General features: G+C 42.2%; 3 protein-coding genes across 3 annotated transcripts; 1 reads left to right on the top strand and 2 right to left on the bottom strand.

The window, feature by feature from the left end:
• Nucleotides 1-21,399: 21,399 nt before the first annotated feature.
• LOC117444712 (hepatocyte nuclear factor 3-beta-like) lies at nucleotides 21,400-28,652 on the bottom strand. The gene is made up of 4 exons (XM_034080137.2): nucleotides 28,340-28,652; nucleotides 25,689-25,946; nucleotides 23,969-24,253; nucleotides 21,400-22,211 (listed from the first exon to the last, which is right to left on the bottom strand). The coding sequence occupies exons 1-4, from the start codon at nucleotides 28,406-28,408 to the stop codon at nucleotides 21,621-21,623; spliced, it is 1,203 nt and encodes a 400-aa protein (XP_033936028.1). The 5' UTR covers nucleotides 28,409-28,652; the 3' UTR covers nucleotides 21,400-21,620.
• A 3,321-nt stretch (nucleotides 28,653-31,973) lies between these two features.
• On the top strand, nucleotides 31,974-39,299 carry LOC117444711 (protein CEBPZOS-like). The gene is made up of 4 exons (XM_034080136.2): nucleotides 31,974-32,059; nucleotides 36,556-36,679; nucleotides 37,168-37,212; nucleotides 39,210-39,299. The coding sequence occupies exons 2-4, from the start codon at nucleotides 36,556-36,558 to the stop codon at nucleotides 39,290-39,292; spliced, it is 252 nt and encodes an 83-aa protein (XP_033936027.1). The 5' UTR covers nucleotides 31,974-32,059; the 3' UTR covers nucleotides 39,293-39,299.
• Nucleotides 39,300-39,342: 43 nt separating this feature from the next.
• cebpz (CCAAT enhancer binding protein zeta) lies at nucleotides 39,343-57,495 on the bottom strand (the record flags this gene model as incomplete). The annotated part of the gene is made up of 16 exons (XM_034080138.2): nucleotides 39,343-39,497; nucleotides 40,448-40,529; nucleotides 41,908-41,972; nucleotides 43,396-43,485; nucleotides 43,575-43,604; nucleotides 44,530-44,726; nucleotides 45,508-45,568; nucleotides 45,862-45,968; nucleotides 46,745-46,811; nucleotides 46,914-46,973; nucleotides 49,173-49,275; nucleotides 51,506-51,559; nucleotides 51,891-51,979; nucleotides 52,284-52,515; nucleotides 54,936-55,167; nucleotides 57,005-57,495. Coding segments are annotated over 16 exons (2,115 nt in total), but the record flags the coding sequence as incomplete, so codon positions are not given.
• Nucleotides 57,496-57,500: the final 5 nt, after the last annotated feature.

The following is a 57,500-nucleotide window of genomic DNA, read 5'->3' as shown; positions in this document are numbered from 1 at the left end:
TTGTGTTAAAACGTCAATATTTCATTCAAACAGAGGACGTTAATGCTCAACTACAACTAAAAGTCCTGCATTCAAAACATTACTTAAGCAAATGTGTTCAAGTATAATCCGGACAAGAAGTATTGATAGTGAAGTAAATGATCTTGAATTGGTATTTAACATAGACTGTATATATAAATGGACGTAGTGTCCGTGACGTCACCCATAGGATTCTGCAGAGTTGCCGTGAAGCCCTTAGTGGGCGGAGTCGGCCACTAACGGCTCGACTGTGACGTCAGAGTCTAATCCCGCCTGCTCCAAATAAGGGCAAAGAGGCGGAGCCGAGGCGGGACCGGCTGCCTCCGAACTGGAAGTAAACAGAGCTAGCTCAGGCTAAGAAGCTAAGCTAACATGAAATACATGCATACCAAGTTACTGCTAACAGTGTCGTTCCCCTATATAAACGTTACATTCATAATCAAATGAGACAATCTGCAAGAGAATTAGCTATATTTTGTTATTCTTAATGCTCGTCATTCACACGTTGAGAAAAGACGGACTCCACCGCCCGGACCCAACGGAGCCGCAGTGGGCTAGCTCCGGGACGCCGGCTGGAGCTAGCCCCCTGCGGCTCCGTTAGCTCCGGCGGCCACCACTGGGATAAGTGGGTCCCCTATTAACATTTACTCCCGTTTAGCATTATGGGCGTCATAGCCATAGACTATAAAAGTCTTACCCAAGGCTGGATCATAAACTAAAATGTGTTATGTATAAAGGGTTACGTCCTTAGCTGGCTAATAAGTAACAAGCTAAGCTACCAAGCACACAAACACCTGCGAACGGGGTTAAGATGTATAATATTATCATTTTAGACTTCTTGGAAGTTCTGTTAGTACATTCAAGCGCACAGCACGACATCTTAATTGTCTGGTATTTGTAACAATATTCCCTAAAAGGTACAATCACCACGACACGGCTAAAGCTAAAGGGTCAAGTACAGTACTATGACTAACTAACGTTGTAGCCTCTATGGTTGTAGCCTAGCAGAGTGGACAAGTTGCTGTTAGCTGACAGTGAGGCATGTACGTGTCCATGAACGTGGCCACGCCCTAATTTATGCAAACACTTTAAGACCTAATATAAATAAAAGGGTCGTGTTAGAAAACAATTCACTCACAGATTCATAATCATGAAGGTGGAATCTAACTATATCGATAATAATATTTATTGCATCCATGGGTAGAAACATGTTTTTTTCTGCTGTAAAGTTGAGCATTTTAACATGGGGGTCTATGGACATTGCTCCTTTCTGCAGCCAGTCCCTAGCGGCCAATGTATGAACTGCAGTGTGTGGCACTTCCGTATTGGCTTCCCGGCTGTTCCCCAGAGTTTGCCGCTTGGGTATTTAAGTAAAGGTATGCTTTTCAAACTGCATTTCAGATGACTAGAATATGCCGTTAGCATCATAAGTTAGCATGCTGAATTTAGCATTCATCTCCACGCTAAACTATGTACTTAAAGTTCCTCCTCCTAAACTCAACATCATCTGGAGTTTTTCCATAATGTCACCTGCCTTGTTTTTTTTTTTTTAATCTTCAGGGACTTTGTGCAGAAAACAGCTGGTTTCCTGAAGGAGACATCTGGATAGATTTTTCTCTCGTTGATCCTCTGAAGATTTTAAGATTTTGTATTTTCTCAACGAACTTCTTTTTTCTGCCTACGTGAGTTTTACCTTCTGATATTAGCTTTAAAGAGTCCTCTCCTGCTGATGTTCAGGTGTATATCAGTATGTAGTGTCTCTACTTTAAAGAGTCCTCTCCTGCTGATGTTCAGGTGTATATCAGTATGTAGTGTCTCTACTTTAAAGAGTCCTCTCCTGCTGATTTTCAGGTGTATATCAGTATGTAGTGTCTCTACTTTAAAGAGTCCTCTCCTGCTGATGTTCAGGTGTATATCAGTATGTAGTGTCTCTACTTTAAAGAGTCCTCTCCTGCTGATGTTCAGGTGTATATCAGTGTGTGTCTCTACTTTAAAGAGTCCTCTCCTGCTGATGTTCAGGTGTATATCAGTATGTAGTGTCTCTACTTTAAAGAGTCCTCTCCTGCTGATGTTCAGGTGTATATCAGTATGTAGTGTCTCTACTTTAAAGAGTCCTCTCCTGCTGATGTTCAGGTGTATATCAGTATGTAGTGTCTCTACTTTAAAGAGTCCTCTCCTGCTGATGTTCAGGTGTATATCAGTATGTAGTGTCTCTACTTTAAAGAGTCCTCTCCTGCTGATGTTCAGGTGTATATCAGTATGTAGTGTCTCTACTTTAAAGAGTCCTCTCCTGCTGATGTTCAGGAGTATATCAGTATGTAGTGTCTCTACTTTAAAGAGTCCTCCTGCTGATGTTCAGGTGTATATCAGTATGTAGTATCGATACTTTAAAGAGTCCTCTCCTGCTGATGTTCAGGTGTATATCAGTATGTAGTATCGATACTTTAAAGAGTCCTCTCCTGCTGATGTTCAGGTGTATATCCGTATGTAGTGTCTCTACTTTAAAGAGTCCTCTCCCGCTGATGTTCAGGTGTATATCATTCTGTAGTGTCTCTACTTTAAAGAGTCCTCTCTTGCTGATGTTCAGGTGTATATCAGTATGTAGTGTCTCTACTTTAAAGAGTCCTCTCCTGCTGATGTTCAGGTGTATATCAGTGTGTAGTGTCTCTACTTTAAAGAGTCCTCTCCTGCTGATGTTCAGGTGTATATCAGTACGTAGTGTCTCTACTTTAAAGAGTCCTCTCCTGCTGATGTTCAGGTCTATATCAGTATGTAGTGTCTCTACTTTAAAGAGTCCTCTCCTGCTGATGTTCAGGTGTATATCAGTATGTAGTGTCTCTACTTTAAAGAGTCCTCTCCTGCTGATGTTCAGATGTATATCAGTATGTAGTGTCTCTACTTTAAAGAGTCCTCTCCTGCTCACGTTCAGGTGTATATCAGTATGTAGTGTCTCTACTTTAAAGAGTCCTCTCCTGCTCACGTTCAGGTGTATATCGGTATGTAGTGTCTCTACTTTAAGTCTGCTCTGATTGGTTAGCTGGCCGGCTCTGTTCTGATTGGTGAACCGCTTAGAGATGGCCTATCACGTACAATGTGTTAACGCTAGCCAATAGGAGCGCAATTGTTACATAGTGAGGTCACCGTGTTCCGGAACTTTAGGGTTTGGGCCTAAGCAGACCATTTACATGCACACAACAGGAAAGGGAACAACCCAAAAAGCAGTATAGGGCCCCTTTAATATTTGACTCTGGTCTAACCTTCACACTCAGATGCTTTGTTCCCGAGTTTTGATAAAGCGCTGTGTGTTTGCAACCTCAATAACAAAGAGATGCTAATCTTCTGATAACACACACACACACACACACACACACACACACACACACACACACACACACACACACACACACACACACACACACACACACACACACACACACACACACACACACACACACACACACACACACACACACACACACACACACACACACACACACACACACACACACACACACACACACACACGCACAGATGTGTTTATCAGAGTGCTTTACATTCAATGACCTGCTAGAGGAAGTTAAGTGGAGATCAGAAACAGCGCAGCGGCATGAGAAAGTCTTTGTATGCATAAGGAGGTCTTCACGGTGTACTTCATTCCCATTGGCTCTTAGAGAGGGATACGTTTAGCTTGAGTTGTTGACTCTTTTCACCGTTGCATTGTGGGAAATGTAGGCTACAGTGTTTTTGGAGCTTGACTCACAAAACAAGCTTTTCTTAAGCTCGCCTGCTTCAATTCTCACCATTCTTTTATTCACGTGTCTCTTGAATACCTGCATTTGATGAAAGTTAAAAACAAAGTCACGCTTTAGGGTTTCTCCACGTGCTTCAGAGGTCATCAGCACATCGAATGGCTCTTATCAGTTGTATTTGGAGCATTGCCGGCTTATTCATAAAGCACCTTTCAAGAACAATGAAACTCAAAGTGCTTCACAAACATTATCGAGACCATTTGGGAAAGGAATTGTAAAATGTAAGTTAGATATTGAAACAATCATTAAAAAGCCACGAGAATAGAAATCAAAACGCGCTAAAATAGAATAAAACAGGTGTTAAAAATAAGAAGCGTTCTCGTTCTGTTCCAGATATAAGGACATGAAGACCAAACGCTGCTTCTCCATGTTTAAGAAAAGGTTCATAGTGTAGCAGAAATAAAGCATTAAGTCCTTTTAAACCATCATTAGTGCTTTTAATTTCCTTATTTGACAGACAGGAAGTCGGTGTAACGACCTGCAGCGACTTGGGCTTAAAATCTGTTGACTGACAGAAAGCAGAACATCCACAATCTTTCCTCGCAGTAAATATAAGAGGACGCACTCTTTCTGCTGCTGTTTGTACACCTTGTGTAGCGGGAAAGCTTTAATAATCTCCATAAAACATTTCGGGGAGCGTTTTAGTGATGGGTGGCCCGCCCCTCTGGCTTAAAGCAATTAATTCAGCTTTCTGACATCAAACCATCGGCTCAGCTCGACAGCTTGGAGCTCAAATAAAAAAATAAAAAAAGGCAAGTTCTCCTGGGAACAGAGTAAAGATGGCAGGCTCCTTTTTTCTCCACTGTTTGCTCAGTGGCTCTGAGAGCAATCTTCCCCCCTACAAGCCTGAATGAAATGCGAGGGCACAAACAATGAGAGAAAGGGCCGGCGGGGAATGAGCAGTCTGGAGTATTTGCTCAGTGGAGGAGCTGCCACAAAGCAGACGAGGCGTTCCCATGAATCAAGGCGCCGTCTCGGACGCCTTTTTGTTGTGGCGGGTCTTCGTCCCCAGCCTTCAGACAACATATAACTGGTTTCATGTCTTTTAAAGCCTTTTCTCTGTAAACTGTACCGTCAGGTGACCCGCTCCGGCTTGTTTGACGTAGGGGCCGTTGGCACGTGGCGCTGCGGATAATTATCCATCGAGTGTTTCCACACTTTGGAGAATGAGGACGCCTTCAGGCCAATAACGCTGACGTTTAGCCGTAGTTGACCGTTGCCCCCGCCGAATTTTTATCCCCATACCCCAAAATAAAAAAGAGGCCGAGCTCTGTGGGTGGCCGGCTGGAGGTCTGAAAGGCATCCAGATTGACGCTTAAGCTCTTTTCACCTCAAGAAAGCGTCATTGTACATCTCGCTGAATGGACAACTGCTGTTTATCTAAGATGGAGCCGATTTCTTCTTCTTCTTCTTTTTGAAGTATCAGCGGTTCAGAGACGGCGCACTGGCGTGAGATCTCGAATCCACTTTGACTTTAGAGCTGGAAACTCTGTGGAGATCTTTCAAAATGTCCATTGATCTTAAAAGTCTTGGCACAAGAGAGACGAGGAGAGGAATCAATATGTCCTTGGGTTTCTGAAACCGACGCCAAGCACAGCGTGTTTGAGCTTCGGCTTGTTTGATAACGGAAGAACTCCTGACCTGATCTTCTTGAAACTCGGTGGAAGGTTGAAGCATGGGTCGAAGAGGAGCCGTTTGTTTTTGGGGGCAGATCTGAATAACGAGGCACACACACAAAGTAACATCATGTTTTGTTAAAATTGCGAGATAGAAATTGAGGTCCGGACTTCATCTTCAAGTCGATCACTTGATCTGCTTCCTTCAGCCAGAACTGTGAGCAACACCAACGGCCTACACACATCGTCTTTGTGTTGTTCCCACATTAACACTTGAATACATCGATGATCGGTGAACAACAACAACAACAACAACAACAACAACAACAACTTGGACCATGAGAGGAGCACATGCACATCTCTAACTTTGTCAAAAATAAAGACATTTTGTCAAATGAACAATTAAGTATCTCTAAATCAGGAGGGTCAAACTCAATTTCATCGCGGGCCACGTTAGCATTATGGTTGCACTCAAAGGGCCGGTTGTAAATATATAATATATATATATATAAAATAATGTATTATATTACATTATTGCCTCTGAATTGGATTATTATCGGGGTAATAACTAACTAGATTTGAAAGCAGAAGTCCAGGGCAAATAATTGCAAGTCTCTTCAGTGCGTATGTCAAAAAACGAGATGCATTGTGGGACATGTAGTTTATGGGCAACCTGCTTCTGTAAAGTGGCATGTAACCGTATAATAAACGTATTATATTCTTTGAAAGCTCTTGCGGGGCCACATAAAATGAAGTCGCGGGCCGGATTTGGCCCCCGGGCCTTGAGTTTGACACCCCTGGTCTAAATAAAGGCGTAGTATGTCAAAAACAAAAACAACTAAGACCACTCATAAGTCTTTATTTTAGATTCTCAGTCAGTATTTTGAGAGACAAACACAAAATGTTGAGCTTCTAAGTCATTGTTCTGAAAAGGTTTCTCATTATATCACCTACTGTCTCCTTGTTTTTCCTCCATTAGCGGAAATGGAGTTTAATTCTTGAGTCAGATGAAAATCCCAGAACACATGAAACCAGACCAGAGCTCCCAAATCTTTTGTTTGAGAATGGATGACTTAACATCTCAACATAATGACTAATATCTCAAAAGATTGACCTAATATCTTAATGTAATGAGAAACTTTAACTAAATTACCACCAAGTGTCTTAAAATTATGACTTACTATTTCAAAATAACGGCTTAGTTTCAAATACTTGTCAGATTTTGTATAAAGTTAGTGTTCAGCTTCTAAGTCATTGTTTTTAAAAAGGTTTCTCATTATCTCTCTTTGTTTTTCATCTCTTAGGCGGAAACGGACTTTCATTGTTGAGAGTCAGATGGAAATCCCAGTACGCATGAAACCAAACAAGAATGTATGACTTAGTATCTCAAATTGAGGACTTAGTATACAATATAATGACTTTGCATCTCAAAATAATGACCTAATATCTTAAAATAATTACTTTGTATCTCAATATAATGACTTTCTATCAAATAAAATGACTTGAATAATTCTTGTTTTCATGCACCACGACACCTAGTCAAATTCCTCGTACGTGTCTGATTCTTAGTATCTTAGAATAATGGCTTAATGTGCGTTCACATCGCATCATTCAAACAAGACGCGCTGGCTAGGGGGCTACAACTACAACAAAATGAACATATTGTACCGTGATTTAATTGTAATACACGTTTCTAAATGATGCCGAAGTAACAACACACTGATACCGGTTAGTAAAAACCATGAATTAATGCTTTGAGTCTGCAGACAGACGGCAGAGAAACACCTTTAAAATGCGTGTTATCTGAATGGAGATCGGCTAAGCTAACGCAGCATATGCTCCGACCGTCCACACTCACAACAACGGCCTACAGACATAAATAAAGCAGCGACTGTGTTCTCCATGACACAGGCAGTCTGTGGTTTGGACTTGTTTAACTTCTGTCTAGTTTCTGAACAGATATGAGGAGCTGTGAGCTCTGAGGGCTAACAGCTAACGGCTGATGTTTTGGTTTTCTGGTTCTACGTCAGTGACGGCAGGCTGAGATCCTCGTCGCTGATTGGCTACCGCGAGATCGCGTCACGTGAATTTCACGCTCGAGTTGAAAAAATTGAACTCGAGCGTTTGTCGCGGCCCCCTCCAATCGCCTCAATCACGGCGCGACATTCGCATCAACCGCTTCATGCGCGCCGTCGGAGCGAATTCGCGTCTGTCCGCGTCTCTGCATTGACTTTACGGCCCCTACACACGGCGGCGTGCGTTGCCGCTTGGCGGTCGGCGTGTCAACGCGAGCAGCCCGACCAACAATCAACCACATGAATGTCCCGCCCCGGACATACAAAGCAAAGCATTCATGCTACATCCATGCTGGCTAAATATACTGTCTATGCTTGCTAGCTGTCCATTCAAACGAAGTACACTGGATATAAACTCCCCAAACAGGCGAAAACCTACCAGTTTCCCCCACTGTCTTTGCCACCTCCCCCCATGCCTGGCTCCTCCGGTTTGTATCCCTGTATGTTCCCTACCGCCACGAACATGTTCTCCTCCTTTTGTTGACATATGGGAAATAACTGCGGTCTGGCTCTCCCAACATACACCCGGTTTGATTGGCTAGTGCTACTGTCAGATCTACATACGAGGGATTTGATTGGCTGACGCCTCCGTCGAGGCGGCAAAAGTAGAACATTGCTCTACTTTTGCAGCGAGCACCTCGAGAGAAGCTACGCTTTGCTCCCACAATGCAGTTCGGCGAATCGTGACGTCACCCCATTCAAAGTGAATGGGCAGAAGCGTTGAAGCGGCAGCGCACGCCGCCGTGTGTAGGGGCCGTAAGTGTAATCGCGCCGCCCCCCAAACATCGCATCGCGTCCGGTGTGAACGCACCGTTAGTTTCTCAAATAATGACTTGAGTTAGAATAAAGTAATTTTTTTCAAAAACGTTTCCAGATATAATCACCGACAGTCTCTTTGTTTTTCCTCTCATAGGCGGAAATGGACTTTAATTCTTGAGAGTCAGATGAAATCCCAGAACACGTGGAACCAGATTCGGACATGAAAGCTTTTGGTTTTTGACTCGTGGCCTCGGGAAGCCGACAGAAACCCTGCAGATCCTCCTCGTCCAAAACTGAGCCGCAGAACAAAGCAGAGCACAGACGATGATTAACTGTATAAAAAAAAAAACCTGCAGACACTCAGCCTTGGTGTTATCTGCTGCTGCCGCTCACCCAGGGAAAGCTGCTGAGCAAACACAGGTGGCACAAACACACAAACACACACACACACGCACACACACACACAGCTACACTTCCTGGAGACGAGGGGTCGATTGATGTTGGACTGTGAAGGGCAAGGCTGAAATCAAACTTTTCCAAATAATGACTCAGTGTTTCTAAGTAATAGGAAGCACTCTTGATAACATTACTTAATATATACAAATAAAGAGAAATGATACGAAATACTTACTTAGTATCTCGGAATAATGACCTTATATGTCCAAACATTTTGAAACTTCAACAAAATTATCATTAAGTATTTTGAAAAAATTACCTAATATCTCAAAAAATTACTAAATATCTCAATAATATTTAAATACTATTTCAAATAATGGCTTAATATCTCAACAATAGTGAAAAACCATTGCTATATAATCAAAAAGTAACTTGAAATAATGATTATTTTGATTAAATAGTGCGGTAAAAAGTCCAATATTCCCTTTTCAATTTAGTTGAATATAAGTATTGAGGATATTGACATTTAAATTAAAGTACAGCTACCTTAAAAGTGTACATTAATGGAGTAAATGTACTTACTGTCACTTAAAACCGATACATTCGCAGAATAAAGCAGTTATACATAAAAAAAATCTGTATTTCCAGACGTCCAATAACTTTTATCCTTTATTTGATTAAAATATAGTTAAAATCCACCAGGATCTAAAATTGTATGTTAAAAATGTGTCTTAAAACTGGATTAAAGTCTTGCGACAATCCAACGTCATTGCAGGAGACCAGATAACAACATGTGGGGATTATTAACGACACAACAACAATGCAAAAATATTCCACTTTTAAGACGGATAATACATAAATAATAAAGCTCGTTTTAAATGTTGAGACGGCTTCGAAGCAGTTTGACATTGCTATAATCAGATCTGCAGAAAGGTGACCGTCTTATTTGCTCATTTTTATTCAGTTTCCCCGCGTCCTGCTATATCTGATTCCTGTCCGGGTCACATGACCTCTCACCTCGACCTCGCACGCAGACGTCCTTAAATAAACCAAATAAGAATCCTTTAAAACGTGACATGTCTACTGCTTTCTTTTTTTTACCCACGTCAGCAGCGTTTTTCTTTCCCCTGTTCCTTGGTGAGTTTGTTCTGGGAAAACCAAATCGAGAGCTCGATAAAGCCGAGCGCAAATATGGGGAAGATGGTCATCGGCATGTGGAGGTTTACTCAGTGTAAACACACAGTGACAGCAGCCGCCGCGGAGGGAACCGAGCGGGGAGGACGAGACAAAGAAGGGCAACATACATCACAAAGAACACTACTACTAAGGACTCTTTAAAGTGGAGACACTACATACTGATATACACCTGAACATCAGCAGGAGAGGACTCTTTAAAGTAGAGACACTACATACTGATATACACCTGAACATCAGGCAGGAGAGGACTCTTTAAAGTGAAGACACTACATACTGATATACACCTGAACATCAGCAGGAGAGGACTCTTTAAAGTAGAGACACTACAAACTGATATACACCTGAACATCAGCAGGAGAGGACTCTTTAAAGTAGAGACACTACATACTGATATACACCTGAACATCAGCAGGAGAGGACTCTTTAAAGTAGAGACACTACATACTGATATACACCTGAACATCAGCAGGAGAGGACTCTTTAAAGTAGAGACACTACATACTGATATACATCTGAACATCAGCAGGAGAGGACTCTTTAAAGTAGAGACACTACATACGGATATACACCTGAACATCAGCAGGAGAGGACTCTTTAAAGTAGAGACACTACATACTGATATACACCTGAACATCAGCAGGAGAGGACTCTTTAAAGTAGAGACACTACAGACTGATATACACCTGAACATCAGCAGGAGAGGACTCTTTAAAGTAGAGACACTACATACTGATATACACCTGAACATCAGCAGGAGAGGACTCTTTAAAGTAGAGACACTACATACTGATATACACCTGAACATCAGCAGGAGAGGACTCTTTAAAGTAGAGACACTGCATACTGATATACACCTGAACATCAGAGGAGAGGACTCTTTAAAAGTAAATAATGTAAAGGCATCGTTGGCCCTTTGTGTGTCCTTTCTCTTCAGATGAAAACTCCTTCTCCTGGAACATGACCCTAGTATTCGCTGCACTGACAGACTCGCTCATCTATCCGCCCATCGTCTGAGTAATGTGTGAAAAAGACGCCCTTCCTTCGTGTTGTGCAGCGTTCTGATCGGGACTGCAGGAAAGAATAGTGCATGCAAAGCTGAAGTTAGCACATCCCTCATATGTATGCATGTGTGTGGTAAACGCTCCTTGTCCAAACACGGCACCGCTGGCTAAGCTGTGACCTCGAGTCGCTCGGCATGCAGCCTTCCCTCAGAAAAAGGTCATTATTATTCATAACGCGCTGATATTGCTTTCGTGAGCAAACAGAGACGCTCAGCGAGGCAGCGAGGAGGAAACTGAGAATCTGCTCAACACCCCTCCACGCCAATCTGGTGCCTTTTGTTCATGAGCATCCCACTTTCTTTGTGCCTTCAAAGTGTGCTTATAAGTTACATTTCTCTATATTTTATGCATAAGTTCCTCGTTTGAAGCGCTTTGATGGTGTTAACCTCGTTGCACGCCGGTCTTTAGACGGTATATACGATCGGTTTGGTCCCGACTGAAATAACCCTGAGCAACCATTTGTGTGTCACATGAAGCTATGGAGACAGGAGCTTTGGATCTGGGGCGTATACTAGCTAGGAAAACCAACAATCATCCAATAAAAACATCTTTATATACTCGCAGATATTGCATAACACTCTAGCTATACGCCAAATCGGTGGCTCTTGAAATGTAATAAATGGACATTTTTAACACCATTTGTTAAACTTGCCGTGCGGACCTGTGTCTACCGTTCAGGCATTGAGGGTTTTAAGCTATGGAGAGGCGAAGTCCCGCCCGTCTACTTCCTTATTTCGGGAAAAATTATGCATGTAAGTCTATAGCCCGCGTTCACACTGCGGTACTTTTCCCACAAAGGTTCATGCGAACTTAGTTCATGATCGCGTTCACACCAAGAAGAGCCGGTACTAAAAGTAGTTCATGCGAACCTTTTTACCCCCTCGAAAGTCCCTGCTAGAGAGCAGGACTTTCGAGTGGCTCTCTTGTGAGAAAAGAGCTATATTCCTGATTGGCTGGCGGATTGCAAACCACGCCCCGTGAAACTCCCAAAAAGTTTTGTGAAGCCGCCATTTATTATCCTCGCATTAGCATTATTAGCATTAGCATTAGCCCAGCGCAGAAACGCAGAGAGACTAACTTATGGCGACACAAAATAAAATGGGAGCGGGGGAGATGAGGAGGTGTCGGCGTTCTGGCGATTTACTCGGAAGGCTTCAGTCGAAGCTGCTGGGACTCCCAGCAGCTTCGACTGAAGCCTTCCCCAACTCCGGGGACTTCCGGCCGGGACTCCGGGTGGCAGTATACGCCGTGAAGAGGTTTGCGGCCTGCCAGTAAACCCAAAGCAGAAGAAGAAGAAGTGACGTCAGCGGCTTCATTTGCCTAATCCTCCATCAGGGACTTATTCCGGTGTGAACGCGATCTGTACTTAGTGCATGAGAACTAAAGAGTTCTGATGAACTAAGTTCTCTTGAACCTTTGTGGGAAAAGTACTGCAGTGTGAACGCGGCTATTGGAGAGAGAACGTATCTTTCGATCCCGTTTGAATTGTGTCACAATTACACATATGATGTTTGTCAATCTTAAAAAAAATTTCCATGTCAAAAAGGTTTGTCTTAAACTGTTGAAATATAAGACGATGAAAATACGCAACGAGAAAGACTACAAGTCCCGGTCCCGCACGCTGGCTCTCAGGAAGCGACTAACTCCCCTTGTGTGTGTGCAGCTCTCAACGTGCCCAGACCTGCAGTGATTTCCACCTCTTTGAATACTTTCCGCCTCGTTCTGAGAGAAAGAAGTGAAATGTTTCAACGGGACGGCCGTCTGGGTGTGTGGTGCGAGGCGGGAGATGTAGGTCATTGAGCGGTTTCACACAAACGAAGTGTTACGACACAGTTTCACGACACACATTTAAAAAAATTTGACTTGCAAAATTATCTTTTCAATTGACAAACATCATGTGTGTAATTCGTGGCTCAATTCAAACGGGATCGAATAATCTTTCTCTGCATTGACTTCAATACAGACTTTTCAGAAATAAGGTCCCATGGAGGAAAGGGAGGGACTTCGCCTCTCGATAGAAGCTCTCAGTGACCTCCAGTTATTGTTTGTTTTTCTTACAAATTAACTTTGGCCAACTCTTAAACTACCACATTTACATTTCAAAGCTCCTTATCAGTGAGGCTCTGCTAAGATGCTCACTGGAGCTGAAGCATTTGGTTAACATTTTACTTGCAAAACATCAGCATGTTGTCGTTAGCATTTTACAATCTCTGAGTCTCTCTTAAGTCACTCTTGAAGTACCACATTTAAGTCTCACGGCATTTCGTGTTATAATCACGAAATTAATCTATTGATTCGTGTTCACCAACACCATTTCTCCATTTTTCGTGTCACAGAACGATTTTAAAAGCAACGTAAATAATAACAAATTAAAAGGAAAAACAGATTACAAAAAATACAGATTTCAGTATTCTGACCGAACGATTTTAGAAGCAATGTATTTCTATTAGTGTGTTTTGTGCCTGCACCCAAACAATAACAAATTAGAAGGATGTCAGTATTCTGAGGCTCTGAGATTTCTTTTCCTCGCGGACGGCAAAAAAACTCTGACATTATACAATTTAAAATAAAAGGGATAGGCTTAGGGTAAGATATTGAGTAAGAAAAAGCTTCTGGTCTTCCAAGCCCCGACCGGACAAAGAGACGAGGTGCAGGCACGAGACATACTACCAATAGAAATACATTGCTTTTAAAATCGTTCTGCGTGACACGAAATTAAATTAATTTTACTATAACACGAAATGCCGTGAGACTGGGTTGAAGATGCTTAGATGGTTAACATCATACCTGCAAAACATCAGCATGTAGCCAGTGTTAGCATTAGCATTAGCATTTTGCCATCTCTGACTGCCCCTGTGGTTATGTGTTTATTTTTAATAAAAACGAACTGCTGATTACTTTTATAGAACTGAATATCAATAACAAAGCTGCAGAATTGTCGTTAGCATGCTAAGATGCTATGATGGTGCACGTAGTTAACATTGTACCAACAGTGTTAGCATTTAGTGCAAAGCACCACTGTTGCGGCTTTCACACCAGCGCTTTCCCTTTCTCTTTCTCGCTCCGAGCGGGAGCTTTTCTGGTTCAGCTCCGGGTTCCCCTTTCTGCTCCCGCTCTGCTCTCACCGCCCAGAGCTGCCGCTGCTGCGTCATGACCTCACCGTCTACGTGCCTGCTTCATAAGTCCAAACTGCGGAAATCCCTCACATCGACAACACAACAACAATGGCCGATTGTATTGAAGCGCTGTTCGCTTTGGTTATCCTCTTACGAAACGGAATGGAAGGCATCGGACGACTTTACAAGGGACGACTTTACAAGGGACGACTTTACAAACATCACACGCGAAATGCAAGACTTCTTTGTGGTCTTCAGCATCTACTTCAACGACGAATCTGCCCCCGCCCCCGCCTCGACGTAAGCGACGCCGCCTCTTAGCTCCGAAGCTCTTGCCTCTCTCGACCGACAATTAGTTTGGAGCTGGAAGTGAACCGGATTCCAGAGCTAAGAGGCTCTGCGGTGTGAACAGGAAAGACCGGTACTTTTCGGCTCCAGCTCCGAACGCGTTGGTGTGAAAGGGGCTGTGTCTCGGTGCGGCCTCAGGGAGCTCTTGGGGGTTTTTTAAAGGGAAAGGAGGCATCCATGCTTGTCTGAAACCACTTCAATGCTACAACTCAGGTCAGAAACACAGCCTCACACGTTCAAAGCCTGTTTGTCCTCCTTCAGAAGTTGAAAGTAATTTATATTCGTTAAGCAAATGCAACAGGGGGACAACATCCTTCAAAGTCAACAGACTACGAGACTATTTCAGTTTAATTCTTATTCAACTGCGTTAGCGTTCAAACTTCCATGCTGGTCATATTGAAAGGCTCGTGGCTCCAAACAATGTTTCACATTCGACCTGAGGGGGGGGGTGTGTGTTTGCCCGCCTGCATTGATCCTCCTGCGTGTGAAGTTAATGATCAACCCGTCGTGTCTGCAGACGTTATTTCTCTAAAAGCTTCAGAGGCAACTCGTAAAACCTGCTGTTTATAATTCTCACAAATGTCTTCTTTAAAAATAATTCACAACGCTTGTTACGTTTGCTTCGTAACAGACAAAGTGTCCGGGACAGGTTTGATGTTTTACGAGAAGAGGTTGAGTTTAGGAGGTGGGTTTTTTTTATGTAAGCAAACACACCGTAGTGTGCGGGTCGACTTCCTGTTCCAGGCTGCGGTGCTGTGTGCTAAGCTGCGTGCACCACACACATGGGCTGTTGTTTTTTTATGCTAATACTTTTAAGTACAATGTGAACGCTTTTGCTGGAGTTGCTCTGGTCTCCCACACTTTGAAACACAGGTTTCAAAAGAGTTGAAGCTAAAAACATTAAATTAAACATCTAACACTACTTGTAGAAAGCCGCTCTGCATTTGTGCCAAAGCCCAATACTTTAGCTTTGATTGAGTCAAACAGACAAACTCATATATTATGAGCTGTTGTGAAACGATGTCTTACACTACAGGTCAGGATTAAGGATAAATAAACACAAAGAAGATTACTCCGCCCTGTGCAAAGAGTGTGCTCCTCAACAGATCAGACATTTTGATGCGTTAGGGCAGGGGTGTCAAACTCAAGGCTCGGGGGCCAAATCCGGCCCGTGACTTCATTTCATGCGGCCCCACAAGAGCTCTGAAAGAATATAATATGTTTATTATACGGGTACATGCCGATTTACAGAAGCACGTTGCCCATAAACTACATGTCCCACAATGCATCATAATTTGACTTTTTTTTCTTCAAAATGTGGCTTTTTTCTCCAGAATTTGGGGCTTTTCTTTTTAAATCATTTTGTGACATTCTCACTGAAGAGACTTGCAATGATTTACCGTAGACTTCTGCTTTCAGACGTAGTTAATTATGAAGTTATTACCCTATCCGATAATAATCCAATGCAGAGGCAAACATGTTATAATACATCATTTTATTTATATTAAATATTTATATGGTCTTAAACTTACAACCGGCCCTTTGAGTGCAACCATAATTCCAATGTGGCCCGCGATGAAATTGAGTTCGACACCCCTGCGTTAGGGTTTTCTTTTGCTTATGTTATGACATTTTATTAGTGGTGGCTTGTTTTAGATTAATTTATTTGCCCGTTTGAGTTGATTTTTGCACAATGACACATGTTTCCGTATGATTCAGTGTATACAAGTGACACATTAGAACATAAAATGCCCTTACCTGTTTCCTTTAGTGAAAAAAACATAGTTGTTGGAAAAATACATTCAGTATTTTCCCAACAATAGTATTATAACATTCTATAACAATACAACACTATCTAATCTACTTAAGCTTTTCATACTTCGAATATATGAATTTAGGACTTTCTTTTGTTTGTTACTTATTGAGAAGTCCTGAACATCCCTCCATTGCATTTTATATATTAAATGATTGATCTAGACCAGCGGTTCCCAACCTTGTCCACTGAGGGCCCACATAAGAATCAAAAATGTTTTCGCGGCCCACATTCCACCATAACAAATACCGAGGCTAAATTAAGTTCTGGTCAATTCAGAACATGTGACACGTTGTTAATCCAGTAGAACAGACCGCTGTCAAGGACTGTAATGACCGTTGCTAAGGACTGTAATGATCGTTGCTAAGGACTGTAATGACCGTTGCTAAGGACTGTAATGACCGTTGCTAAGGACTGTAATGACCGTTGCTAAGGACTGTAATGACCGGTTGCTAAGGACTGTAATGACCGTTGCTAAGGAGGATCAAGGAATAAAAGGAAAAGAGGTTAAAAAAATAAATCTTAATAATTTAAATGTTTCCACACAAATCATAATGTTTTGCAAATTATTGGCGGCAAATATTAAATTTACATTTACACCCTTTCATATTTTATTTGGGCTTTTAGATGAAGACCGCACACAGTTCATAAATAACACTGGGGGCGAAGTAAAACTCGAGCACCAATGATACATTAAACACGTGAGTTGTTCTGACTGAACTATCTTCTGGCTAAAATACATATTTTTAAAAGTCAATCAAGGAGTAATCGTAATTGAAGGTGTTTTGAAGAGTAGATTAGTTAGTGGCTCACGACGCCATGACATGGGAAATAATGAGCTCTAACGAAGAGTGGGGATTAAAGGAAGAATAATATGCTGCCATGTTGTGTTTTTGGTTGTCAACCTATTTTGTGATCCTACTGACTGTATCTTTATTTCTTCTGTTTTTGTTTTGGGCGGCCCACTTGCAATGGCCCTTCGCGGACCACTAGGGGGCCCACAGGTCGGGAACCGCTGATCTAGATATAATCTCGATATTATTGCAGACGTACAAGAGATATGTTGGCGACTAAAACTTAGACAATTGTTTTTTAAATGACTAAAAACGTCTCGATCAATTGTCGACTAATTGTAGGATTGCCACTGTGGCATTACTGCTATATTTGTTATCATAATTACGTCGTTATGATTATTCCATGTCGGTTTAATATGTATATGTCCGTCCATCCATCTTCTCCGCTTATCCGTGGTCGGGTCTCGGGGGTATCAGTTCAGCAGAGAGCCCCAAACGTTCTTTCCCCTCATCAACCAGCTCTGACTGGGGGGTCCCAGGCGCTCCCAGGCCAGAGAAGAGAATAATCCCTCCGCCTGGTCCTAGGTCTACCCCTCGGTCTTTCCCAGCTGGACGAGCCTGCACACCTCCCTATATGTCATATATGTCAAAGTTAAATATGTATTAAGAGGGGCATTTATACAGAGTCTCTCTTTTCGTCACGGTTGAGGACTGGAACACTTAAAAAGGCCCCCCTGACGTGTTATGGTGCTAATAGATATCCTGAAGTGTTAAAAATGCAAATGGGCTGACCCGTGAAGTCTGTTATCTGCACTTAAACATCACGAGTGTCGGTGTTAATGTGATTTAAGAGCGTTTCACCTCCTCATTGTTCTCCTTGTTCTGCCTTCATCCGTCTCGCCTGCAGCTGATATTCAAACCATTTAGTGCTAATGTGAAAAGACCTTATCTCTCGCATCCACAGGCATGACACACACATGCATCTGCTGCTGCGTTTAAACACAAGGTAAGTGCACTTTTTATTGAGGGAATTTCCCCTTTCTGCAAAAGCACTTTAGTTCCTTTGGAGATTCATATTTAGATTACAAACCAACTGTCCACATTCAAATCCAACTCGCTGCTTTTAACGTGGAATTCATATTATGTTTTAGTTGTGTTTTTTAACCTACATATACCTTTACAATGCTCTATAAATAAAACATTGTGTTATTAAAGTAGACAGATAGTGTGAGGTATTATTGTTGGTAGATAAAGGATATTGAAAAAACAGCTGCAACTTTAACTGCATTATTGCATCAAATCCAACGATATAATATAGCCTATACATATGTACATTTAAAAGGAATAATTAGTACATTTATTGTGTTCATTTCAATGCAGGACTTTACGTTTTGTTATTTACTAAAAGTAAAATATGTGTACTTATTCCAGTTCTGCTGTAACTCGGCCATATTGAGTGGTGCAGTGACGAGTTAGCATGTCACCACTTCCTGTTCCCTCGTCTCTGAGCCAATGGGATAGCTGGAAATAAGGTCCGTGGTTGAGATTTGAGATAAACTGAAGAGACGGATCACGTTTGGTTCTCCGACATTAAATCCATCAGCAGTGGTGATTTCTGAAGAGTGGACGTGGTCCTGAAAACGCTTCAACTCGTACCATTTAGAATCTGTGTGTTTGAATATGGATCTGAAGTCGGCGTGACGTTGAAGTCGTGCTGCTGACTCGCTGTAGCCTCCTTTATAGCATCACGTTAGCATTTAGCTTCTGGCGACTAGATTTAGGATTCTATAACATTATAAAAGTAGGGCAGACATGTGGAGATTATCCGGAACGTGCATTTATCAAACAGGTTTCGTTGTCCACAGACATTATTTCAAGCTATTTTCTAAAATCCTGTGGAGGAATCCCGTTGCTTTTTTATCGAGGGAACAGCAGCTTACTTCCGGGTTTTAGGACGCGTCACTGCACCGCTCTATTGACAGCTGTTATATCGCGATAGTAGTGGGTACTACGCAGTGTTAAGACATTGAATACGCTTTGATTTCTGCACAAAACTACATTTTTATGGTCATTCTTTTTATTTGTAAGTCAAGCTTGAATGCAGCACCTTGGACTGGAGATGGTGAGAGTGCTTCTGATCCCGCATCGTCTTGAAGCATTAGAGATTTATGTCAGGCACGTTAGGCTAAAAGGAAACATAAAAAGACTGTTTTTTAATATAAAGATTTTTATCTGTTTGCACATATACAACACAAATGAAATGAAAATCCCACCGGCCTTTAAGAGCCTTTAATCTCCCACTCCAACCAGTCTCTTAAAGTCTGCGTACAAATAACACGACTTTGGAAATGTGTCTGACGGCATGTGTCCCGTTTCCGTTCTGATCTGATGTATCGCGTCTTGGAGCGTTAGGAAAAGCGCTATAAAATCGAATGTTTTATTATTATTATTTGATACCCAGACATTCCCATCGGCTCCTTGGATGCGTTCAAAGGCCACCGTAAAGTCAGGTTAAGTGTACGCGTCCACCTGTTTCTGCAAAACCCACTTCTTCATGTCTCTTCTACATCACCACGTGTCCCCTCTTCTTCATGTCTCTTCCACATCAACAGTGTCCCCTCTTCTTCATGTCTCTTCTACATCACATGTGTCCCCTCTTCTTCATGTCTCTTCTACATCACATGTGCCCCTCTTCTTCATGTCTCTTCTACATCAACATGTGTCCCCTCTTCCTCATGTCTCTTCTACATCAACATGTGTCCCCTCTTCTTCGTGTCCTTCTACATCAACAATTTGTCCCCTCTTCTTCGTGTCTCTTCTACATCAACATGTGTCCCCTTCTTCATGTCTCTTCTACATCAACATGTGTCCCCTCTTCTTCATGTCTCCTCTACATCAACATGTGTCCCCTCTTCTCGTGTCTCTTCTCACATCAACATGTGTCCCCTCTTCTCCATGTCTCTTCTACATCAACATGTGTCCCCCTCTTCTTCGTGTCTCCTCTACATCAACATGTGTCCCCTCTTCTCCTGTCTCTTCCACATCAACATGTGTCCCCCTCTTCTCCAGGTCTCTTCTACATCAACATGTGTCCCCTCTTCTCCATTGTCTCTTCTACATCAACATGTGTCCCCTCTTCTTCATGTCTCTTCTACATCAACATGTGTCCCCTCTTCTTCATGTCTCTTCTACATCAACATGTGTCCTCTCTTCTTCATGTTCTCTCTACATCAACATGTGTCCCCTCTTCTTCCTGTCTCTTCCTACATCAACATGTGTCCCTCTTCTCATGTCTCCTCTACATCAACATGTGTCCCCTCTTCTCCATGTCTTCTTCTACATCAACATGTGTCCCCCTCTTCTCCATGTCTCTCTACATCAACATGTGTCCCCTCTTCTCATGTCTCTTCTACATCAACCATGTCCCCCTTCTCCCTTCTCCATCAACATGTGTCCCTCTCTTCTTCATGTCTCTTCTACATCAACACGTGTCCCTCTTCTTCATGTCTCTTCTACATCAACATGTGTCCCCTCTTCTCCATGTCTCTTCTACATCAACATGTGTCCCCTCTTCTCCATGTCTCTTCTACATCAACACATGTCCCCTCTTCTCCATGTCTCTTCTACATCAACATGTGTCCCCTCTTCTTCATGTCTCTTCTACATCAACACATGTCCCCTCTTCTTCCATGTCTCTTCTACATCAACATGTGTCCCTCTCTTCTTCATGTCTCCTCTACATCAACATGTGTCCTCTCTTCTTCATGTCATCCTCTACATCAACATGTGTCCCCTCTTCTCCATGCTCTCTTACCATCAACATGTGTCCCCTCTTCTCCATGTCTCTTCTACATCAACACATGTCCCCTCTTCTCCATGTCTCTTCTACATCAACACATGTCCCCTCTTCTCCATGTCTCTTCTACATCAACATGTGTCCTCTCTTCTTCATGTCTCCTCTACATCAACATGTGTCCCCTCTTCTTCATGTCTCCTCTACATCAACATGTGTCCCCTCTTCTTCATGTCTCTTCTACATCAACATGTGTCCCCTCTTCTTCATGTCTCTTCTACATCAACATGTGTCCCCTCTTCTTCATGTCTCTTCTACATCAACATGTGTCCCCCTCTGTGGAAAGAGACTCTGAAAGTTTCAGGAACAAAGATTTTCTCTCTTTTTGATCCATTTCTATAAAAACCTGTCTGAAAATGAGCTGATCAGATTTTGGTCACTTTGTGATGTCATAACGATGTGTTGTCTTGTGTAGCCATTAGCCAATCAGCAACAAGGTAACCCCCCCCCCCATTGAGTTCTTTGTAACCAGATGTCTCTCAGAGGGGTGTGTGGGAGGGGCTCCTTGTCTTCATCTAAGTAACAGACAGGAGAATCAGCACTTTGGAAACAGGGCTGAAACAGAGGGGATTATGGGTAATGCTGCCATGATCCGTCTGGTGTTTCAGCCAATCAGAGACGGGCTCTGGATATATCGGAGACGTGTGATATACTGATGAAGAACAGTATGATAAGGACTTTAACTTTAAGAGACTCGGTTAGCAACCCACATTCACAAATGTAGAAATCCACGATTTGAATTCTTTTTTTTTTTTAAAGAGTACTTCAGGAGTTCATGAGGGGTCTGTAAACTCCCCGGTAGTAGTTCCCGTTATCAGGCATAGCTCCGTTATCCGGTCCCTGTTTGACCCCCGTTTGACCTCCGTATCCTCCGTACTCCAGTCTGTGGAGCTGCGGCTCGTTCATGAGGTTATTGATGGAGAAGGGGTGGTTGAAGGAGTACAGGTGTGGGGGGTAATGGTGGTGAGGGTGGGGGTCTGGTTTCAGGTGAGACGCCTCGTGCACTAGCATCGGATACAGGTGAGGAGTGTGCACGAGAGGGGAAGGAACACGCTGTTGCACCGGGTCGAGATCCTGGTGAGATTTGAGGGTCGCGGGAGGAGACGAGGAGGAAGGAGGTAGGGAAGGAGGGGAATCAGAAGTAACCGAGTTCGATTTCCCTCCGCTCGACTCCTCCTTCTCCTCCTTCCCCCCGGTACTGTTGGACTGTTGTTTCCCGGTACCGGTGGCTTGTTGTTTCCCCGTCTTGAATCTCTTCTGCCTCCGGAGGTAACAGCCGTTCTCGAACATGTTCCCGGAGTCAGGGTGCAGCGCCCAGAAGGAGCCTTTCCCAGGTCGGTCCGGCAGCCGGGGAACCTGGAGGAACAGACGGGAGGAAACCGTTTCATCACAACTGGGTTTTATTCTGCGGCGATATTCTGTCAGTCACAGTTTCTGAAGCAAATACTGAAACGTAAAACTGTTTGGGGGCGTCACGTACAGAAACATGTACGAAGGGTCCTCGCTGGAGGCTTTGAAGGTGCCATAATGCTACTTAGCCCAAGTTCATTATTTGTATACGTCACTTCCGGTAGTTGTCACAGCGATTATTCGATTATTCGCTACAGTCTCCATCATCGAATATTATTTTTTAAAATCGATTTTATTTATATATTTTTTTTATTATTATTTATGTTTTTTTTTTTTTTCTGGCTTAGTTTCAACCAAAATATATATATATATTAGGGCTGTCAAACGATTACAATTTTTTAATCAGATTAATCACAGCTTAAAAATTAATTAATCAGATTAATCACCATTCGAACTATGTCCAAAATATGCCATTTCTTTATGTATATTGTTGGGAATGGAAAGATAAATGAAAGAAGGCGGATATATCCATTTAACACAGTATCTATGTTTATTATAACATTGTTCTGCGTGTCAAAATGAAAGACAGCCCACACACCTATCAATCATCAAACCGTGGGGTCTTAATTCATTACGTGTTGACTTCTATCAACACGTAATGTTGTATCGATGTATATAGAGATGTACTACAGCAAAAGTATTCTCCGTCGGGACTTCCTGCAACAACACCACGCCGTTATCTTGATTCTGATTGGCCAGAAGACATTATCAAAGATGTTCTATTGAGAAGACGATCACTACGTGACAAAAGTTTTCAAAACCGTGGCTACTGAAATCAATCTGACTAACTGCTGTCTGTGCAATTTACTCCGCGAGTTGGCAGACTTTATTTTGCTTACTTTAACATCATGTCTCACGGTGGGGCTAAGCCATCTCTTGGTATGGGTGCAGCCTACCCCAGCCATACCCTGGCGCTGCCACTGGTGGCAGGTATGGGGCGGGCCATTCTGCACATGCGTTAAATGCGTTAAATATTTTAACGCAATTAATTCAAAAAATTAATTACCGCCGTTAACGCGATAATTTTGACAGCACTAGTTAAAATATATATATGCTAATAATAGTAATAGTATTAATAATTGTCATTGGTCACACCACCAGTTTGTTTTACTGTAACCCTAACGTCGGTCGAATAATCGATTATTATTCGCCAGGGCTGCCGAATAATCGATTTTGATCATGGTCAGTTTCTGGCAACCCTAGTTGTCACATGGGTGTGGTTCGTCTATGTAAGTCACCTGTTTGATGTCCAGTGGCACTGGACATCAAACAAGTGACTTAAATAGACGAACCATTGTTGACCGTGTTGTCCACAGTTACTATGTTTTGATTTTGTTTATTAAATATCCTTAAAACTATCTTGCTTCAGTGTGGACTTTCTCTTCGAAAACGCGTCAGTTTGGAGCCAAGTTCAGCCTCTCGGCGCCTCGAAGTAACCGGGGATCGAGCCGGTCTCATAAAGGGAGTTATACGTCAGCAAAATCGATCAGATGTGGGTACAAGATGACATCAGAGCTCTCCTCTAGGAAGAAGGGACTATTCAAGCTTGTTACGTCGTTACGTCATCGGGCTTTGTCTTCACATAATACTTCAGAAGGACGAGACAAGATATCTTATTACACTTTTTGAATTAGCTGAGGTCCGATTCAAAATGGTCCGTTTCACACATTCGCAATAAATCAAAATGAAATGAAATCCCAAACCTTGATGAAGCAGTCGTTGAAGGAGAGCGAGTGTCGGATGGAGTTCTGCCACCGCTGCTGGTTCTGCCGGTAGAAGGGGAACAGGTCCGTGATCCACGTGTACAGCTCGTTCAGCGTGAGCATCTTGCAGGAGGACTGCTGCAGGGCCATGGTGATCAGGGAGATGTAGGAGTACGGGGGTTTCGCGTGAGTGTAGCTCCTCCGGTACGGCTTGGGCTCCCGGACCTGACCGTACACCGGGCTGCGGTACGACAACCGGTACACTTTGCTGTCCTCACTGCCGTCCTGCAGAGGCACAACAAATCATCAATACTACGCACACGGAGAACAACAACAACAATACTGTGTACTGTCCTCCACTCCGGACGGCAGAGGCTACCATCATAAGACGTGTGACATCATAAGGCTTTTATTGTCATGTGTGCATAGTGTCGTTATGTCAAGGACAATCTGAGGTCAACGGCTCCTCCAACACAGCGACGCAAAGTAAATAAAATAAAATAGAAATAGTGCCGAATAGTCTCTATACAAGTCATTGGAATATTGAAGTTGCAAACAGGTGAATGTTATGGATGTTCTTTCAAAGGTTCAGGTGTTCAACACACACACGCACACACACACACACACACACACACACACACACACACACACACACACACACACACACACACACACACACACACACACACACACACACACAACGTGAGAGAAGAAGACATGTGGATTCCCAGATGAGCGGCGATTCACTGAGCCACAGCAAACAGTCTGTTTTTCTCTCACTGATCCTGCTGTTGTGTTAAATGTTTGTTTGTTTGTTTGTTTGTTTTTCATGTGTTGTGTCTTGTATGTGTCGGTAGATGTTACACATGGAGCTGCTGTGATGCAAGTCACATTTCAGACGGGATCTGACCGTTCATCGTAACGTAACGTGTCTTATAACAAATCATAAATACAAAACGCACTGAAACAACGTGGACTTTAATTAAATGTATTATGTCGCCACATTTCACAAAAATATTAATTTGAACTGAATATTTGTTGTATAACTAATGTTATATAGTTTTACTGTTATATACTCAGAATACCTATAAGTACATTTTACAACGCAGACTACTTACACTTAAGAAGTGTTGGTTACTTAAGGCACAAAGTTACGTTTTTGTACATTTTCCTTAGATTTTACTTAAGACATTTTCACCTAAATACAAATCGTTACCTATTCTTACCTTTTATTGCAGACATATTCATATTTAAATATAATGTATTCTCCGTATAACATGAAATGCATGTTTTACACTAAGGCTATAGTCAGAATAATGACCTGATAAAGCTCTCTATTAGAAAGAATAACCACTTAAATGTAGGAAATGTCCTTAAAAAGTCCTATTTAATTTGCCCATATAAAAGGTTGAGTGTAAAATAATGACCTGATAATGCTCTCTATAAAAAATAATAACCACTGTTATAATTCATCATTAAAACTGAAATAGTGAGGTACACATTTGGTGTAATATGGACAAAAAACCCAATAAAATAACTACTAAAATGTAGGAAATATAATTAAAAAGTCATTAAATTAGCCTATGTCTTTAAAAAGTTTAGTTTAGTAAACATTATTACCTGTTAATGCTCTCTATGACACAAAAATAACCACTAAAATGTAGGAAATGTCATTAAAAAGTCCTATTTAACACATTTCAAAACAAAAGCCAATGTGTACCTGATAATGCTCGCTGCTGAGCCCCTGCGCGCTCCCGTACGGCGGCGCGCAGCCGGTGCTCGTGCCCGCCTGCAGCGCGGAGCTCAGGCCCGGAATCATCCCGGTACCGGAGCCGGTGGGGGGGTGCGAGAGACCGGGAGGCACCGGGGCCGGGTGCACCGGGTTCATGTAATGCGCGTTCATGTGTCCGCTGCCGGTCATGCCAGGCGCGTTCATGTAGCTGCTCATTGAGTTCATGTTCGCCGCTGCGGAGTAACACTGGAACAGAGAGATCACATATTAAAACCGCGTTAATGATTATTTTATGGGCGTTTATGATACAACTTAGTGTGTTAAGGTTACATATAAACAACAACATGAAATATCAGTTAAATTATTCACAACAAGTCAGAAAAACCATTTAAAAAATGCCAATAATTCAACAAAAATATCGGGTTTTTTATGCTCTGAAAATATAAAATACATCATAAGGCTTCAAATACATTGTTTTGCATGATCTATCGATTATAAAATGTATTTATTTGGTATAAAATCTCCTAAATGTGTTCAAAATGACATCATAATGTTGATTATAGGCAATTTTTTTGGTCCAAAAACGAACGATATTCTGTTTTTTTAAATCACATGACAATGAAAAGCAGCAAAGGTGTCATTGGAGAAGCTGCACATTTTAGTAAAATGTTATATTTTAGACTTCAGATCTGATATGTTGAACATGCTGTTTAATTATAGTTAAAATGTGCCTGTATAAAAATGTTACACTCACATATAACTGAGTGAACAGAAAGCTTTCCTTTTGAATGCAGGTTCCTCTGAGTAATAAAGCTATAATTGCATTTGGACCAAGCTGATAATCCACACGTAATACGCTTGCTTGTATTTGATCACATAATGAGCTAATACACATTTAATTGAAGCTTATATATATTAGTAAAAGGCCTTTTAATCCCACCTTTTAAAGGCAGGTGACAGGGCCAACGATCTCCACGTATACTTCCTGCTTTTTAATCTAAATTCAGCATTTTTTACAAGTTGATTCTCTTAAAAAGGACTAACTTAAATAGGACTTTAGGTGAGTATAATTGTTTAATGAATTAGGTTAAACATCCCAATTCTCATCAGGAAACATCACGGTGAAAAACAGGCCTGTAATATTTGTTGTTCCTCATTTTTTGGGCCTAATACCCATGTTGCTACATTTAAATAATAAATACAGAGATATACATTCAGTGTCTTCCATCCTGAGTATTTATATATTATGTGTTGTTGTAATTAAGCTTGATGATAAGTCTCAGTATTTGTGTATGGCCGTAACACCTTATTTAAAGCCTTCAGTTTAGACTTGACATGCCCTAGTGTGACTATAGTGCTATAACAACATTTAATTAACCATTTAAACCTTATGAATATATCATATATCATGTCATTTTACTCGTTTCCATAACAACCCACTGATTTTAATTCAATATATTCCACTGTCAGCCTGCACTGAATTAACAAGCATTAGGCCGGTGTCGAGGATGGTCAAAATACAAACAAAAAACAACATTTTAAGATGAGAAATAACAAATATAAGCTTCAATATGAACTTAATTAAAGAAAACACGGCGGTTGAGAGTTATTTCTGCACGTTTTTAATGATTGAATTTCTATTTTCGCTGCACAATTCATCCACTGCAGAAACAAAGCTTGCGAAATGTGAAAGAAATACATGGAATTGAATAATTGTAAAGGCTTTACCAAAAAGACAAATAGCCTTTTTAACAAATAGCCTAGCGATTGTAGAATAATTATTAATAATTGTATTTTCTTGCGTAATGCAAACAGGCCTTTACGTGTTTATTTCTTTAGTCAAACTCCCATAATGTCCATTTAGATGTATTTATATTTACAACTCAACACCCAAAGCAACACAACACAGCAATGCAAACCATTCAACAGTAATATTTAGATTTATTTCCACTTGTACACTGCTGCAAATATCCATTATTTCCATTATTTGATTAATTCTCCGCTTTGAAATGCCTTCAAATAAATGTAAATTTCTTCGGTCAAACCCCTATAAAGTTCATTTAGATGTTTTTCTATTCATAACATTTCCCCTAAACCAATCACACACAGCTATATGCAGATAATTCAACAATAATATCGAGGTTTTATCACTCTTTCGAAGGCTATATTCATTGATTAATTGGTGCTATAAAATGTCCGCAATGTTTGTTTTGTCGAAACCCCTTTAAAAAGGACTGGACTTCAACTCCCACTGTAGCCTACATGTTACATGTATGTTCAATTTAATATCGAATAATGAATTTCTTGCACAATAATATCCTTTGTTACTTTGTTATGTGCATTTTCCACATATAGCCTATATATATTTTAACTTTTTAATGCTATTTTATTTCAATTTCAGAAATATGTTGGACTCTTTATTTCTAGTGTCTTAATCTCTCTTATGTACAATGCCTTGTTTTTTATGCTTGTTGTTTAACATGTCCCTAATTGGGATCAATAAAGTATCTATCAATCAATATCTATCTATCTAAAGTTAATTAAGAAGTTTATATTTTAGTTTTTTTCCCCCCAGTTTTTATTCGGTGATATTTCAGCGGGGCTTCCCTCTGAGTGTACCCGGGACAGAGTGCACTGACCTCGGCCTCTCCGTAGTAGCTGCTCCCGCTCCACTCCGGAAGATCCTCCATCTTAACGGCGCTCAGCATGACTCCAACATCCAAACGGAAAATATAACCCAAATAAAGCGGGAAACAACGGTTCCTTTTATCCGGTGTATCCTGGATGTCCTACTATGACCACCGGGGGGGAAAGCTCCTCATTCCCGGCTAGAAACAGGCAGAGTGACCGGTGTCCGCGAGGCACTCTCTGACACCTGTGCTCGCGGAGCCTGCAGCGGCCAATCAGCTGCCTTCATTTCACTCCTCGAGCTCTCACTCTCTTGATTTGAATATTCCATCAACACCTCGGCACGAGACTCCCGCCCCGTGGACTCACAGAGAGGTGACAGTAAACAATGACGTCACTTTTATGCACCTTTTAGTAATGAAGTACTCTCAATGCATGAGGTTAAGTCTCTGTTAATTAATGGGTGGAAAAGACGCTTTTTTCTTATTTTTCACGCGCAGTTCCTTTTTTTAAATGATGTTAAAAAACAACTCTTCAATTTGGGTTTAATAAAGCATCTAATCTAGTCTTAAAATATGGTTTCATGTGCATAAAATACTGTACTTTTAAAGTGATGGTTTCACAAAATTAGTACAGAAGTACTCAAACTTTCAAAAGTAAAGCAGAGAAAATACCTGCATGTCTTTCCAGTTTGTTGGGTTTTGTGTGTTTTGATGCAAATAACAAAGGAAATGTGAGTTTTTTGGTCCTTTCTCACCTCAAACATCGACAAGCCTCGTCTCACTTCCTGTTTGAGTGATTTCATGTCATTATAAAACCCCCCGCTGCTGTTAGCTGAGACATTTCATCTAGTGGACGAGCAGGTCTATATTCAACATGCTGCAATGCATGCTGGTCTTTCTGTTGGTTCTGTTTGCTGTGTTACAGATAAAGTCATCCCCACATGTAATAAACATCAACAGAAATGAAACTTAAAATGAACCCAAGTCAGGCTTTCATTAACCCTTTACTGCCTGTGTCTATATAGTCCAGAAAGGACCCGCATGATAGCCCCAAATATCTTCCTGCTGCTGTCCATGCTGATGCCTCTGCAGATCCAAATATTTACATGTGCTTTAGTGGAGATGTCCCTGAACACGAGCTGATGGAAAACTAACCAAAACACATTTAAAAAGAACAAAATGAGGCTAAAATAACTTGTACTTCCTGTTTAATTACCTGCCTTTACTGCAGTTAGATTTCTCCCAAGCCACCCTCAGATGTGTCTCTGCTGCAGTGCATGCTGGTCTACCTCTTGCTCCTGCATATCTACACATGTATCTCCGTGTTTAGAAGGATTGTGGCAAGTTAAATATAAAAAACAAACAAAAATCTCCCTAAAAAATGAGTGGAAAAAACCAAATAAAATCATTAACCCTCTTGTCTTTCCTGCAGTCAGATATCCTTAAATGTGTTTCTGCTGCAATGCATGCTGGTCTATATGTTGCTTCTGCAGATCGACTAACTGATGCGTGTGTTTCTATTGGTCGTGGTGACGTCATTGAACCCTAAACTTGTGTAAAACTAACAGAAATGAGGAAAATCCCCCTGAAATGACACAAAACGGACAAAGTGACACCCCATCATAAAAAACTTCATATTTTCTAAAAACCTTCCTCAAAGCGGAACATGCCTCCCACATAACCCTTACGTGCGTCTCTGCTGCAATGCATGCTGGTCTATATGTTGCTTTGAAGATCGACTAACTGGTGTGTGTGTTTCTATTGGTCGTGGTGACGTCATTGGACCCTAAACTTGTGTAAAACAGAAATTACGCCAAATTAACTCCATTAACCTTCACTAGCTGTCTCTTTAATTAGTTATATTTCCTATCTCCCCGAATGGACTCCCAGATAGCCCTCAAACCCTGAAGTGCATGCGGTTTCTAACGCCATCTGTCAATCATCAGAAATGTGTAGAAAACGAACACACCCAAACTCTGAGACTTCCAGCATGTTAGCATTTTACTGCAGGAGTTAACAAGCAGAGAGTCTGTGGGATCTTCCTCCTCCTCCTCCTCCTCCTCGCTGCAGTCTTTACTGTGTGTGCTTCTGACGGTGTGTATTTACCTGCTGCTGAATCTGAAAGGCGACACACACACGGTACACACACACAGCGAGGACCACCATGATCTCTGCACACACACAACCTGTCCTCCCTGTGTGCAACTCAAACAAATCCACATATTTTCACCTTTTGTCCTCCGCCCTGAAACTGTCAGCGGGAGAATAAAAGGCTGATATATCTGCGCGAGTTGCCGCAGAAGTGCAGGGACGCACTATTAGGGATTGGGAAACAACTGGAGGAGATTGGATTTGATTTCCACTCACAATTAAGTGTTTTTCATGGGATTTTCAAAAGAAGATATGAAATTACGATCAATTTGAAGCCTTCCTCGAGTGGGGGGGGGGGGGGGGTCCATGCAGACTCACAAATAGACACATAGCTGAGTAAGGAGAAGTATTTAGATATTTAACTTAGGTAAAGCACCATGTAAAATACTCATTCAAACTGTATTTAAATAAAAGCAGTATCAGCTAAATGTTGGCTAATTAAAGTCTAAATGCATTTTTGTGTTTTACTATTTTAAATGATGTTAGAGGAAATACATTTTACTCAGAATGTATGTGATGTTTTTTAAGCTATTACAGTTTTCTAAAATGTACCTTTTTCATTACATTTTCCAATAATAACGTTAAAAACATTGCATTAGATTTGCCTTTTATTGTGTTAAGTATACGCCAGATTGGTGCTTGTATAGACAATAGTATGTACTTATTTTGTTATTTCTTATTTCTACTTCTTAGTTCTGTATTTATCTGTTTTCATTTTCTATATATTATTGTGTATACATTTCTCCTCTTGGATCAATAAAAGCAGATGTAATCTTTATGTCATGGCTTATTTCAGCTTTTTTCACATGTTTTTTAAGGATCAAGGCCTGTTTGTTCCTCACTAACCAATAAGTCTCCCAGTATTTTAACTTGAGTCTTTTCCCAGGTAATTCTGTGTATACCTTTTTGCACATTTGTGAACACACTGCCACCTGCTGGTGAGCTCCTGCATCTACAGCCACATAAAACCACATATCATTTTTATCATTTTTGGGACAGAGTTACAGAACAAAGTAATACAAAATGGTACAAGAATACATTTTATATGATTTTTTAGCTAAATGGCTGAAGAATATATGCTTTTTTAAGATTTGTGTCATTTGTATTGCTTTAAAATACCATACATAGGCCTATACTCACCTCACTCACCTCTTCAATCTGGCTTTTAATGTGTGATTGTTTTTGTATTATTTGACTTTAATTTTAACTATATATTTATTTGTTGTTCCTTCCTTTTCTTTTCCCTTCACTATATCTGTAAAGCGTCTTTGAGCACCTGTAAAAGCGCTAACAAATTAAATATAATATTATTATTTATTATTATACATATTCTAGTTGTTCTACTTTTGAATTCTGTAATTTTACACAGATAATGAGTTTATTATTATTATCCCAGCGTGCATTGGCTATTTTAAATAATCAATTTCAGAATTAAGACCACGAACCAGATCTTCAATTGATTTACGAATCGCGCTTCTATTGCTTTTACCAACCGAGCTTCCGTACGCAGAACGTATTAGCCGTTAGCTTCTCTGGTACAACCGTGTACAACTCAAGGACGTCTGACAACATTTCAGGGTATTTTAACAACTTCTAATGCTTTATTTCATATATTAAGACAGATTCAGTATTTGTCTCTGTGTCGATACTGAATGTGAGTTTATTGAAGAGTCGCAAAAACGAGGTTAAAGGGGTCATTTGGGTTAATTCATGAAGGCTAAGTATAAGCTAAAACTATCTACAGGCTAGGATGGAAAATGGACGGAAGACTTAGTTTCTCTGAATGCATGGAATTGTTTTTAGCTTAAATTAGTAAAAGCAGCTAAATGTGATAAAAGTATACACATTTAATTTGTGACTCAAATACTGTACTTAAGTACAATTTCGAGGTACTTGTACTTTATTTGAGCATATAATTGTTTGCTGCTTTGTACTTCTACTCCACTACAATTCAGATCTTTAGTTACTTTACAGATTTGGATTCATTTGTGAAATATAAATCAGACTTTAGTAAATTCACGACTTGTATCTACCTCTTATACCGGCACTGCTTTCCACCTGTCAAACCAATGTTCATATTTTATTTGATTATTTTTTATTTTGTGGGTATATTTAATCTTTATGTCATGTAAATATTGCTATATTTTAAAGTTATTATAGTTTTCTTCAAATCGTTTTTAATCATTGTTTTATTTTACCGTCCTTTTCTTACCATGTATCTTCTTTAACTGTTCATTGCTGGTGTGTGCAAACCTGTTTCTGATCCTGAAAAGCAGTTTCCTTTATGAAAAACTCTTTTTACTAGCTTCCATGTTCAGAATCAGAATACCTTTTATTCCTTTATATCTATTAAAGAGTAAAGTACATCCTTTACTCAAGTAGAAGTACAGATACTCGTGTTTTAAAATACTCTGGTAGAAGTACTGGTGTGACGGCCTTAGACTCAGGTCCCTGGTCAGCCACCCCCCGAATCAGGAGAGATTGCTGACACCTGATTTGGGCTGACGGCTCAGCTACAAGGTGCCTGCGCCGTCAGTCTCTCTCCTCTTGGGCTGCTTGGCTCTACTGGACCGTGGTTTGTGTGTTCTTTCTTTATATACTGATGCATGTTCACACACTACACTAGGGATGTCCTGATCACCTTTTTTTTGCTCCCGATCCGATTCCGATCATTTGATTTTGACAATCTGCCGATACCGATTTTTCCCGATCCGATCTTTATGCAATGCGTCAAGAGAAAAAAAAGAACAGATAACGGCTGGTCATCCAACGCGATGACTTCAGCTATCTGGGCTGTTATCTTCGTGGCCTTTTCTCTGTTCTGGGGCCGTTTCTCTTTCCTTTTGAAAGCCTCTGAAAGTGTCGGTTGTTTCCGTGCCGTTACCCGAGTGGCCGCTGTGTACTCGCCGTGTTGTTTGTTTCTCAGGTGGCGTATTAGATTGGTCGTGTTGAACGTAGCTCTGTTCTTTCCACCACCTTGCAAACATTGCATCTGGCTGTTCCACTGCCTTCGCTTTCAATTTCATAATACTTCCAAACTCCTGACATGTTCTCTGTCCCGACTCCCGAGTCTCCAGCTGAACGTAGCCTCTCGTTAGCTTGCTGCTGCTATTAGACACTGCGCCCACTCTGTTGCTTTGAGAGGAATAAGCAGGTCTGAACACAAGCCCAAGCAACACATACATGATGTTGAGTCATTTCAAACCAAAGCTAAGTCCTCAGGATGACTTTGAGACGTGAACATGGTCATTTTTGTTTTGTAACATTAAATGAAAAAAAACAAATTTTATAAAACAAAAAATCCCGATCCCCGATTTTTGTGTGGTCTCCTTCCTTTGTCCGTCCTTGAGCCAGGGCGTGACATGGGGGCTCGTCTAAAGTCAAAAGTCAATATGAATGTTCTGTGCTACTTTAGGTTGGAGTATCACACATGGATGTAGTTGTTTTGGAGAGCTTTATTATAATCTAGTTTGGGTCAGTTTTCTTTGAGGTAAATTGGCAGGTCACTCCACAGAAACTGCCCTCCTTGCTGTCACTGAGGAACTGCACACTGCCAAAGCAGCCTCCCTCTCCTCTGTCCTCATCCTGTTGGACCTGTCTGCTGCATTCGACACGGTGAACCATCAGATCCTCCTTCGCACTCTCCAAGAACTTGGAGTTTCAGGCTCTGCACTTTCCCTCCTCACCTCATACCTCAAAGACCGCACCTACAGGGTCACTTGGAGAGGGTCCGAGTCCGACCCTTGTCAATTAACTACAGGGGTCCCTCAGGGCTCTGTTCTCGGTCCCCTCCTCTTCTCCCTGTACACAAACTCGCTCGGATCTGTCATTAGCCCGCATGGTTTTTCATACCACTGCTACGCTGACGACACCCAATGAATCCTGTCCTTCCCCCGCTCAGAGACCCAGGTCGTCGCTCGCATCTCTGCTCGTCTAGCTGACATCTCTCAGTGGATGTCCGCTCATCATCTCAAGCTCAACCTTGACAAAACTGAACTGCTTTTCCTTCCGGGAAAAGATTGTCCCACTCTTGACCTGACTATCAACATCGGCCCCTCTGTTGTTTCCCCGACTCAGACTGCAAGGACTCTGGGTGGGACCCTAGATAACAACCTGTCCTTCACTGCAAACATCGCTGCTCCAACCCGCTGCTGCAGATACACGCTCTACAGCATCAGGAGGATGCGTCCCCAGCTGACCCAGAGAGCCACGCAGGTTCTGGTCCAGGCTCTCGTCACCTCACGCCTAGACTACTGCAGCTCCCTCCTGGCTGGTCTGCCTGCATGTGCCATCCGACCTCTCTCACCCAGAATGCAGCGGCTCGTCTGGTCTTCAACCTTCCTACATGTTCCACCCCACTCCGCTCCTCCGCTCCCTCCACTGGCTTCCGGTAACTGCTAGAATCCACTTCAAGACCCTGGTGCTTGCGTACCATGCTGCGAATGGATCTGGCCCTTCCTACATCCAGGACATGGTTAAACCGTACACCCCAGCACGTGCACTCCGCTCTGCATCAACCAGACGGCTCGCTGCACCCTCGCTGCGAGGGGGACCCAAGTTCCATCAGCAGGAACACGTGGGTTTGCTATCCTGGCTCCAAGATGGTGGAACGAGCTCCCATTGACATCAGGACGGCAGAAAGCTTACACACCTTCCAGACTGAACACTCATCTCTCTCGACTCCACCTCGAGGATAGAACTATTAACAAAGCACTTATATACTAACAAAGGACTGGCTCCTCTAAAGCCAGTCGAGTAGCACTTGAAATACTTGGCTCTATGAAACCTGATGTACTTTATGATTCTGTTTTCTTCAAGGTTGTGTCTTCCTGGTAGAATGTACTTATTGTAAGTCGCTTTGGATAAAAGCGTCAGCTAAATGTAATGTAATGTAAATGTTTGGTGTGGCTGGTGTGGCTGGTGTTCTCCTCTGGGAGGCCAGCAGCAGGTTCTGATAGAGGAGGGTTGGGTTTAGTGCGACAGAGAAAGAGGCCAGAGCAGTTGTCTCGGGATCACGTCCATGGTTTCTTGTGGGGTCGCTGTGTATACAGTTGCCTTCCAGTACCACTGGGTTGCAGTGAATAAATACCCGCCACACGTATCTGTACGAAGACCAGGTACGAGTTTAGTCAGATAAGGGACATACTCTAATTCGTTGAGCATGGGGAGTCACCAGTTGTTGTTGTTGTTGCATAGTGTAAAGGTTTGGTGTATGTTCCCTCAATTTGGTTATCTAGGTTGCTAGATTTTTGTGGTTTGTAGTGGTGCACGATAATTATCTGTCCGATAATAGGAATTATGACGTCATCCCGATAAACCTGATAAAAGTATTAATAGCCCCGATAATATACAATATATTGTTTGGGTAAAAAAAAGAAAAGATCCTGCGGTGTGGGTGGGTTGGGATGAGGGGAGTTCTTCACAAAGCCAGCGCTCCCTAACTCACGCCTGGCTGTGACGTAAATGGCGTGCGGCCGTGAAGCCAGGACAGTAAACAAACATGTCGTCGGTAGCATGGGACTATTTCAAAGTTTCAGAGTGAGATAGTTCGCTTGCTATTTGTATTAACACATGCAGAAGTTCCACGAGGAGGGAAGAAGGCAACGAGCTATAATACTTCCAGCCTGATCAGTCGCCTGAAACATCGCCATGGCTACGATGGTGTGTTAACAGCGTACGAAGACGCCTGCGCTGCTAAACTAGTTGAGAATCCAAAGCCAGCTGCAAGGCACCGGGGCTTTCACCTATCCACGAGGCTTTTGAAAAAAGAGAAGTTTGCCAGAGACGACCCCAGGGCCAAAACGATCTCTACCTTCATCAGAAATGATGGCGCTTGACGAGTCAAAACTGTTCTTGGCTTTGTTTTGTTCATCGTAGTAATGCTCATGTCATTTGCTCACTACTAGTCTTTTTTTTTACCACCAGGTGTGGACAAGGGTTACCATACGTAACCCCTCGCTTTCTCCCCAGATGCCTCGGTGAAAAACTATTTTTACCAGCTTCCATGTTCAGAATCAGTAGTCCTTTATTCCTTTTAAATATATTATATGTATACTAAGTGTGTTTTCTCTCAGATGCCTCCTAACCCAACCTCCCTGGCTCCTCTGGCTAAGACTCTGATGAAAGGAGTGATCGTGGTGGAGCTGGTGGGCGTCTTGGGGGCGTACGGCCTGTTCTACAAGATGAACGACAGTCGGGGTATCAGACGGAGATTTATTTATTTAAAGATGTGTCTTAGGGAACTTGAATACTAAAGCTGTGTTGAGTGACTTTAAAACAACCTTCATCTCGTCTTTTTCCTGTTCTCCTTAAGAGCTTCCTTATCGTTTAGTCGCTATGTTATATAGATTCAAGATATCTGTTTAACGTCATATATATATATAACAGGCAGTTGGACTGTACAATGGAATTCTAACATTTCAGCTCTCCACAGCTGAGTGTTCAGAAACTACAAACAAGCATATAAGACATTTTTTTAAATATAAGCCGACGTACACTCAAAGAAATCCTGTCCTGAATTAAAGTGCACGATATCCAGCTAACTGAATATTAAAAACAACCTTCATCTCGAATGTTTCCTGTTCTCATATTAATACACATTTAAAGTAGTATTTTAGGGAACTACAGAATACTTAAAGCTGTGTTGAGTGACTTTAAACTTCCTGTTTTACTCCCGTAATGTGCAGATTTCAGGAGCACCATGAACAGGAGGCTCCCGTCCGTTCTGGAAGGTGAGCAGTTCTTCCGTCTTTTTACGACATACTATACTGACCTTTCCTTCATGTTTTCCGACAACAAACTATATGACTTTTTTTCGTGTTTTGTTAAAGATAGTCGTTACCGTTATTTAAAAAAAAATGTACGACACGACAAACTAAAAATAAACCCTCTCTTTTCCTCCGTACCCAAATCTCTAAAAACGGCGAACAACGGAGCTGATCCAGATGTGCGTCCGATATGTGGACCCACGGGCCAATCAGAAACGTTGCTATCAGAAACAATGCCCGACTGTTTTGGACGTAATATATTCGGTGTTTACATTAGCATGCTAACACTCAGAGCTAACCTGTGCTGGAGAGCATGTGTGTGAAGAAGCAGGAAGTAGAAAGGAACTCACCTTGTGGTGTAACCGGCAAGAGAGAAAGCCTTTGAGCTCCAGACTGTTTCAGAGCCTTGATAATCCATGATATGGCGTTTCATCACGGCAGCCTTTAGTTTAGACAGTAGCTGCCGGGTCCCGCATGAGCTCAGACCCCTCCTCTTTAAAGCTTTATCCCCGAATCAGCACTTTAGAAACAGGAAGTGAAACAGAGGGATTTGAGGCATGGCTAGACTGATCTGTTTGGAGCAAAACACTTCATAGACTTGTTTCTTATATCTGAGAGCTCTGCTATTGCCTAAAGACAGCACGATAGGTGACCTTTAAAAAATGTGACGACATTTTATCCTTTTTAAAGTTTTATGAGTATTGTTAAAGATACACTATACCGTTTTAAAAATGTTTTACTACAAACTATACAAATATTTCATTTTTTTCGGCGTCAAACTATATGACTTTTTCAGGACACGTGCAGTAGGGCTGCACGATAATCGCGATATTCACATCGCAGGATGTGCACATTTAAAACAAATTTAAAAAATAATTTTTTAGGACGTGCGATATTAAGTAGGCACATTAACTCAACACGTCACAATTATTTTGCTGCTTGCTACAAAAGGAAAACTCGCGCGGCTCTCATGTCAGGGGTACGTGAGGGACATGCAGGCTCTGCGTGCACAGCAGGATGAGCTCGCTCAGTCGCTCTGATAACTTAAGACCCAAACGTCCGTGACTAAAATCCTTCATCCGGTTAAATATAGTTAGAAAAATACCAATTGTATTTCATTAAAGTTCAAGAAAGGAAGGTTTGCGAAAACTTTTCTTCAATTCCTGTATTTTTTCATATCTTAATATATATCGCAATTAGGGCAGATGAGAACAGATACAAAATCCACAATTTCGGTTCTGCTTAACGGTTCCTAAACGCGGTAGATCCTGTATTCCACCGGGTCCGTCTGCGCCGCGGTGACCCGGTGGAATACATAGCGGACTGGCCATCTGTGTGTTCTGGAGATTCACAGAACGGCCGGTCGTCAGCGGGCCGTTCTGTCACTTCATAACACCAAAGATGGGTCGCGGTAAACGCTCTGAAGTGAGGCTCCACTACACTAAAAAATAAAAAGACAAGGCACCGTGTAATGCCTGTTAATAGCTCAGTTCAAATAAAGCACATTTTTTTATTTGTAAAAATGTCGATTAAAGCTTAAAGATATTTTTGTTATCTAAACGTTTGACTCGATACATTTCAAACGATACCCAGCCCTAATCAGTAGTTGAAAAGTACTTTTTGACTAACGTTTACAACCTACCTACCAACTATAGCGTGAGATGTAAGTCAGCCTCATGGATGGAGAAAAGACAAAAACCCATCTAAATGTTTAATAATCAGGATTGAAGAAATGGGCACTTTAGTTTACAAAATAACTCGTATAATAGCTCTAATTCCTATAGATGTACATGAAATCTGTTTTAAGACAAACAGGGTACTTCTGACATGTATTTATCAGCAGCCTCATGGATGGAGAAAAGTGTAATAACTTTAATTCCCGTTGAAGAAATCTGTAAAATGCGTCCATGAAAATCAGAGTCCTTTATCTTTACAGAAATGTCTCCTCTGCTTCCTCCCAGTTTACTACCAGTCCAACGAGTGGGCGGGGGTCTACGGCGTCCGAGAGAAAGACCTCGCCGCCTGGTCGGCCAATCAGGACTGAGGACATCCTCCAATTTAAAAAAAACCTCCACGATCTCACGACAGCCGCTACTACTTCCTCTTCCCGAACGTCTTCCCTCCCGCCCGCGGGCGACCGAACGCCTTCTTGTTCTTGTTGAACATGGTCTTCTTCTTCCTCATGGTCTTGGCGTCGCGGTCCTGCATCCAGTCGTCTCGGTTCGCCTCCCACTTCAACTGCTTCAGACCTGAGGGACAGACAGGAAGTGAGGGAAGACAACAACGGCTCTGGTTTCATGGATGTGACTATTTGAAGCTATTTATACAAATGATTAAAGTACAGATGCGCCAATGTCTAAAGTAACAATTTAGCAGATTTACAGTTTTATTTATTCCATCTTTGTGCCAGGAAAACTAAATGTTTTAATAGTTCTTCAGGCCTTCATAATATATCTTGACTTGGCCGAACGGTTACCTTCTTATTGAGGAGGTTTTAAGTTCGGTGGATGCTTGTGGTTCTTGTTTTCCATCATCATTTAAATATCTCATAGCATCAAATGTGAGACTTTGAGCCCAGCAGGAATCACATATATATATACAGTCTTCTGTGTTAAAGCTGTGTTCCATCTGGCTGGTATCCAGCTGACTACAACAACCATCATCTTGTATGTTTCCTGTTCTCATAATTATCCATATCGTTTAGTTGCTATGTTCCAGCTCTCCACACCTGAGTGTTAAGGAACTATATACACTGAATAAACTCGATATCCAGCTGCCTGAATTACAAAAACATCCTTCATGCCGTCTTTTTCCTGTTCTCATAAAAATACACCGAGCGCAATAATCTGTATTATTAAATTGCGACATTATAGATATCTTTTTATCGCCGTACACACACACAGTATAACAGGCAGTTAGACGGTCCAATTAAATTCTTACGTTATAGCTCGGCACAACATATAAGATAAAAACTAGCATATAAGACATTTTTAAATAACATTTTAAGTGTATGTCGGCTTATTACATATAAGCCGACATACACTTAATGTCCCTGAATAAAAATACACCGAGCACAATAATCTGTATTATTAAATTGCTATGTTATAGAGATTTTAGAATATAATTATTACGTCTCAGCGCTCCACACCTGAGTGTTAAGGAACTATATACAAACATCCCGTCTCTCGGGGGATCTTACCTGCTTTGTCGCTGTTGGCCATGGCGTTCATGCCGGTGTTGTCAAACTTGGATCCGGCGTTCTCGTCCAGCATGGAGCCAAACTGGGAACAAGGATCAAGTCATGAGAAGGATTAGTTACGGGCCACGAGACTATTAAAGACACCTGAGCCGTTTGCTAATTATTCATCTAATACAGGGGTGGGGAACTCAATTTCATCGCGGGCCACATCAGCATTATGGTTGCACTCAAAGGGCCGGTTGTAACTTTAAGACTATATAAGAATACATCTATAAATATATCATATATATAAAATAATGTACATCATTGCCTCTGCATTGGATTATCATCGGATAGGGTAATGACTACTACGTCTGAAAGCAGAAGTCTAGGGCAAGTCTCTTCAGTGCGTATGTCCCAAAATGATTTAAAAAGAAAAGCCAAATTCTGGAGAAAAAAGAAATAGTGACATTTTGAAATAAAAATCTAATTCTGAGAAAAAAGTCATATTTGAGATGCATTGTGGGACATGTAGTTTATGGGCAACGTGCTTCTGTAGCATGTAACCGTATAATAATCATATTATATTCTTTGCAAGCTCTTGTGGGGCCACATAAAATGAAGTCGCGGGCCGAATGTGGCCCCCGGGCCTTGAGTTTGACACCCCTGATCTAATATATCATATTCCCTTTACTTGTGTAGACTCTTCTTGCACTATTTCTATTTTATTTACATTCTCTTGCACTATTTGATCTGTTCTACGTCCTATACATATTCCTGTTGCTCTGTTGGAGGACGACTTAAGTTGTTCATTGCTATATCTAGAGCGGAGCGGTGACGAGTCCTAAAACCAGGAAGTGAGTCAGCATTTCACCACTTCCTGTTCCCTCGTCTCTGAGCCAATGGGATAGCTGGAAATAAGGTCTGTGGTTGGATCACGTTTTGTTCGAGGACATTATATCTGGACTGGTGATTCCTGAAGAGTGGACGTGTCTGAGAAACGATGGCTGTTACCAAGCGGCTGAACAGGACTACAGAAGTCGTGGAGGCCGTCGTACGTCATTACGCCGAACACGAGAACACTCCTCTGAGTTAGTTTCTGTTCTGCTTGAAAGCAAGTCCCTGCCTCCTGCAGAGTGTTCAGACAAACGCTTCAACTCGTACAAGTTTGAATCTGGATCTGAAGTCGGCGTGACGTTGAAGTCGTGCGGCTGGACTCACTGTAGCTCCTTTATAGCATCACGTTAGCATGTAGCTTCTGGACGTTAGATTTATGATGAGAACATTATGAAAGTAGACATGTGGAGATTATCCTGAACAAAACGTAGGTTCGTTTTCCACTTATCTATTCCAAAATCCTACGGAGAAATCCCGTAGCTTTTTGTCGAGGGAACCTGCACCTCTCGATGTGCACGTGGCGATAAAGCCTTGAATCTTGGTTTGATCTAAAGCTTTATTTATATGCAACGTAACAAACGTACCTCTTCTGCAGAAGCAAACATGGCCGTGTCTTTCTTTCCCTTCGCCCTCTTCCCCTGCTTTGGACCTGAAAGGAGCGAAGAAACAAAAACATTAACTCACATTTTTCACAATAAGAGCAGCTTGAACATTATTTTCAAAATAAAGCACATTTTATGTTTATATTTAATTGAATATCCTGCTTATATTGTGTTGACAGAAAATGTGTGTTTTCATTTGTCCGTTTATAGATTTGTTATCTTCACGGTCATCTGGATATTTTTCTTACTCTCTAATGAGGAGGCGTCTCGTTCTTTCCTATGAGAGAGCGAAACGTCACAGATTACCCAGCATGCCTGGCTGCCAGAGCAAAATAACCGTATGTGCGCTCACAGAGCATGCGCCTCTTAAGCCCCGCCCCCCCCCTCTCGGCCCAGTAGACTGAATGGAGAGAGAAACTCAATCTAGATTTGGCTTTTAGTGCATTTTACAATTTTAAGGACCGAATGATTATAATTAGGGCAATAAAATAGTTCGTACTGGGAAGTTTATTTAGTTAAAAAAAAGTTTCCACTGATTTACAGACGTCTCTTTCCCCATGTTAGTCAATGGGAAAAAGTATTTCTGGGCCGGGGTGACGTCACGGACTGATACGGGAGTTGTAGTACCGCCGTTTGGACACAACGAATGTTTTCATCAGAGTCCGAGAGAGAGAGAGGGGGAGAGAGAGAGAAAAGAGAGAGGGGGGGAGGGAGAGATGAAGAGAGAGGAGAGAGAGGAGAGAGAGAGAGAGGGGAGAGAGAGGAAAAGAGAGGGAGAGAGAGGGGGGGGGAGAGAGAGGAAAAGAGAGGGAGAGAGAGGGGGGGAGAGAGAGGAAAAGAGAGGGAGGAGAGGGGGGGAGAGAGAGGAAAAGAGAGGGAGAGAGAGCGAGGAAAGAGAGGGGGGGAGAGAGAGAGCTTCCGCTCATCTCTCCCGTGTTATTATAAAGTTAATGTGAACTTGAATAATGAACTTCGTCTGAATGTAATAATGCTGTTTGGTGGAAGCTCCAGAGAATGAGCGTTAACTGAGTTTTAAACACCTCTTTCAATGGAAGACCCCCCATAGGCCACGCCCACTCCATAGGCCCCGCCCACTCCATATGCCCCGCCCACTCCACAGGCAGATACTAATTCCGGCGATTCCATTTCTTTTTTTGAGATGTTTATATTTTATAATAGTTCATTTCTACTCTTTTAACTTGTTATTATGTGCAATGCCTCGTTTTGTTTTATGCTGGTAAACATTAATTAGAGTAAAGCAAACAAACCCCGGCTGTTGAGGAATGTGATTTGATTGATGCAGAAAATGTACTAAATAAATATTGACGTGATGCATCGTCAAGTATGCAGATTTGAAACTGTATTTTTACTTTCCACATCTCATCTCTTTGAAGGCTGGCGAGTCACTGACGACTAAAGGAGGCGAGATATCCTAAATCAAGACGGGGTATTAAATCTGAGTAAACGAACCCAGAGAGGAGTCCGGCTCCTCGGAGGATTTCCGCTTCCCCTTCTTGGCGAGCGGAGTGATATCAGGGACTTCCATCTCGTCGTCTGAATCTGCAGATGGGAGACAGTTCATTATTCAATCAGAAATAGAGTCAGCACCTGTGAGGAAGTATTTGATGCGTTCGTAGACTTGTACTCACCTCCAAATGCATCGTCCTCCAGCTCGGGAACTGGAGAAAAGAAAATCAATTAAAAAGGGAAAATATTCATGTATTTTTATTACAATACTACGAGTGTTTTTCAGACCACATACTGTACTATATTGTATTCTGAAATACTCTATGACGTTTCTTTTAGAAATGTTCGATATGCTAAATCTTTGCAGCAGTGGCGAGCCGCCAGGGCCCTCGAGATCAGTGGTTCTCAAATGGGGGTACGCGGACCCCTAGGGGTACGTTGGGGTACTGCAGGGGGTACGTGAGGTAAAAATGAATAAAAAGGTTAATTAAAAAAATACCATGCATGTTTACAAAAATAATCTTAGTATAATAAATTAAATAGAAAACACCATTTTAGAGGGCCGAGTCACGCTTTTCAGACAGACTTTAATATGTCTCTTTCCTTTTTTACATTTTCAAAATACTATAACCGTTTTTTCAGAAATTTCCAACAAACTTTACCATTACTTTTTATTTGATATTTATGACATGGTATACTGATTTAATTTATTTTTTCACCTACTATAGTACTGACATTTTTCTCAAATTTGCAACAATCATTACTTCATTCTTTGATTTATTTTCCACATACTATACGATTACTTTTTTGTTCAACAGAAGCACTTCTTTTATCTACGTTGTGGACGTACTAAAGTATTTCATTTTTCTGAAAAACTTCACTACGCGTTTTTTCCATTTATTTTCCCACGTGACCTTTTTTATTTATTTTTTAATGTGTTGACATTCGCAACATGTTTTTAACATTTTTGACACTATACTGACTTTTCAGATTTCTTTGACAAACTTTGTAAGTAATTTTTTTTTATTACTACGACCCTTAACAAAATAAACCAAAACTTTTCTCACGTCACACCAAGCGTATCGCGTCTCGAAAACTAGATGTAAATCCCAGCCACTCCCAGAAACGTTGCCTCACCTTCTTCATCGTCGTCATCCCCTCCTCCCCCGTCAGGATCCATGAACGTCCCCCCCTCTTCCTCCAGCTCGTCTCCGAAGTCTTCCTCGTCCATGGAGCCCAGAGAAACCTCCTCGTCGTCCAGGTCCGCGTCCGAGTCGTCGTCCGAGTCCGACGCCTCCGGATCCTTCTTCTTCTTCTTCTTGGCCTTCACATTACTGACATCGAGAAGAGAATTATCAAATCAGTCCCGAAGGTTAAACAAATAACAGACAAGTGTGTTTTCTTATCATTTAGATATTTATATCAACATTTTTCCTTATTATTTAATTTAAATATTTAATTTCTTTATTGTTGTTTTTTTTTTTTTAAAGGCTGACGAAACATATCTATGTGTGTAATTTAATGAGGTATGTGTAAATATATATAAAAATAATGAACATATATCAATGAATTGTATAAAGGTGATAAAAAGCCTGATTTATGTTTTCCCGTTTTCTAAATATTTTTTTTTAAAGATTAAGAACTCGATACATTTACAAATAAAGATCGCTCAAACAGACAAAGACCAGCACTTTAGCCTCAAAGAATAAACACAAATGCTATTACCGTACTTTTCGGACTATAAGCCGCGACTTTTCCCCCCATTTTTGTTGTACAGCTAACGGCCACTAGGGAACCTCCTACATCTATGGATTTTACAGGTAAAATTAACCACCTTTAACACTACGGGCTCTAGGACCGGTCCGCGCCCGCCACCTTTAAGCGGCGGGCTCCAGCAGGAAAAGCTGGAGGCCGGAAAAGAGTGAGACAGGTAGCGCGCCAAAGTCAAAGTGGAACCGAGAGACAGAACGAGAGCAAGACAGACGGACAGTTTAGCTGCTGCGGCTCATATGACGGTGCGCTTTATAGTCCGAAAGGTACGGTAGTGTTGTTTCTGCGGTGCATGTTGTTGGAAGTGCAAACAGGTCATTCATATATAAATAATAGATCGCTCACCCAGCGAAGTCCAGATCATCGTCAGCCATCTCCGTGAAGTACGAGTCTCCCTCGCAGGAGTCTGTTCCAATGAGAAGGTGAGAATAAATAAAAATTACACACAAGATTAAATACATAAAGAAATCAAAATAAAAACATATTTAAGTATACATATATATTTTAAATAAAGATTGGAGTTGCATTAATGAAAAACAAACAATAATAATTCTCATTTTAAATTCATTTTGTAATACAATTATTCTCAAATATTGTAATTAAAAGCAATGGCTCTGTTTGTAACTAGAAGCATCTTCTGGAGCTGATAACCAGTTCTTCTATAACTTCTATCACGTCTGCATTACGTGTTTGTCTCACCGAGCATTTTCTCAAACTCCTCGTCGTCCACGTCCTCCACGCTCTCGTTGTCTCCTCGAGGCCGGCGGATCTTCAGCTGCTTCTCCTGGTGACGCTTCCTGAAGAAACTGGGGGGGGGGGGGAAGTAAATAAAAAAACATTAAAAAAAACTTCAAAAATAAATATTCTCACGAGAGGAAGTTCAAGTGATTATTGTCCAGGGTTCAAACGCCTTTTCACCAATGACTTTCAATGACCTCTCCGTGACCTTTACCTAGTTTTCCACGACCCTCTCTCAGCGGTACCACTGAAAATGGTTTATTTGAACAAGCTCTGAAACAAATCAAATAGTAGGTACTGGCTTCTACTCAAATCTCTCACCAGCAAAACACGTCGTCAGTTAAAAGCCATTTTACGTTTCATTACGATACGATACAGTATTATCATTATAGTATTACTATTTCGGCGATTAGATAAAATATAAATTATATTTATATATATAGTTACATTTCCATGACTTCTCCAAGAACCCTGGCTGTCCTTTCTTTACATTTTACAGCGTTAACATTTTAGTTTATTTGAATTATTATTATTTATTTAGAGTTTTTAAAATATGAATTTATTGTCAGATTTTGTTATTTTATCAGTACATTTCTTTGAGTACAATAAAATACAAATAAAACCCCCGTATGCTGTTCCCTTTACTTCTTCATGATTCTGTTTAGATTATATTGCCTTTCTATTTGCAGCTAAATATTATATTTAGAGAAATGGGTTCGATACCTGACTTTCCCCAAAGGTATAAATAAAGTAAATTATTTGTCTAACACGTTTTCTTCTTGTGAAGACAGGAAGACGATTAGAGAAATAAAAGCTTCAATCATGAAAATAGTTTCTAACTCACCGATGGAAGAAGATTTCATCGACGGGGATCTGACTCTCCTCTTTAGCCAGGAACTCCTCACAGTTCACTGAGAGAGAGAAAGTCGTTTTAAAACAACATAAATAAACTACAGACAATGAGGTGAAATAAAAACAATTAACTCGACACACACACGTCTTCAAAAACTCACCTGGAACAGATTTGAGAGGGAATCTCTGTTTGGGCGTCAGCGCGGAAGAATCTGTGTTTTCTGAGAAGAACAAAACGTATAAATCCAGATATTAATATTTTTAACATCTCTAATTAATTCATAATAATACACAATTTGATTAATGAAGCTCAGCGCAAGTTCAACCAGGAAGACCGTCTTTACTCGCAACCCCCCTCCATCCCATTTCACCTCCCGTCCCTCTGAATCCAGGGTCTAGCTAAGCCCCTCCCCTTCAGACCGAACCCAACCATCCATTCACCACCACCAAGCTAAGCCCCTCCCCTTCAGACCGACTCCAACCATCCATTCACCACCACCAGGGTCAAGCTAAGCCCCGCCCCTTCAGACCGACCCCAACCATCCATTCACCACCACCAGGGTCAAGCTAAGCCCCTCCCCTTCAGACCGACCCCAACTATCCATTCACCACCACCAGGGTCAAGCTAAGCCCCTCCCCTTCAGACCGACCCCAACCATCCATTCACCACCACCAGGGTCAAGCTAAGCCCCTCCCCTTCAGACCGACTCCAACCATCCATTCACCACCACCAGGGTCAAGCTAAGCCACTCCCCTTCAGACCGACCCCAACTATCCATTCACCACCACCAGGGTCAAGCTAAGCCCCTCCCCTTCAGACCGACCCCAACCATCCATTCACCACCACCAGGGTCAAGCTAAGCCCCTCCCCTTCAGACCGACCCCAACCATCCATTCACCACCACCAGGGTCAAGCTAAGCCCCTCCCCTTCAGACCGACCCCAACTATCCATTCACCACCACCAGGGTCAAGCTAAGCCCCTCCCCTTCAGACCGACCCAACTATCCATTCACCACCACCAGGGTCAAGCTAAGCCCCTCCCCTTCAGACCGACCCCAACCATCCATTCACCACCACCAGGGTCAAGCTAAGCCCCTCCCCTTCAGACCGATCCCAACTATCCATTCACCACCACCAGGGTCAAGCTAAGCCCCTCCCCTTCAGACCGAACCCAACTATCCATTCACCACCACCAGGGTCAAGCTAAGCCCCTCCCCTTCAGACCGACCCAACTATCCATTCACCACCACCAGGGTCAAGCTAAGCCCCTCCCCTTCAGACCGACTCCAACTATCCATTCACCACCACCAGGGTCAAGCTAAGCCCCGCCCCTTCAGACCGACCCAACTATCCATTCACCACCACCAGGGTCAAGCTAAGCCACTCCCCTTCAGACCGACCCCAACTATCCATTCACCACCACCAGGGTCAAGCTAAGCCCCTCCCCTTCAGACCGACCCAACTATCCATTCACCACCACCAGGGTCAAGCTAAGCCCCTCCCCTTCAGACCGACCCCAACCATCCATTCACCACCACCAGGGTCAAGCTAAGCCCCTCCCCTTCAGACCGATCCCAACTATCCATTCACCACCACCAGGGTCAAGCTAAGCCCCTCCCCTTCAGACCGAACCCAACTATCCATTCACCACCACCAGGGTCAAGCTAAGCCCCTCCCCTTCAGACCGACCCAACTATCCATTCACCACCACCAGGGTCAAGCTAAGCCCCTCCCCTTCAGACCGACCCCAACTATCCATTCACCACCACCAGGGTCAAGCAGCCCCTCCCCTTCAGACCGACCCCAACTATCCATTCACCACCACCAGGGTCAAGCTAAGCCCCTCCCCTTCAGACCGAACCCAACTATCCATTCACCACCACCAGGGTCAAGCTAAGCCCCTCCCCTTCAGACCGACCCCAACCATCCATTCACCACCACCAGGGTCAAGCTAAGCCCCTCCCCTTCAGACCGACCCCAACTATCCATTCACCACCACCAGGGTCAAGCTAAGCCCCTCCCCTTCAGACCGACCCAACTATCCATTCACCACCACCAGGGTCAAGCTAAGCCCCTCCCCTTCAGACCGACCCCAACCATCCATTCACCACCACCAGGGTCAAGCTAAGCCCCTCCCCTTCAGACCGACCCCAACTATCCATTCACCACCACCAGGGTCAAGCTAAGCCCCTCCCCTTCAGACCGATCCCAACTATCCATTCACCACCACCAGGGTCAAGCTAAGCCCCTCCCCTTCAGACCGATCCCAACTATCCATTCACCACCACCAGGGTCAAGCTAAGCCCCTCCCCTTCAGACCGTTGCATTGTTGGAGGAGCTCAGGTCATTGCCCTTTCTACACTGCAGCTTACATGACAATAAAACCTTTGAATTGAATTGTTGTTGTTGTTGTTATTACGTTTTCCCTTCATCTGTTTTGGGTTTCTGAAGACGAAGCGGTCGAGGAACCGGATCAGAGTGAAGTCCTGCAGAGGGTCTCCGGAGTAGAGGATGGAGCCGCCCTGAGGAAACAACGAGGAAACTGTTGGGAAAGTCCTGAGTGTCCTCTTCCAACATGAGAGTAGCATGCTAACAAGGGTACCAACTGCAGCTGTGAACTTGACAGGATGTGAGATGACCTGGAAGAGCATCAGGACTGCTTGAGGCAGATGATAGCTATGTGATGAACATGATGATTCAGCCTCTATGGAGAGAGACATCAAGCATGCTCATTTCTGACGTGGAGCTGATCTGAAGTAAACATTGAATACTGCTTTCTATCCCTCCATCTTGTGACTGTGTGACTCCCTCTCTTGATATCAGCATGTGAAGGACACTGCTCAGGAACTAGTCTCTGTATGTGATGACTCCTTCCATTCTGGAGAGGATCACAGATACATGGATCCTGATGTTGAAGCTCAAGCCGGGGACCAGGGAGAGTTTACTAACAGCAATGATAATACAGTTTAATCTGTCAAAAAAAAGTCATGATTTTTTTATTTAGAGCAGGGGTGTCAAACTCAAGGCCCGGGGGCCAAATCCGGCCCGCGACTTCACTTCATGCGGCCCCACAAGAGCTGGCAAAGAATATAATAATATATTGTTCATTATACGGTTACATGGCGATTTACAGAAGCAGGTTGCCCATAAACTACATGTCCCACAATGCATCTCAGACTTGCAATTATTTGCCCTAGACTTCTGCTTTCAGTCGTAGTTAATTATGAAGTTATTACCCTACCCGATAATAATCCAATGCAGAGGCAATGATGTAAAATACATTATTTTAAATATTTATATATGTATATTTATATAGTCTTAAAGTTACAACCGGCCCTTTGAGTGCAACCATAATGCTCATGTGGCCCGCGATGGATCCTGAGACTGAAGCCCGAGCCGGTGACGAGAGAGTTTACTAACAGCAACGATAATACAGTTTAATCCGTCACAAAAAAATACATGATTTTGTGAGTTTGAGAAAAAGTCAGACTTTTTAGATTTTTTGAAAAAGTCATTTTAATTTTGAGAAAGTCTTTTTTTTATTTTTCGAGAAAAACTCATAATTTAGCGATTTTGAGAAAAAGTCATGATTTTTAGATTTTGATATATAAGCTATTCTGTAGGTGATGACTACTTCCATTCTGGAGAGGATCACAGACACACGGATCCTGAGGTTGAAGCTTAAATCGGAGACATTTAAAGAAATTTAGAGAAAAAGTTGAATTTTTTTGATTTGGAGAAAAAGTCAGATTTTTGGGGATTTTGAGAAAAATACAGAATTTTGAGTTTTGATATATAAACTATTCTGTATGTGATGACTACTTCCATTCTTGAGGGTTTAAAATACATGGATCCTGAGACTGAAGCCCGAGCCGGTGACGAGAGAGAGTTTACTAACAGCAACGATAATACAGTTTAATCCGTCACAAAAAAATACATGATTTTGAGATTTTGAGAAAAAGTCAGACTTTTTAGATTTTTTGAAAAAGTCATTTTAATTTTGAGAAAGTCTTTTTTTTATTTTTCGAGAAAAACTCATAATTTAGCGATTTTGAGAAAAAGTCATGATTTTTAGATTTTGATATATAAGCTATTCTGTATGTGATGACTACTTCCATTCTGGAGAGGATCACAGACACACGGATCCTGAGGTTGAAGCTTAAATCGGAGACATTTAAAGAAATTTAGAGAAAAAGTTGAATTTTTTTGATTTGGAGAAAAAGTCAGATTTTTGGGGATTTTGAGAAAAAAATCTGAATTTTGAGAAAAATACAGAATTTTGAGTTTTGATATATAAACTATTCTGTATGTGATGACTACTTCCATTCTTGAGGGTTTAAAATACATGGATCCTGAGACTGAAGCCCGAGCCGGTGACGAGAGAGTTTACTAACAGCAACGATAATACAGTTTAATCCGTCAAAAAAATGACATGATTTTGAGATTTTGAGAAAGTACTAATTTTGACAAAAGGTAATAATTTTTTGATTTTTTGAAAGTCATTTTAATTTTGAGAAAGTAATTTTTTAGATTTTGAGAGAAAGTCAGAATTTTTTTATTTTTTGAAAAAGTCAGACTTTGATATATAAGCTATTCTGTAGGTGATGACTCCTTCCATTCTGGAGAGGATCATAAATACACGGATCCTGAGACTGAAGCTCGAGCCGGGGTCCAGGGAGACACGTAGAAACAGAAACATTCATAAAGAAATAGTACAAACGGAAGTTGTGACTTTAAGTGCAAAGGCTTTACCTCCAGGATGGTTTTTGCAAACAGCGACACGGACGGATGGAAGTGAGCGGCGAGCTGCAGGGAGACGAGACAAAAGGAAATAGCTTAGATGTGAAACGTCACCTGAAGATGAGATATCACGGTGAACATGGAGAAGCTGTTGGAAGGTTACTCTCTGTCTAATTAAGCCATGTTTTCCCCCCCTGCTGGACAGATGATGTAAGACACCCTAATTAAATAACTAATTGAAATGTAAAAGCCATGTGCATGATATTTAGATAATAAAACTTCTTCTATAGTATGATGCGATATCAACGTCTCCATGTATCCGAGCTAAATTAATGTCAAACTATATTTTCTAAAAATGTTAAAAGTTTCACAAAAACACTTATTGAGTGCTCCTCACCCTCTGCAGCTCCCACAGAGTCGTGCGGTCGGCGCCGCAGAACAACGGGTTTCTGTGTAGCGGGTCGTAGCTCTGGATGCTCTTTCCTCCTGGAGACAGAAACATCAACATTAAACAACAACAACAAGGAACCACAGCAAAAATACAACATTTTAAGAATATGTTTTTTGTTCTTGGAGATTTTACATCTGAGAAAAGTCGTCTTTTTCATCCACATCTGCTTAATTGAAGGAGCCGTGTTCTGCTTTTTGAGGTCTTCCCTTTCCCGTAGTGTATCTATTGGTTTTGGTGCATGTAAACGGTCTGCAGAGGCTCAAATCCCCGGGTTTCTCTCCCACACACAAATCACTATAACACAAATGGTAGTTTATGAATCATAACCCTCTCACACACCTTCCAGGTTCTGGTGGTGTACCCATGATGCACTGGGCTTCGCCTCCTTTGGCTCTGCACTGGGCTTCGCCTCCTTTGGCTCTGCACTGGGCTTCGCCTCCTTTGGCTCTGCACTCGCTTCTTCCTCCTTTGGCTCTGCACTCGCTCCTTCCTCCTGCTTGTCTGCGTCCACAAAGCGCTCCTCTTCATCATCTTCCTCAGCGAGGTCTTTGAACGCCTCCTCGTCCCCGTCCTGAGGGAGCACAACGGGAAGAGATGTATCATTTACTAAAAAACAAATCACCTCAAGTATCGTTGAGATCGAGACGCACCAGGAGAAGAATAAGGAATAGAAATTAACTTCATTTTTTCACACTTGAATCTATATTTGACTGACAATCAAATCTCACACACTTATTATGTTGTGTGTGTGTTGCCAACGACTTTACAAAAAAGGGACAATTACGTAATCTGGATTTTCTGGGTTTCTTTGTTTGACATTTGGTCACTATTTCCATTTCTATTTCTATTTTAGTGTATTTACTTTATTGTTCCATGTCCTACACCACATGTGTCAAACTCGAGGCCCGGGGGCCAAATCAGGCCCGTGGTGGATTTAATTTCGGCCCGCAGGATCATCTTTAATTGCCATTAGTGTTGTCACGATACCAACATTTTGGTTTCGATACCAAGTCAAGAATCAATCGCGATTCCCATTATTTTCTTAAAAAAAGGGAAACGGTTTCTCACATGCTCTGGCAGCTAGAGCGTGCACAAGAGAGGGGAGGGACTTGGAGCGTGCACGAGAGGGGCGGGACTTAGGGGTGGGCGATATGACGATATATATATCGTCGTGACGATATTAGGTCTCCACGATATGCTTTTTCAGAGATATCTTCCTATCGTGATAAAAAAAAAAAACATTTGAAAAAAAAAAATAGCGGGAAGGGAAGAGACTCTCCGTGCGCGGCGCAGGGGGCTATGACAGCGGACGGAGAGCCTCTTCCCCTCCCGCTCCCCCAGCCTCACCTACTGATTTTAATTTCACCATATATCAAGCCCGATCGATTTCACAATGTCAGCGCACCTCTGCTTTCGTTCAGTCCGAGTTGTTTGACAGGCTCCCAAAGTCCCCGCCCCCTTTCTTTCAGGCGAGGGAAAATACACTGTTGGCAGTCTGCACACACAGCAATAATGGACGGAGAGTCAGATTCTGATGTAGAAGAATTAGATTTAGTCCCCAAAAAGAACTCTACGTCTGTGATATGGAAATATTTTGGATATAACACAACAGACACGGAGCAAACAAATGTAATTTGCAAAATGTGCAAAAAAGGAAATTTCAAAGCGACAGATGGCAACACGTCGGGCTTACGAGACCACCTCAAACGCAAGCACCAGAAAGAGCATGCAGAGACTTTGGCACTGACTTTTCCTCATTGATGTTTTACTTAGTTACGTTTTACCCTCCTTTTCATGTTTATTGATGTTCACTGCTCACTCGTTCATTCAGGGATTCATTTCTGAAATAAAACCAGCTTGAAATGCTGTGTTGTTCTGTTACTCCTTTTTGCTTTAGTTTCTGTTACCTTGTAGGTGCTTGTTCTGTTAAGTAACTTGAAAAATAACCATAATAACCGACATGAAAAAATATCGAAATCAGTCGGAAGTCTCAACGGCTCATTTCAGAATAAACGTGGATTTACGTAAAAAACTATTTTTTCAGGGTTCGGGTGTTTTGTTTGATTTTAAACAAACCAAGTCTTGGCTTTCAGAATATGAAACTTTTATTTCCAAAATCACACGATAAGTACATTTTTGAAGCTCGTGAAGGGACGAAGACAGCTCTCACTCGCACTCTGCTGTTCCGCAGCGCCGCCCCCCTCCCTCCGGCTGACATTATGAACGTGAGAGTAAAGTAATCATAGATAACACGGCAGGGTCCGTTACAGTTTGTTTTCATCTGATTTAAATTAAACAGAGTCTTGGCTTTCAGAATATTAAACGGCAAATTCAGATGATAAATATAACTTTGAAGCTTCGGCATAATTACAAGCGGAGAACGGAGTACTTTAACGCCACAGCAGGCGCAACAACAGCCGGTGTTTCTCGTGAGGGTTTTCCCCGGGAAACAAACCCAATACACACAAACGCACAAACACACACACGTATACACACACACTCGCGAGCTTCCCCTCCAAACGAAAATATCTTCCCTCCGTAGTATTTTGATCATTTGCTCCACTAATAATCAATCAGATCGATGGATTCCAGAGAAGAGGAAACTTTAAAGGCCTTTTTCTCAAAATGAGGACTCGGTGACAGTCGTTATATAACGTGACATATTTCGCTTAATATTTGGAGTACAACAACAATCCTGATATCATTAGAAAGCTAGGAATATCCTCTTTCCAACCGTGTATACAATGCGATCAATGCGACTGATTTCGATGGAGCAGGTCACATATATCGTCTATCGTGATACTGCCTGAAAATATCGTGATAACATATTTTTCAATATCGCCCACCCCTAGCGGGACTTAGAGTATACCTGAATATACCTTGTGATTACATTTAAACAAAACCCATAATAATCCCAGCTCTGAGTTTTCCCAGTGCTCAAAGACGCTTTACACACAACCAGAAACAGCACAAAGAAACCACGTCTCTCACCCCGTCCTCCAGCAGCAGGATCTTGAGAGCCGGTTTGCTCTTCATCACCTCGGACACGAGGAAGAGCGCTCCGCAGGTGAAGGAGGCGCTCTGCTCGGCGCTGACCTGCAGCAGGCGCTTCACAAACGCCTTCACGCGACGGACCACGATGTCCGCCTTCAGGGACTTATAGAGGAGGTTCAGGAACATGCTGTGACGAGAAGAGGAAGAAAGACCGGGGTCCAGAAGCTTCCTGAGGAGGAGGAGGAGGAGGAGGAGGAGGGGGGGGGGGGGGGAGGGGGAGAGGAGGAGGAGGATGAGAGGGAGAGGAGGAGGATGAGGGGGAGAGGAGGAGGAGGGGGAGAGGAGGAGGATGAGGGGGGAGAGGAGGAGGAGGAGGAGGAGGAGGAGGAGAGGAGGAGGGAGAGAGGAGGAGGAGGAGGAGGAGGAGGAGGAGGAAAACAGACATTTAATATTCATTTTATTATATTTCTGCATTAATCTAAAGCTCTGGTGTTCCTGATTTCACCTCGTTAATATTAGTTCTTATTCATTGCCGCACACTCTAGACGCCATCCTATGCTATGATTGGCCAGTCTATATTCGAGGGGCGGGACTTAGCAAAGGCTCTATATATACACAAACTGTCACTCTCAAATTGGGTTGCAAAATTCCGGGAATTTTCAAAGATGGAAACTTTCCACGGGAATTAACGGGAATCTTCTAAATGGAAGGAACTTAGGGAACTTAAATATATTTGGGGAAAGTATCTTAGCATAATCTTGACTAAAACAAACGGATGCCATTCAAGTACCGTACTTTTCGGACTGCATATAAGCCGCAGCAGCTAAATGGTCCGTCTGTCTTGCTCTCGTTCTGTCTCTCGGTTCCACTTTTACTTTGGCGCGCTACCTGTCTCACTCTTTTCCGGCCTCCAGCTTTTCCTGCTGGAGCCCGCCGCTTAAAGGTGGCGGGCGTGGACCGGTCCTAGAGCCCGTAGTGTTAAAGGTGGTTAATTTTACCTGTAAAATCCATAGATTTAGGAGGTTCCCCAGTGGCCGTTAGCTGTAGACAAAAATGAGGAAAAAAGTCGCGGCTTATAGTCCGAAAAGTACGGTACACTTGAATATCCATGCCGTAGCACGCGGCTATTGAGACCACTCAAAGGATCGCAACAGGCTCACACATGTGAGAGTGGAAACATTCGGGCAAACCTAAGTCTCTCTGAGCCGGCCGGACACAGAGCCTCCTCAACAGGCCGGACAGTGACACTGAAGAGGAGGAGGAAGAGGAAGAGGTGGATGTTGAGGAAGTGGACATGCTGTTGGATGCTGATGAGGCCCAGGGAGAGCCCGTCGACTGAAAGGCTTTAGCAACAATGCAGAGGATCGCTTGAAGGACGATGTTTGATGGGACTTTGTGGAGGGGGAGGGCTCTTTCCATTTAACGGTTTGAATGGGACTTTGGGGTTAGGGGGGGTGAGTAATATTTAACTCAACATTCCTGTTTTTGTTCGTCAATGAAACAAATAATTGTTTCTATAAAATAATTAAAACTTGTTCTGTTCTAGTTAAAAAAATAAAATAAAAACCTGTTGAAATGTCGTGTTTTTGGTTTAATTTTGCATCGAATATTTCCAAAACCCCCAGCTTAACTTCCCATGGAATGTTCCGCCGCTTTGCGACCCTACTCTCAAACACACTTCAAATGAAATAAAGTGGATTTAATAGCCAGTAGGGATGCCAGCGATTATTCGTTACAGTCTCCATAATCGAATATTATTTTTAAAAATCGATTTTATTTATATATTTTTTTTATTATTTATATATTTTTTTTTTATTATTTATATATATTTTTTTTATTATTTATGTATTTTTGTAATCGATTATTATTCGCCAGGGCTGTCGAATAATCGATTTTGACCATGGTCAGTTTCTGGCAACCCTAATAGCCAGGTGAATGCAGACAGGAGAATGTGAAGTCACAGCAGTAGATTCAGAACATGTCTGCATGAAGCACTTGGTGGTTCGGTTTAGAGAGACTCATGTCCCGGCAGGATTGCTGCTGCTTTGAGTTTGAGCAACGCTTACCTGTACAGAGCGACGTAGTACCGATCCGAGATGCTCTGCTGCGAGTCCATCACCTGGAACAGCAGCATGAGCGCCTGCACGGCCGTGTTGAACTTCACCAGGTGCACGACTTTAAACAGCGTGTCCAGCTGCTCCTTCACCTTCTCGTCCCCGGAGCCGGCGTAGGGATACGCCCTGTTCACGCCCGACAGCAGCGCGCTCAGCATCTTGGACTCGATGTCCTTCTTCTTCACGCAGGCGCGGAAGAAGGAGAAGTAGATGGTGATGAGCTTGGCGGCCAAGTCTGCCTCGTCGTGGCTGAGCATCACTTGGCTGAGGAAGCACACGGCGTAGTACTGCGCCTTGGGGTTGATGTTGGGGCGGAACATGAGCCTCTCCACCTCGCAGCTCACCACCGCCTTCATGTTGGGGTGCTTGTGAATCAGGGACTCCAACAGGTGGGACGCTTTCGCCGCCGTCTTGTACTCCGGGTCGCCCAGCTTGTTGACCACCTGCA

Source organism: Pseudochaenichthys georgianus, unplaced genomic scaffold (genome assembly GCF_902827115.2).
Source record: "Pseudochaenichthys georgianus unplaced genomic scaffold, fPseGeo1.2 scaffold_903_arrow_ctg1, whole genome shotgun sequence".
Lineage (NCBI taxonomy): Eukaryota > Metazoa > Chordata > Actinopteri > Perciformes > Channichthyidae > Pseudochaenichthys > Pseudochaenichthys georgianus.
The sequence above is the reverse complement of the archived record's forward strand: the minus strand, read 5'-3'. Positions and strand labels throughout refer to the sequence as shown.

Bases quoted from the DNA above. Each gene is read 5' to 3' on its own strand.
- LOC117444712 (XM_034080137.2), bottom strand. From the start codon at position 28,408: ATGCTGAGCGCCGTTAAGATGGAGGATCTTCCGGAGTGGAGCGGGAGC. The intron at 24,254-25,688 runs GTACACATTGGC...GTGCCTCTGCAG, and splicing joins TCAGCAGCGAGCATTATCAG to GACGGCAGTGAGGACAGCAA. The intron at 22,212-23,968 runs GTTTGGGATTTC...CTGTTCCTCCAG, and splicing joins TCAACGACTGCTTCATCAAG to GTTCCCCGGCTGCCGGACCG.
- LOC117444711 (XM_034080136.2), top strand. From the start codon at position 36,556: ATGCCTCCTAACCCAACCTCCCTGGCTCCTCTGGCTAAGACTCTGATG. The intron at 36,680-37,167 runs GTATCAGACGGA...CGTAATGTGCAG, and splicing joins CAAGATGAACGACAGTCGGG to ATTTCAGGAGCACCATGAAC. The intron at 37,213-39,209 runs GTGAGCAGTTCT...GCTTCCTCCCAG, and splicing joins GCTCCCGTCCGTTCTGGAAG to TTTACTACCAGTCCAACGAG.